Source organism: Panicum virgatum, chromosome 1K (assembly GCF_016808335.1).
Source record: "Panicum virgatum strain AP13 chromosome 1K, P.virgatum_v5, whole genome shotgun sequence".
Lineage (NCBI taxonomy): Eukaryota > Viridiplantae > Streptophyta > Magnoliopsida > Poales > Poaceae > Panicum > Panicum virgatum.
In genome coordinates this window covers 23995276-24067364 of record NC_053136.1, presented here as the reverse complement: position 1 = coordinate 24067364, position 72089 = coordinate 23995276, and the positions used below count along the sequence as shown (strand labels likewise).

The 72089-nt window shown below is 42.8% G+C and overlaps 1 protein-coding gene, 1 long non-coding RNA gene and 1 other non-coding gene across 4 annotated transcripts; 1 reads left to right on the top strand and 2 right to left on the bottom strand.

Moving 5' to 3' along the window:
• Positions 1-28310: 28310 nt before the first annotated feature.
• LOC120651824 lies at positions 28311-29426 on the bottom strand. Its single transcript, XR_005666334.1, has 3 exons — positions 29335-29426; positions 29089-29230; positions 28311-28332 (listed from the first exon to the last, which is right to left on the bottom strand). It is a non-coding gene; the product is annotated as an uncharacterized LOC120651824 (long non-coding RNA).
• A 10591-nt stretch (positions 29427-40017) lies between these two features.
• Positions 40018-47828, top strand: LOC120699972 (AUGMIN subunit 6-like). 2 transcript variants are annotated; one of them, XM_039984096.1, is made up of 13 exons: positions 40018-40408; positions 40504-40560; positions 40655-40749; positions 41591-41741; positions 42724-42849; positions 42942-43101; positions 43795-43855; positions 43945-44212; positions 45554-45679; positions 45847-45990; positions 46245-46488; positions 46617-47069; positions 47302-47828. In XM_039984096.1, the coding sequence occupies exons 1-13, from the start codon at positions 40196-40198 to the stop codon at positions 47340-47342; spliced, it is 2139 nt and encodes a 712-aa protein (XP_039840030.1). In that variant the 5' UTR covers positions 40018-40195; the 3' UTR covers positions 47343-47828. The 2 variants fall into 2 exon arrangements, with proteins under 2 accessions (XP_039840030.1, XP_039840037.1); XM_039984103.1 differs by having other exon boundaries at positions 40019-40408; positions 46248-46488.
• Positions 47829-55950: 8122 nt separating this feature from the next.
• On the bottom strand, positions 55951-56057 carry LOC120658514. The gene has a single exon (XR_005668720.1). It is a non-coding gene; the product is annotated as a small nucleolar RNA R71 (small nucleolar RNA).
• Positions 56058-72089: the final 16032 nt, after the last annotated feature.

The window sequence follows — 72089 nt, the reverse complement described above, 5'->3', positions numbered from 1 at the left end:
GAGGCCATTCTTGAGTATGACAACTGCACACATTGATGCGGGAGTTGGAGTAATCCAACTCAACATCAATGAGCAGAAGGAGAGATTCGGCTTTAGACCGAAAGATGAGCATTGCTCACAGATCAAATGTTTCAACTAGAACGAATCCGTGAAAGAGCTGGAGAAGCCATATACCCCATCCAACTCTACCCTCATCGAATTCGTGAAGAATCTTTGAACTCGGGAGGAGATCAAGGTGTATAACCAACGGAACGTGAAGCGGAACATCCAACGTAAGAAATTTCTGGAATTTGGGAAGAAAGAGATCGAAGTAACTCTGACTATGGCAGAAGAAAGCGTCGCCACCAAGATCTCCATCAGGTGACGACGACCGAACCCAAGGTATGGATAGTCTCGCTCAAGACGAAAAACTCGAGCCCTTCCCATGTGGTAAGTGGTAGTTATCCATTCCCACATTTGCATATAGGATAGTTTATCTTTTTGCAAAAGTTTTCCATTATACATCATGGCATGTTTAAATTTTTGCAAGTGCATTCTTTCAATTCTGCATTGCGTACAAAAAAAATCGGCCAAGATGGCACACCTACGTTGACGACCAAAATTGGCACTGGTCGAACAGACCGGTCTGACCGGTGCTTTTGAGCGGTCTGACCGGTTTGGACCATGTAGCCGGTCTGGCAACACCGACCGGTCTGACCGGTGGGTCTGACCAGTCAGACCGGTCTGCCTAGAATCCTAGTACAACTAGAACTCTTTGTAGATTTAGATCTGTAATAGGATTTCTTGCGGAATAAGTCCACCCCACCCTATAAATATAAAGGGTCACAGCCGATTAGGGCATCCAATCGATCAAATCAATACAACTTTTATCTTTTTACTTTTCTCCTGCCCTAGCTTTTCCAATCTACTTTTTGATGTTCCTCTGTCGTCTCTACATTGATTGAGGGCGTTCTAGGTGGCCTGCCGACCCTAGAACAACCGTATGTGCGCCTGCCCTGACGGGTCTTCCCGGGCTAACGTTCGTAGGCTTCGCCACCGATCTGTCGGCGGTGACCGGTCTGACCGCTCCATGGGACCGGTCTACGTAGGAGGCGCTGCAGCGAGCTGCCTCTTCGCACCGCACGTTCGAGTGCGTTCATGTGTAGATCCTGAAAGGCATCAACATACTTTTTGGCGACTCCGCTGGGGAAAAGAAAAAATAAATCGGTTGCCATGACCGGTATTCCTAAACCTGGTGAGGTTGATTCTGCCAATATCCGGAGGCCGAATGTTCAACAACTTCCGGCCGAGCATCAGAAGATTCTTGATGACATCCAGAAAAAGATCGGAGAAGAGAAGGAGAAGGAGATCTAGAAGCTGGAAGAAGAAGCCATGAACCAGTACATCTCGCACTTCTCCATCGATCGACAAGGGATGGTCACTACGGATGCCGCCTTCGATGCTTCACAATTTGAGGTAAATTTCGATGAGAACAAGCAGCCTGTCCTTAATTCTGAAATAGCTAATGCTATAGATGATGCTGTTTCTTCTCATGTGAATAATAAGTTGGAATTTATTGGTCAAAATATGCATGATATGTTTGATGATCGTTTTAGCCGAATTGAAATACATCTTGGTATAAAGTCTGTCGGTAATAATGCGTCTACATCTAATACCGATAAGACAATTCGTGGTTCGGCAATTCCAACTAATAATGCTATTGTGACTAATTCGGCTAATCAGCAAAGCCGAATTAATTATAATGCATCACCTCGTGCCAATGTGCCATATGGGGCAGCAAGTTCGTTGCGACATTCCACACCGCCGAACTTTGCTCAACCTAGTAGTACACCGATCACAAATTGGCTTAACGCCGATGATGTTGGATCAAGTAGTATCAAAGAGGAGGTGATTAAGACATTTCGGCAAACTTTTGGTATAGAGCCTAAAGCCAAATGCCAATCTTATCAAAGGCCATACCCTGAGAATTACGATTATGTTGCATATCCTCAAGGGTTTAAAATTCTTGAATTTGTTAAATTCACTGGTGATGATAGTAGAACTACATTAGAGCATATAGGTCAATTGATTATACAATGTGTTGAAGCTAGCACTAATGATATTTACAAATTGAGGTTATTTCCTTTATCTCTATCGGGTGCTGCATTTACATGGTTTATTTCATTGCCACCCAATTCAGTTTTCACTTTTGCTGATTTAGAGCAAAAATTTCATGATTATTTCTTTAGTGGTGAAACTGAATTGAAATTGTCACATCTCACATCGGTTAAGCAAAATATACATGAAGGTGTTTTTGAGTATATTAGAAGATTTAGAGATACTAGAAACCGATGTTATAGTTTGACAATTTCTGATAGAGATTTAGCTGATCTAGCTTTTGCTGGTTTACTTGATTTTCATAAAGCAAAGCTAGAGGGACAAGAATTTCTAGATGTTAGTCAAGTCTTACAAAAGGCTCTGGCTAATGAAAGCTGAGCTAAAGAAGCTAGAGATTCTCAAAAGTCCAATGAAAAACCTAATCGTCCTGTTTATGTGCTCGGGTGTGATTCCAATTGTTCGAACGATGAAGGTAAAGATGTTTATACCGCTGAATTTGTTTGGTCCTCTAATGATAAACCTTGCATTTGCGGTTCTCTTAAGCCGATTCATAAAGATCGGCAAGAAAGATTTACTTTTGATGTATCCAAATGTGAGAGGATATTTGATGAATTATATAAGAATGGATACATCAAGATGTCGCATGTCATACCGCCGCTTGAAGAATTAAAGCGGCGAGCTTATTGCAAATTTCATAATACTTCCTCTCATGCGACTAATGATTGCAATGTGCTTCGATGGCAAATTCAATCGGCTGTTAACGAAGGCCGAATAATTGTTCCACAAATGAAGGTGGATCAGAATCCTTTCCCTGCACATACACATGTGCTTGAATTGAGTAATCCTAAAGTGTTAATTAGGCAAAATCAAGCCGAATCAACAAAAGGAAAAAATATATTTATTGGTGAAGAAAGGTCTGAGCCTTCGAAATCTCATCAGGAAACTCCAGCAAAGAAGGTCTCTGAAGATTCATTGAAGAATTCAGCGCTCGGGGGGGGGGCAAGAACAGAAGAAGAACGCCAGATCTGCTCAGACCGGTCTGACCGGTCTGGAGATCGGTCCGACCGGTCCATCTGGGATTTCTAAAAAAAATTCCAGAAACAACAAAAAGGAGAGGCCGAGTTTCAAGCAACTCTTGGACAAGTATGAGGAGAAAGGAGCTACTCAGAAACAGAAGAAGCGACCAGATCAAGCTAAAGATACAAATCCATCATCGGAGCATCGTGAGCAATCGGCTTCTCATGTTCAACAAGGTAATAATGCTTTTGTGCCATATTCATTTGGTGGGCCGATTGCTCCATGGTTCTGGTTGTATCCTTACTATTACACACCTATGGATTATAGTAGAATGTATATGCATCCATATTTTATTCAATATTCTTCTATATATCCAAGTTATGGTGCCTCTCAAAGACCGATTGTTGCTAGCAATAATCTGGTCAAAAGCAAACCAGATTGCAGCAAGGAGGTTGAGAAAGACATAAAGCAAGACAACAAGTATTTACAATCGAGGTGTTGCCCTTCAGGCTTGTCTCACACCCAAAAGAGAAGGCTGCAGCGGATGCGCAAGACGGAGTCTATGGAACAGCAAGTGGAGGTTGTACCAGCAAGGTCGGCGACCATGAAGCAGGTATGGAGGCCTAAGCAAGTTGTTTCGTCATCAGCTTGAAAAAAAGCAAGATATGGCCGATAGAATTTATCGCCCTTAGAACAAAATATGGCCGATGCATATTTATCATCGTCCTTAGACAATTTTGGTCCAGAGGCTTGTTTTTTGGCATGCTAGCATCACCAAAAAACAGGGGGGCATATGTTGACGACCAAAATTGGCACTGGTCGAACAGACCGGTCTGACCGGTGCTTTTGAGCGGTCTGACCGGTCTGGACCATGTAGCCGGTCTGGCAACACCGACCGGTCTAACCGGTGGGTCTTACCGGTCAGACCGGTCTACCTGGAATCCGAGTACAACTAGAACTCTTTGTAGATTTAGATCTGTAATAGGATTTCTTGCGGGATAAGTCCACCCCACCCTATAAATATAAAGGGTCACAGCCGATTAGGGCATCCAATCGATCAAATCAATACAACTTTTATCTTTTTACTTTTCTCCTGCCCTAGTTTTTCCAATCTACTTTTTGCTGTTCCTCCATCATCTCTACGTCGATTGAGGGCGTTCTAGGTGGCCTGCCGACCCTAGAACAACCCTACGTGCGCCTGCCCCGACGGGTCTTCCCGGGCTAACGTTCGTAGGCTTCGTCACCGATCTGTCGGCGGCGACCGGTCTGACCGCTCCAAGGGACTGGTCTGACCGGTCTACGCAGGAGGCGCTGCAGCGAGCTGCCTCTTCGCGCCGCACGTTCGAGTGCGTTCGTGTGTTGATCCTGAAAGGCATCAACACCTACTAAGCTTCATTCAAGCTTGGGGGGGACGCCAATGTATCCAGGTAAGTCATCTAACCTATCCTTTCATCTTGTGTCCATCAAAAAAAATATATATTGAGTCTTTCAAAAATTAAAAAAAAGAGGAAAATAAAATAAAAACAAAAAAATAAAACACAATAAAAATGTTTCATGCTTTGAATAAAACTCCCAACACATATGTGTGGAAATCCGTGTAAGCTCTTATCATGGAGATGATGAATAGTTTCTCTGTCCATGCTTTGCAAGTACCTCATATACAACTTTTTACTCGCCTAGTACTTGAAATGTTGGCTCATAAAAATATCACTAAAATTCTGGTTTGAGTGGGAGCATGAGCTTGATTTCCAAGTCTAAGTTGTTGTGAGATTTGAGAGGGCCCGAATCAGAATAAAACTGCTTTCTCTAGTAGGGAACCTCTCAGAATTTCTTTAAAATAAAACATGATAAAGATTTCCCATTTGGTCTACATGTCCTACCCAAAGCCATAATGTTTTATCATATGAACCGATATAGGCTATCTTGAGTTATTTTGAGCTTTGTCGAATGGTGAGTCCGTTCGAGGAAGGTACTTGTCATCTACCGATCTTTCTCCTTTGCGTACCCATTGTTTGCTAGCCTCAAATTGTCTGGCATGTCAATTACTTACTCCGAGTATTGATATCCACCTTCGCCAGACAATTCCCCTCACAACAAAACCCAAAATCTCCACAGTGAGCCTATCCATCTCAAATGGTCTATTCAAGTTATGCTCCCTTCCAATAGCTCTATCATTATGGAGTATGGGTCATCTTCTTAAAAAAAACTTAAGCAAAAAAAAAGAGAGAGAAGACCCATACCTCCACTCAAGAGAGACGAAATAAGGAGCTCAAATAAAAAGGCCAGAGATGTTCTAAGCGTGAGTCCATTTCCTCCCTCTCCCCTGAACAATTTCACCTTCCATAAGATCGGGATTTGATCGAGTACCGACCTCTTGCGAACCACTTTTCGACTCGGCAACACAAGTAACCAAGGTATGCTACACTCTTCATACCCAAAACTCCACATATCAGCCATAGAGTAGGAAGAAGATGGTCAAAATTTCCGACCATGGTAAGGATCATACACCTTGAGCGATTTGAGAGAACCATTAGGGAATCTTAAACCACTTTTGAAAAAACTTGCAAAACTCCAAGATAGGAACCTGAACAGGAGCAGGAAATATTCCGGTAAAGGTTGTTCAGTCTCTCAACCGCCCAAGATGAGGGATGAAATGCCAATAAGCACCATCTACCAGAAACCAAGGTATGAGCCAACTTATTCAAAGTACATATGGGTGAGAGTAATATGTTGTGCACAAGGTATTTACAGGGTATGAGCATTAATGCAACTCCTGATCCACTGAGCCTCAGCTTTAGCTTTGCTCGAGGACGAGCAAAAGTTTAAGCTTGGGGGGGTGTTGACGGCCATTATTTCCCATATTGACCGTTAACTTCTCGGGAATAAATTGAGCCTTGCACCATGTTCCATACATGTTTTACCTAATCCTAACAAATTCCACAAGTTTTGGTGGCTCGAGATGTCTTGCAGGATTATGCTCAGAATATGCAATAAACAACACTAAATGGAGCATCTACAAGGATGGTGAAACATGGATATAAGATGGCACCATTATAAACATTGTCAAATGCCAAATTTGACATTGCCAAGTTGAAGAGCTCGTCGAGATGATCGAATTGGATACTTGGATCACCCAATTCGGAGTCCAGACGCAAAAGTTTTGCAAACTACAAGTTTTCGACTCTGGTTGTGCAGAGGCTGCAGGCCGGCCGGCCTGGCTTAGGCCGGCCGGCCCAGCACCTCTGCCAAACACATTTTACCTTGCCACAAGACCACTTGGGACCCTCCAATAGACCCCCTATGAACTGGATATACAAGCAAATACAAAAGTTATGACCGAAAGGCCTAGCACATGGATTAAAGGACCAATTTTCAGCACTTGCCGAGATCTTTTGGACCGGAACACCACCATGGACTTCATGCACACTTTGATCAAGATGTCGGTAAAACAGAGGGCCGAGAAGTGCCAACTCCAGGCCGGCAGGCCTGGGGGAGGCCGGCCGGCCTACAATTTTCAGCGTTGAAGCCAAGCAACCTACACCGACATCTAGAGAAGATCAGGAGCGTCCAGGAGAAGGTCGGCGCCGAACGGAGGAAATCACAGGTCGGCCGGCCTAAGGGAGGCTGGCCGGCCCCACTTTGCAGTGTCTCGAGCTCATCTTCGTGTGGAAGCTACGTCAACCGACCCTCTTGCGTACACCCGACGCCTCGGCCAAATACCGACCTCTAGCTAGTATAAATAGGCCTCCACCCCTCACTTGTGATACACACCAAGGAGTTCTCTCTTCTCTCTTTTACTTTCTAGAGTAGGTTAGGTAGTTGGAAGTTAGAGTCAAGTCAAGCTTGTCTCGGGATTTCGAAGTCGTCATCGGAAGTCGGGTATAAGCTCTTGTATCTTTTCCTTTGACATTTATCAATATAGTTATCTTCTTTATCTTTTTGAGTCAGCTTTACTTTCCGCATTATTTATCTTCTCAAGTTATCATACTTGTATGCGGAAGTAATTCCTTTAGCTTTGGCTTTGTATCTCTCTTGTTTATCAGGATCTTACCTTACGGGTTTTCTTACCCGGACTAGGGAACTCAAGTTAGGTCCCTAGGTTGAGGGGGATTTCTCTTGTTCGCGACAAGAGAAAATCTAACACCGAGTACGGACGTGGTGTCCGAGCTTAGTGTTAGCTAGAAAATGTGTTCCACCCCACGGTACCGTTGTGGTAGGCGGCAGGTGGTGACAGCCCAGTTGTTGGCGCTCCATAAGTACCCATTTTATCCCTTGTTTACCCTTAATAATGGCATGAATTTAATATCAAAATCACTAACCGTCCTAACCCCGGCCTAATTATTGGTCATTTTCACATTTGCACTTATATTTTGGAGGAACTTCGTTTTTGCAGGTTTTTGGCCTATTTTGGAGCATGAAATGACGAGGCCCGTGATTAAGCGCTAACACGGAGAAAGATGAAGGCCAAAGCCCAAAGGAAGGACCAAAGCCCATATTGATTCGAAGCCCATTCATGCACATCCATCCTCCAAGAGAGCCCAAAGGACCAAGCCCACGAAGATGAGATCAAGATACTTTGGGATTTAGCAAAGCAAATGAAGATTTAAGGAATGATTCCCTATCCTATCCTTTCCTCGAAGATATCTCCAAGATAACGACGTCCAAAGGGGTGCAATCGTGAACGACATAAACTCTAGAAGATGCGAGGAGTCTACACGCGAAAGATGAGACCGAGGTGGGCCCGAAAGAGGGTAGGCCGGCCGGCCTAGCCCGTTTCCGAGGCGGTTCGGCCTCCCCTTCGACCGGTGGCTTCCTAGGCTCATAAATAGCACACACCTTATTCAACTCGGGGCATCCATCCACCCAGAACTCGACGAAAACCTAGGTCCAAGACCAGAGGGAGACAATGGCCACTGCAAGTCTTCGAAGTTGCTTAGGCCGCCCCTAGCTGCCATGGCCTCCCTGCGTGGTTGTGTCATGGTGGAGTTCTTGAGCTAGTTGGAGTCGTTGATGGTATGTACTCGGTGGTGACGATCCAAACAAATCTATTATGTGAATAATGTCTTCATGTCATCCGATCTAGTTAGCGATCAAGTATCTCCTGGGTTGACGCTTGGGAGTACCTCTTTTGTTGATTTCGTTCTTTCTTTGGTGCACTTGTTCTTAGATCTATTCTTAAGATAGATCACTTAGGGTGTTCTTGTAGCCGTGGTGGCTAGGGGTTCATGCCGGACATACCAAAGGGGTTCGACACATCTTCGTGCTCTGAAACTACTCTACTGATAGGGAGCGCCGTGACAGGGCGTGGCCTGTGTAAGATTGGGGTTTCGAGGGTCAATTTAGAGGGCGCGATTTAAAGAGGCTTTGGATGAGATGCATGTTGTGCTTACTCGTTTAGCTAGAACTACAACCAGAATGCATGTGATAGGCTTAGTCATACCTTCGGTCATGCTTTATCCTTACCGATGTTCATGGATGAGATCAACCTTTGCACAACACTCATATCTATCAAAGGTTTACTCTATATGTGCAATTCATGCTTCATGTTAGGATAGATCCGTTAGATTAGATGGAAAACCTTAGGTAGTTCTTTGTTGATCCACGGATTGATAAACCTTGGGGGAGTAATGGAAAAGCTACCACGATCCGTGCGCTTGTGGTACATAAATTGGGGCACTAAGGAGCGTCAACAAGCTTTTCTGGCACCATTGTCGGGCATTGGCAACTCGAATCCTAGGGCGATCTATCTAGTTTTTTGGACTAACCCTAATTTTTATTATTGCATATACCCTTATTTTCTTGTTTGTGTCCTTGAAAGTATGTGGAAAACGTTAGACACCAAACTTGGACTTCGAGAAGTCCATAATCCACTTCAACAAATTTCAACAATCGGCAACAAGATGATCGAGGAGCCTCGACATGGAACATCGACAACGTCCACATCGACATGACGGCAACAACATCAAGATTCGCTCTTTAGTGGTAGGTGCTAACTTTTGTTAGTGGCCCAGCATCCGCTATCGAGTCCCCACTCCCCAAAGCAAAAGATGATAAATAAGGTATGCCACCGTATCAATTAATTTTGAAGACTAATGTTTCTTGGAGATTTGTTTGTTCAAGCAATAGATGTGAAGTGTGCCCAAAAAGAAAATCGTGCGATCGGATCATCATCATCTCCAAAGTCCTGCTGTTGTGATGAGATTTTCGTCCATGATCAGAGAAGTACCATGAGAGAAAATTGTATATTGTAAAGCTCCATCAAGTCTTCTTTCCAACGCATCAAGAATCGTGAATTTTGGAGATCGGTGTGAAGAGTTATGGTAAAATCTTTCAACGCTGCGCGTTCTGAAATGTCTCGGGACAGAGCGTAGTGCCGGAGTAAAACGACCATAACTTCTTCATCCGGTGTCCGTTTGGGATCAATGACCACTCGTTGAAAAGGTAATTTCATAAGGATTTCCATGGAGTAGAATTTTTGTACATGTTCTGTGCAGAATGATCAAGGAATTCAACGAAGAAGAGGCAGCAACAAACAATGGAGAAAGTGATGACGATGTCGCAAGATGTTTGGAGGACCTTGTGCACAAAAGATGATGATTTGAAGTTGACCAATGCTGGAGGCAATAAGATTAGAGGAACCATGATGCCATCCATCTTCTCCATGGGATGCTCAAGAAGCTTCTAGTCGAGTACAATCAAAGAAAGAGACCACTCTGATCATCGACACGAAGCACGGGAGCCTCCTTCGATCCCGACACCTTAGGCAAAGCAAGAACCATGGAGAAAGACCATTGGAGCCATGCTACTCGCTGGTGAATCAATGGTGATGACCTTGAAGCCAAGGATGCACAACAAGATGCTCCGAAGACCACAAGATCAAGATCATCGACATCTTCGGATCGATTCGTAAGAAGTCATTGTTATCATCAATATTATGCTCGACCTCAGAAGAAAATTGCAGTATATTTTTGGATATTCAAAAGCCCCATGAAGTTCCGGTTCCAACGAATCAAGAATGAAGTCAATCGAAGTTTCCTACAAGAAGTTATGGCCAAAACATCGAAGGTCGTGCACTCTGAAATTTTCTAGACAGCATGCAGCGCTAAAGTAAAACGGTCATAACTCTCTCATTTGGACTCCGTTTAAAGCGAATGACCACTTGTTGGAAAGTTAAGTTTATAAACTTTTCAATAGAGCTATATTTTGGTATATGTTCTTTTCTGTATACAGGGGAAAATTCAAGGCAGGAGCAACATAATGGTAGCAAGATAGAGGAGATAACGATGAAGACTACGAGGAGGAGCTTGGGCAATGCTTTCATCAAGCATACATGATCAAATTCGGAGGAGAAGAATAAAACAAAGACCCCAAGAACATCGACAAATAAAGACACAAGCGGTGTACCTTCGACAAATGAAGATGTTGCAAGCAAACCACGATGGATTACAAGAGGCGACATCAAGCTGCATGGAACACCTTCACCTCTTGCATGAAGGACCATGGCTTCGCATCAATTTGAAGGTAAGAAAGTCGAGCTCTATGACTTTAAATGAAGCACTTTGCGGGAGGTAACCCAATCTTTTATTTTATTAATATGACCGTCTACATTGCACTCTTTAATCGGAATATCAAGTAACATTGTACCATTGCTTTAACAAAAACCACAACTTCATGTTGTTCATTCTAAATGTTATTGAGGGAGCACTTTGTTATTTGATCTTCGGAAACTTGTAGACCTTTTTGTGTGCCTATTATTGTTTTGAGTCTTTTTATTTGTGTCTTTTTAGAGAGATTTATGAAGCTTCGCACCACCCTTTGATCCTAAACTTGTGGCTAGTTAACTTAGGCTAACTTTTTGTTTTGTTTTAGACCACCTCATCATGTCATATCATTTTGTTCACCCACCCTGTATTGCATTGCATACCATGTTGTTCGTCTCACCCTTGCATTGCATTGCATGTTGCATAAAAAAAACTTTTTCTAAAAACATTGACTAGCATCACTTTTGAGATCCTAAAACCCTTAGGAAAACCACTCATAGAGCAATCCTAAAACCATAGGTTATGTTTTTCATTAAAAAAAGTCTAACTTTTGTTTCTCTCTAGTTGTTTTTAAAACCACCTTAGATAGAATTTCTATACCCAACACTCTCTCTTCAAAATTTTTGTTTTAAGCCAAAAAATATAGGAAACCCATAAACCTACTTCTAAAACCTTGTTAGCTCGGTTGCTTGGTCCTTTTCGATAAATAACCTTTTCATTGACAAAAGCCTCACTTCTTATGAAGTGTCGCGGAGGCTTTTTGTCACTCTTAGCAATTGTTTTTGAATAAGCTAGTTGCGGAACAACATCGAAAAGTCCTTTCAACCCTGCTAACACTTGTTTTTGCTAACTTTGCATTTGAACTTTGCATCTATTCCATTGTTCATGCCCTCATTTTGCTAGCTTGGTCTCAATCTTATTGATGTATGCTTTCCTATCCATGTAATGCTTATCATGATAGCATTTACCTTTTGCAATCTTGTGTAAACGTGGTGTTTAAACTTGTTTGCGGACCTCCATCTTTAAGCTCTTTTGACCAAGATAGCAATCCATTTTGTTCTCATGTTGCTTTAGGTTGATTTATAAGCTTTGCAATGCGCTTTGCCTTTCTTGCGTTGTGAAGAATTTTTAACCTTGAAATGAACATGGTGTTTTGACCTCGGTTATATCTTTATGGCTATATAGAAAATTAAGCAACCTAGTTGTAAACATGGTGTTTAGAACTTGGTGCAAACATTGTCATTGTTTATATATCTTCCTTTCATCTGTATTTACACTTGCACACACGTACACTCATCAGATTTCACTAAGCTAGCTATCCCACAAGTTGAGATTCTAGGGATGGTTAGTTTGTTGGCATTTGTCTCTACTCCCGACCGTCACCCCGGGGGTAGTGTGTGCACTTGATTTTTTTGCAAGCATGACAAAGTGTTCCCATGAATTCGTGATCAAAGAAGAAATCAAATTCGTCAACATCTCCAAAGTTCGAGAGCAAGCCCCGCTATTTTCATCAAATTTTGCACATGGACAGAGACGTACAAGGAAGAAAAAGTTGATATTCCGAACCTCCATGAAATTTTCATTCCAACGCATCCAAGATCAATGAATTTGAAGACCCGTACAAGGAGATATGGCAAGAACATTGGACGTTGCGCGTTCTGAAATTCGTCGGGACAGATTGCAGCGCTGGGATGAAATGGATATAACTCTCTTGTTCGGAATCAATTTTGGGCGAATGAGGACTCGTTGGAAAGGAAAATTCGTGCACTTCGCAATGGAGCAGTGTTTCAGTACATGTTCCGTTCTGGAAATTGAAAGAAAAATTCGTGGAGATGAGGCAGCAATGGGACAACGAGGAATTGAAGGAGGCGACGATGATGTGAAGCAATGATTGGGACCATGACTTAGTACAAGAAGAAGTTGAAGGAAATTGAGGCAACAAAGGTGAAGACACATTGAAGATGATATTAATACACATGAGGGAAGGACTTCAAGAATTGTAAGATGGTCCATCTTCTCCTTCCACGCCTAGCATCATGCTAAGCATGGGGGAGAATTTCGTGGAAAAGGAAGAAAGATCTCATGGAGTAAGATAATCACGGTTGCCACAAGATGCTCATGATTCTTCTTCCATGCTTAGCACAATGCTTAAGTATGGGGGAGGCCGTGCTACACTTCATTACGAGCATCGAGAAGGACGGTAATTCTTCCTCAACTCTCTCTTTTTCTAAATGCTTGTACATATATGCCTTCAACCATAGATGCAACCTTTGTATATATATCTCTCAACCTATCACATGGCTTCTAGGAGGACAATCTAGTTTTGTTTTTGCTTTCAATAAGTGTAGGGTCACCATAATTTGTGCTCACCACATTGATACCTTTTGCTTCTGGAAAAATGATGAAAGTTACTGCTTTGTTTTACCTACACTATGTTGTATATGACTTGACCATTTGCTCTCAATTAAATGGAATTAAAATGATTAAATATCGACTCTTTTATTTGTGGAGGTTAAATGACTAAATTCTAGACCCACATATTCTATGTTGCTCTTTGATTTAAGTCTACCGATGGCCTTACACCTTGTGTTGTTTGAAAATTTAATTCCTATACTATCTACATTTGTGAATCTCTTACAAAGTTCTACCTACCAAAGCCTATACATACATATTCTTTCATGATGAAACCTTTAGATTGCAAACTTATATTTTGATGAGTTGGATTAAGAATGATTTCTTTAGTATGAGACTAAGAAGCTGGTCATTCCGTTTTTTTGTGTAACCTTCTTTTTGCTAGCCTATTTATCCATGCATTGTGAGTTTCTACTTCGGGAATTTTGCAAACCTCGCTGGATATCCACCCTAAACCAAAAATATCTTTTTGTGATTACCTCCTTGACCACAACCCAATTTGAGTGTGGATTATCATTTCGACGGAATCAAAAGAATCAAGGGCACCATATAAAGAAAAATTTTAGGAGACAAGGCTCCCCGGAGATTCAAGAGGTTCTACGAAGAAGGTGAATTTAAGATACTTACCCTAGCTAGTTGGTTCTCCCACTATTCATACTCGAGGACGAGCATTCGTTCAAGCATGGGGAGATGGCTGGGTAAGTATTCTATATTATCAAAAGTTCTAAGGAGCAAAAAGAAAGAAAAAAAGAAAGAAAGAGAAAAATAGAAAAATGAAAAAAAAGAGAAAAGAAAAGAAAATGAAAGAAAAAAAGAGAAGAATAAAACGCTCCTTAGCTCTTTTTGGCTTCATTAATTTTCCAAGTTATTTTGAAGAACTATTCCATACTCAAATCTTCCAACCATGTGCAATCCGATAATGACAACTTCATTTGTGTCTCGGAATCATCCATTTGCCACTTGCACATGTCCACCTATCTAAATGTGTGTGTTTCATCCTTCTCCCTCTCCAACATTATTTTCCAATGGCCTTTTTGACTAGTCTCGGTAATTCCATTAGATCTCTCTCTTAGTTTGATAATATTTCAAGTATAATGTTTTGCTAGGATTGTTTTTACCTACCAAGCTCCACATAAGCCTTCCACTTTTATATATGAGTAGAATAGGTTGAAGACAATCTAATGTAGGCTTGAGTGACTTGATGAGATGAGTGTTTCCATGATCTTTTGCATAAGTGAGGTTTAAGCATGGGGGAATGTTGGCGCTCCTTAAGTACCCATTTTATCCCTTGTTTACCCTTGATAATGGCATGAATTTAATATCAAAATCACTAACTGTCCTAACCCTAGCCTAATTATTGGTCATTTTCACATTTGCGCATATATTTTGGAGGAACTTTGTTTTTGCAGATTTTTGGCCTATTTTGGAGCATGAAATGACGAGGCCCGTGATCGAGCGCTAACACGGAGAAAGACGAAGGCCAAAATCCAAAGGAAGGACCAAAGCCCATGTTGATTCGAAGCCCATTCATGCACATCTGTCCTCCAAGAGAGCTCAAAGGACCAAGCCCACTAAGTTGAGATCAAGATACTTCAGGATTAAGCAAAGCAAATGAAGATTTAAGGCAGGATTCCCTATCCTATCCTTTCCTCGAAGATATCTCCAAGATAACGACGTCCAAAGGGGTTCAATCGTGAAGGACATAAACTCTAGAAGATGCGAGGAGTCTACACGCGAAAGATGAGACCGAGGCGGGCCCGAAAGAGGGTAGGTCGGCCGGCCTAGCCCATTTCCGAGGTGGTTCGGCCTCCCCTTCGACCGGTGGCTTCCTCGGCTCATAAATAGCTCGCACCTTATTAAACTCGGGGCATCCATCCACCCAGAACTCAACAAAAACCTAGGGCCAAGACCGGAGGGAGACGATGGCCACCGCAAGTCTTCGAAGTTGTCTAGGAGATGGCTTAGGCCGCCCCTAGCTGCCATGGCCTCCCTGCGTGGTTGTGTCATGGTGGAGTTCATGAGCTAGTTGGAGTCGTCGATGGTATGTACTCGGTGGTGACGATCCAAACGAATCTATTATGTGAATAATGTCTTCATGTCATCCGATCTATTTAGCAATCAAGTATCTCCTGGGTTGACGCTTGGGAGTACCTCTTTTGTTGATTTCGTTCTTTCTTTGGTACACTTGTTCTTAGATCTATTCTTAAGATAGGTCACTTAGGGTGTTCTTGTAGCCGTGGTGGCTAGGGGTTCATGCCGGACATACCAAAGGGGTTCGACACATCTTCGTGCTCTGAAACTACTCTACTGATAGGGAGCGTCGTGACAGGGCGTGGCCTGTGTAAGATTGGGGTTTCGAGGGTCAATTTAGAGGTCGCGATTTAAAGAGGCTTTGGATGAGATGCATGTTGTGCTTACTCGTTTAGCTAAAACTACAACTAGAATGCGTGTGATAGGCTTAGTCATACCTTCGGTCATGCTTTATCCTTACCGATGTTCATGGATGAGATCAACCTTTACACAACACTCATATCTATCAAAGGTTTACTCTATATGTGCAATTCATGCTTCATGTTAGGATAGATCCGTTAGATTAGATGGAAAACCCTAGGTAGTTCTTTGTCGATCCACGGATTGATAAACCTTGGGGGAGTACTCTAAGGGAAAAGCTACCACAATCCGTGCGCTTGCGGTACATAAATTGGGGCGCTAAGGAGCGTCAACAAGCTTTTCTGGCACCGTAGTGCACTCGAACTGGTGTAATTCAAACTGGTTCTGCCACAGCTGGTATCAGAGCAGGCAAGTATACTCCAGATGGTACAACAAACCTTAGAAAGGTTTTGAATAAAAGATGTGCTCAATAAAGTGTTTACAAAAATGCGTCGGACTCGCTAAGGATGGTGCTTAGACTGTAAAGCCCTAGGGTGACGATTTGTGGGGATTATCAGGTGGCTCTTAACTATATGTTTGTTGCAGGTACCCTGACCCCGATTCGATAGGCTAAGAACGGTCAGAATCATCGACTAGATTTCATAGAGAGAGACATATCTATGCCACCGAAATTAACCATGTAAGACCAAAGTTATTTGGTAGTTATTTTTGGTTGTGAGGACGATAAAACATGCATGCATAGTTAAAAAACTTAAATGTTTTACTTCTTGAGTATCTTTAAGGACTCTTAGAGTGCTTGTTTTGATAGAATGGTGAGTGCCATGTTCTAAAACCTAGTTAACCCTAGGAGAGGTAAATTCTTTGAGTTTAGAACGAGTTTGCCCTTGATCTATTGTTCAAGGAATTCTTAAGTGATCAACTAGCCTTGTTTATAGTTTGATCATTTGTGATTCTTTTGAAACTTTACGCTTCAATGAATCGTTTTCTATAGCTTTTGTGTCCCTTTTTGGCGATATCTCACCATTTGAATTTTTGTTTCAGATGGCTGATGTTCCGGGCACTACATTGGATGGTGCGGGTCATGCCCACACCAATGGACTCCACTAGGAGGGTTTTCCCCGTCTTCTGTGGGAATCTCTCCAGCTAGTTTGTTACACGGAGCCCCGCAGTACGACTGTTACACATATACGGCGAAAGGAGTTACTCGATGCACTGTAAAGATGACCATACCACAACATCCTTTCTGAGCTCAGTGGCAGCCTATAGAGATCGAGGCATTTGGGTACCACTTCACCGACACTATCGAAGCCGCCGCTCTAGAAGCTATCACTACCTTCTGTGAGCAGCATCCCAATGAAGTTGCAGAATACCCTATCGGCCTTTTCCTCGCTGCAGACTATCATGACCCTGAGTGAACATTTAGAGTGGAGCACTGCGCACATTTACTTGGAGATTCAGCAGGAGATACAGTGCACATGATGGTCAGATTCATGAATGCTCAACTTCGCCTTCAGGAGCTACAACGTCGAGGCATTATCCACTTGGCTAGTGAGGCACAAGTCACACATAGCAAGTTGGATAGGAACATTGCTCAAGTAGAGGAACTTCAGGCAGCAGTTACTGCCCGAGATGAGGTGATAGCCCAACACGAGGAGACAATCGGCCATCGGGAAGACCAAATTACCGAGAACGATGCTCTTCTTAGTCAGCGCAATATATTGATAGAGTATCTTCAGGAGCCGGTCCAAGACCTCACCTTGGAGCTTAATGATGCTAACGCTTACATTGAGTTTCTCCAAGTGCCGCCAGTACCACCTGAAATTCCGGAACCACCTGCGGAAAATGAAGAAGAGGATCCTGAGGAGATTGAAGGAGTATCTGAACTTGATTCTGAGCATGAAGGTTTAGAGCCCGAAGCTCAGAACAGTGACCCTTCTCTCGATAGCGAGTCTTCAGTCGGCAATCTTGACGATTTCTAGATCGTCAACAATTTTGGGCTTAACTCTCTTACGAGTAGAACCATGTACATAGAGAGTGATGTAAGATAGTCTGGAGGGAAACCAACTTCTTGTAACATATCCATCGCCATGACTGTAACATGAAGTTTGGAATAAATGGCTTTGTTCTTGTGAAAACTTCGCCGTTCTTGCTTTTTGAGCTAAACTAGTTGGATAGAATGTGAGATGTGCATGTGGTTACAATCAACATCATTCTATTTGCAACTATCCTTGTTTTCTTTTGATATATTACGTTTTGCATTGTGCCATTTAATGATGGAAACAAATGTAAATTGTAATCTAACGGATATCTTCCATGATTCTGATGGTGGGCTCTACACGTGGTACCCCGGAGGGATTTAGCCATGGCCAGGCTAGCACATCTCAGCAACCGCCACCACCACCTCCTAGCTTGGCGGAAGTCATGGCTTTGCAAACCGAGCTGATACGACAACTAGTACAAGGGGCAACAAAATCAGCTATGCTCTCAGCAGTGAGGCCGTGAAGATCATATTCCCCAAGCAGCTGGATACCAGGAATTCTTTGGTACTCAGCCCCCACTGTTCCATCAGACGGATGAACCTCTGGACGCAGATGCTTGGCTTCGGACCATTGAGTCGAAATTTTCTCTACTGCCAGTTCCATTCTCTGAAGCTAATAAGACCCTCTTCGCCGCCCAGCAGTTACGTGGCACCGCTCGTATCTGGTGGGACAATTATCGCGCCATGCTACCTGCTGACCATGTAGTCCTCTGGGACGAATTCAGGACCGCCTTCAGGGTGCATCATATTCTAGAAGGACTCATGGACCAGAACATGAATGAGTTCTTGGCACTGACACAAGGAAACCACATGGTGTTGCAATACGCACAGGTCTTCAATCACCTGTGCCAGTATGCTAGTTATCATGCCGATAGTGATGCCAAGAAACAGGATCGTTTTCGCCGCGGTCTCAATACCAAGCTCAGAGAGCGCCTCAATCTTGTCCGTCCCGACAGCTTCAATGAGCTAGTAAATCTAGCTATCACTCAGGACGACTGCATAGAAGCGCAACGTGCTGAGAAGAAGAGGAAGGCACCAACTGGACCCTCGGGTGCGCAGCCACCGAGGTATCGTCTGGTGTAGAACACAGTTCCCCGGGTCCCAAAGAGGAATTCGCCATCAGGCAGGTGGGTTTTCAGGCCACCCCAGTAGCAAGGAGCAGTCAGACTTCCTATGCCTCAACAACAACAATCTGGGCCACGGCCAAATAACCAACAGCAACAGTTCGGGCCAGGACCAAATAATCAACAATTCAATCGTGCGAATCGCAACAATCATTGCTTCACTTGTGAAAGTTTCGATCACTTTGCCAGGGCTTGTCCCCGAAATCAAAAGCCTGCCCCAAGGTCAAAATTCGAAGCTGAACAACCAGGGCAAGGGCAAGAAGAAGATCATGCAAGTGCGACAAGGAAAAATTAACTTTACTACTCTTGCAGAGCTTCCAGAGGGCGCACCAGTTTGACATGTACCTTTTCTATCAATCATAAGCCTATAGTTATACTATTTGATTCCGGTACAACCCATAGTTTTATTAGTGATAAGTGTGGGGCAAGAGTATGGTTGTAATTTAGTCATGCCAAGGCACCATACATGATTACCACACCTGGTGGTAAAATAGTTTCCAATCGGATTCTTAGATGCGTGCCAATTCAGTTGGGTAGCAAGCTGATTAAGACCGACCTGATTTCTCTAAATCTAGAAGGTATGGATGTTATCCTGGGAATGGATTGGATGACCCAACATAAGGTACTATCAGATATCTCTTCTCGAGTAGTTGAGATTGATTCCCCATATCAAGGAGCTACTACTCTTTACCTCCCACCACAAGAGTACACCACTCCTCATACCTTTGCCATGAAAGATATCAAACTTGAAGACATTTCGGTAGTATGCGAGTATGCGGATGTATTTCCGGATGACTTGTCCGGATTACCCCCAAATAGATATATTGAGTTTGTGATTGAGTTACAGCCAGGCACAGCTCCTATCTCTGAAAGGCCCTACCGGATGCCACCAAATGAGTTAGCAGAATCAAAGATCTAGCTTCAAGACCTTCTGGACAAAGGTTACATTCGACCAAGTGCTTCACCATGGGGTTTCCCAGCTCTATTCGTGAAGAAAAAGGATGATAGTTTGAGGCTATGTGTGGATTATAGACCTCTCAATGCGGTAACAATCAAAAAACAAGTATCCTCTTCCCCACATTGACATCCTATTTGATCAGTTAGCCGGAGCCAAAGTTTTCTCCAAGATTGATCTCCATTCCGGTTATCATCAAATCAAAATTCGGCCATGTGATATTCCGAAGACGGCCTTTTCTACCAGATATAGACTCTATGAGTATCTGGTGATGTCTTTTGGCCTTACTAATGCACCGGCATACTTTATGTACTTGATGAATTCAGTGTTCATGCCAGAACTAGACAGGTTTGTCGTTGTCTTTATTGATGACATTCTAGTCTATTCCAAGAATGAAGAGGATCATGCTAAGCATTTGCATGTGGTTCTTCAAAGGTTACGGGATCATCGTTTATATGCTAAATTCTCAAAGTGTGAATTCTAGTTGGATAGTGTGAAATTCTTGGGCCATACTATCTCCAGTGAAGGCATATCCATTGATCCAAGTAAAGTTCAGGAAGTAATGAATTCGAAGCCTCCTACTTCAGTTCATCAGATCAGAAGTTTCCTTGGTTTAGCCGGTTATTATCATCGTTTCATCCCGGACTTCTCCAGAATAGCCAAACCACTGACAAAATTATTGAAAAAAGGAGCTAAATTTGTTTGGGATGATAAGTATGAAGAAGCATTCCACACTCTTCGAGCGCAACTAACTACTGCCCCAGTGTTGGCTCAACCAGATAATACTAAGCCATTTGATGTGTATTGTGATGCTTCTGGCACCGGACTCGGATGCGTACTTATGCAAAACAATCGGGTGATTGCTTATTCATCACGAGCACTTCGGACTCATGAGAAGAACTACCCCACTCATGATCTGGAGTTAGCAGCAGTTGTACATGCTCTCAAGATATGGAGGCATCATCTTATGCGCACTCATTGTAACATTTATACGGACCATAAGAGTCTCAAGTATATCTTTACACAAGATGATCTAAATATGAGGCAAAGACGATGGCTAGAGCTTATCAAAGACTATGATATTGAAGTACATTATCATACTGGCAAAGCAAATGTGGTTGCAGATGCACTCAGCCGTAAGTCACATTGTCATTGCTTGGAAGCAGAATCATACAACGAGACTCTATGCAATGAAATGGGAAAACTAAATCTAGAGATGGTTCCATAAGGGAGCTTGAATCACATAGCTATCGAGCCTACGATTCAAGATAGTATTATCTTGGCACAACTTCGTGATAAAAGTGTCAAGATCATCAAACAAGAGTTAGCTCGAGGCAAAGAAAAGTACAAATGCTTTCACCTGGATCATAAGGGAGTTTTATGGTTCGACAATCGCATTGTTGTTCCTAAGGACCATCAACTCCGAAGGCAAATTCTTGATGAAGCACACCTCTCAAAGTTTTCTATCCATCCCGGAAGTACTAAGATGTATCAAGATCTCTGGCAGAATTATTGGTGGACTAGAATGAAAAGGGAGATAGCCAAGTATGTTTCTAAGTGTGATGTCTGCCAGAGAATTAAAGCCAGTCATCTCAAGGTTGCAGGTACACTTCAACCCTTGTCAATTCCATCCTGGAAATGGGAGGACATCAGTATGGACTACATTGTTGGCTTACCCAACACATCCTAGAAGCATGATTCAATATGGGTGATCGTTGATAGATTGACAAAGACTGCCCATTTTTTCTCCGTGCATACTACTTATTCTGCTAAAAGATATGCAGAAATCTACCTTGATCAAATAGTTCGTCTCCATGGCGTACCCAAGACAATCATATCGGATCGAGGAGCATAGTTTGTTGCACGATTCTGGGAACAGTTACAAGATTCTCTGGGAACTAAGTTGATTCGTAGCTCTGCATATCATCCTCAAACGGATGGACAAACCGAAAGAGTAAACCAAATCCTTGAGGATATGCTTAGAGTGTGTGTCATCCAATATGATAAATGTCTGGCTCTAGCAGAGTTTTCATATAACAATAGTTATCAGTCCAGTTTGAAGATGGCACCATTCGAAGCATTATATGGCCGAAGATGTCAGACTCCATTGAGTTGGTCACAAACCGGAGAACGCAAAATCTTTGGACCCGACTTAGTAACTGAGGTAGAGAACAAGGTGAAAACTATCCAAGCGAATCTCAAGGTTGCTCAATCTCGTCAGAAAAGCTATGCAGATAAGAGGAGAAAGCCATTGCAATTCGACGTTGGGGATCACGTATATTTGAGAGTATCTCCAACAAAAGGTGTTCAACAATTTGGCTTAAAGGGAAAGTTAGCACCTCGCTACATTGGACCCTTTGAGATCCTTGAAATTTGTGGACCAGTGGCTTACTGAATTCAACTTCCTTCTTGGTTAGCAGCTGTCCATGATGTTTTCCACATCTCTCAGCTCAAGAAATGTGTTAGAGTCCCTGAGGAGATTGTTGAACAACAAGACTTGGAAATAGAGTCAGACCTATCATATATGGAACATCCAATGAAAATCCTCGACACTAAGGAAAGAAGCACCAGAAGAGCAAAGGTTAAAATGCACAAGATCCAATGGAACAATCACACCGAGGAAGAAGCCACCTGGGAAATAGAACACTATCTTCAACAAAACTTTCCCGACTTCCTTAGAACGAATCCAGGTACCTAACATCCCAGTCCACTTTTACTCTGGAATCTCAGGACGAGATTCTTTTTAGGGGGGAAGGCTATGACACTTCAGGTGTCTAGCTATTAGAACCTAAGTTTTGTGTGCATTTTGTGTATTTACTCTTGTGTGATAGTCAAAAATTTTCAGTACAAACTAAGGGCATATTTGTAATTATACAAAATTACTAGCCCCTTTTTGCAAAAAACTTTAACTTAGGAAGTATTTTCAAATTTTTGAAGGGCTTTCTTGCAAATATGATAGCAATCATGATTTTGGCAGCTTTATTGCACTTTAGTCCAAAATTGTGATGAATTTTCTACCAAAAAGGTATTTTCCTTATTTAATTCAAACTCTTGCAAACTTTTAAAAATATTTCAAAATCCCTTGGTCTAGTGAAAATTTGCACAACATGAAATGTTGTAGCTCTTGAAAAACTGAACAACTTTCATTTTGGGCACTTTTTCATTTGAGCCCTAGAATAGTGGGAAATCTTTGTTTACAGTGAAGCCCCTGAGGTTTTCATAATTTCCACTTAAGTACCTGCCGAGACCTTCTCCTACCTCCAGCTCCACTGGAGCTCTGCTCCGCCGCCGTTTCCCCACCGTTGCTTCACCCGCCCACGGGCTGCCCTGCGCCGCCGTTTGGCATGTCGCCGAGCCTCCCTAGCACCTCCTGGGCCCACTCCTCCCCTCTGTTGGCCCCGCACGAACTCGCCACGCCGCACTGCCTAGCCCCGCCCCTGTTTTTCTTCTCCCACGAGCGCGCCGCCATTGATCTCGCCCCCGGACTCGCCGCGCCGCCTCGGGACTTCATCTACCGACTCCACGCGTTGCCCTGAAGACTCCTGCCGCCGCTAGCACCGCCTTTGCTGGCTCCCTGCATGCTCTCCACGCCACCACAGTTCGCCATCTCACCGGCCACCCACGGGATGTGCCGCCGTAGCCGATTCGCCCTTCTTCTCCTATCAAACTCGATTCCCAGGCTCTCCCCGTACTCATCCCACCCTCTTCTGGGCTATAAATAGCCTGGCCGGACTTCATCGCCGGTCAATTTCTCCGCCACCCACCTTCACCATTGCCGGCGAGCTCTGCTCACCACGAACCCACTGCTATAGCAATCCCCTAGCCACCATGACCCCCGTACAAGCTTAACCGTGATCCATTGAAGCTAATCCCCAACTTTCCACCGCCTGTCCCTCACCGGAGCACGCCGCCGACGAGTATCCTCGCCGCCGCACTCTGCGCCCATGCCAACGAGCTTCCTCCAGCCATCCCCCACCTCACCAAAGCACACGTAGTGGTTCGCCTCGTTCCCCTGGTCCTCCCTGACCACTTTCCCCTTGCCGCCGGCGAGCTATCTCACCGGAATCGGCGGTCAAAGCCCCTCCCTCCCCTCTGACCACGGCGAAGGATCTGATTGCAACACCTGCAATCTTTTCCAGGGTCCCTTTTACAAAAGTTTCTTTCCTTTTAATTCTTTTTTCCAGTGAACTTTGAAAATTCCTAGTAATTTGTAAAAAAATCAGAAAAATGTGAAACTAATTTTGTTATTTTCCTTGTAATTAGCTCTACAATTTTGATGTTGTGAAGTTTTGCTGAAACTCTGTTCATTTAATTCTAAAAATAGGATTATTTTATGGCCTTTTTAATTTGTATCTCGTGTTCTAGACCAATGCCAATGGTGAACTTTGAACCATGTGTTCTCTAAAGCCTGTCAAGCTTTCCAAAAATTTTCTAAACCCATGAGTGAACTATAGCATATACTTTCAAAATTTTCTTCCTATATTATAATTTGTGTCTATAAGAAATTATTTACATAATTTCTTGTGGATTATTTTCTTGAAATAAAAACTCCTTTTCCATGTTATTTTATAGAGTTTCACACTATTTACTCTATAGTGAAGGAAAGTTATACTCAAGCACCTCACTATATTTCCAACTTTTGCATTTCATATAGAAGTCACCCTGCTAGCAGACGGCACTTACGAGCTCACCCAGGAGCCAGACGGGGATTTTTCTTCTGAAGCTCAGGCCAACGTTGTCGAACTAACAGAAGCTCTGAACTTTGATTCGGAAGAGCCAGAATTTACTGACCCTACAGACACCTCTGCAGGCAAGCCCCGGTGCATAATCCTATTATTTTATGCAACTTAATACTATTTGTTGTGCATTTAAGTTATTGGAGTTGAATGCAAACCCTAGATGCATAATTCTTAGTTACCTAATGATTGAACACTATAACTGAGTCCGAAATAGATGCTATGCTAATAGGACCGGTAAAAGTCGAGTGATTGCCTGTCACATGCGAGCTTATAGGAGTTGATTGTTTACTCTCTGCAATCACTATAAGGATCATGGGAGGATTTGTTGAAGTCCGTCTGTGTTGATGAACTTGATAAGGTCGCAGTGTGTGGTAGCAGTGGTTAAGCGTTTGAATGTACTAGCCACATGCCGTAAATATGGTACGCGGCAAGCCTAGTAACTGATCGGCCCGTCAAGTGGACATACCTTCCACTCTCTCTTAGAGATAGGAAGTTAAATTACATTGAAAGTTTATTTTATGTTGCAAAACAAACCACGAGTATAGAGAAGAGCGGTTCTCTGTAGTCGGAGAGAGTGGCGCCGATCCACGACCCAGAATGAGAAGCAAACGGTTGCCTGAGAGTGACTCGACAGTGCTCCAAGCGTGTGTGTTAGGTTTATCATTGCAAGGTTGGAAATTCGATTCAGAATCGTCCGTTTCTCGCAGAAATTGAGACTGCTTGATCCCTTTGCCACATAGAGTAAGAAATGGAATATTTATGATTCATAATTTGATTGAATGAAAATATATCTTCTACCATGTTTGTATAGATAGGTGCTTACCTAGACTGGTTAATCCAACTAGAATCTAAAAGCTAAAACATGATCTTAAGGATCTACTCTTTGTTGCTTTTCAGCAAAAGAAATTCCAGAACCTTCATAAACCTTTCATGTCTAGTTAAAGGGCTATGCTATACCTTTAGACGGGCCAGTCTTGCTGAGTATTAGTATACTCAGACTTGCTTTTGATAATGTTTTCAGGAGTGCTTTCCAATGACCAAGACATTAGTTTCACTTGGCCTAGTGGTTTACCTGCTGGCTGGATGATGGAATGGGAACCATCCACTAGTCATGGTTCGGATGAATGATGTCATGTTCGGGCTTACCATGACATCACCCTTACGACATTTGTACATAGTCGTTTTTTACTTTCCGCTGCAGAACTCTTTTCTTATAGTTGGTTTCTGTGAAACCCTTTCCTTTGGAATAAAACTATAAAAGCTAAAGTTCTGTCTTGCTAGCTTCAAAACTTTGATGTAATTACACCTCTTATCAATGTGATGTAAAATATTGTGGAATTGTTGTATCTCTGACTCGCCTTCGTGCGGGATGTATACTTGTATTACGATCCGATATCGAGTGGCTATATCGGGATTCTACCCTAAGGACCTTTGGTTATACCGAATGAGGTGCGTAGTGCACTCGAACTGGTGTAATTCAAACTGGTTCTGCCACATTATCTATGAGACTTACCCCCACTAAGTTAGTCGGTTGATATCTCTAGTAAAGTTTGTCATTCGATTCTTTGATAATCTTTACCATAATGCTTCCCTGAGGAAAATTACGATACTCTGGAATACTCCAAGGTGAAGTGCTACAGTGGTGATTCTGTGCGCTTGCGGAATCCATATTCTAATGAGCATAAGAAACACCGACAATGTCTTATTGATAGAACTTGACAATCTGAGCATGGTTTGTTGTATAGAAAGAGAGTCATGATAGTCCAGATTCGGATCTAGCCTCCGTGGACCCAGATCTAGTGGGACGGGCACACAACCTAGCGAGTTGGGTGGTGCTGATGAGCCCAAGTCTCCATGGCTCCCGAAGGCGAATCTCGTCGGTGAGTTCCCTCGATCCTGATCCAGTTTGGTTATTCTTATCATTTCTTTGGCTTGCTTGGGCACAGTCTTGCTCGAGTGATGCCCTTCCTCCTCCTCCCTGGTCGATGACAGGATGCCGCAGGCAGCAGAGGGTGCTGCTATGTGGGCACCGAGCAAGCCATCTACGTGCAGACTAGAAAGAAGAGAGATTCGACTGCTTGAGTTGTTCTTCGATCCGGCAACTAGCTGATGATTCACACGATGTGTCCCCTTTCATTCAGCAACCTGCAACTTGCTGATTCTTTCTGATTTGTGCAGTTCATCTTGCTTTTGTGGCATCAATTTGACTGCTTTTGATCTCTCGTGTTACTGTGCCTTGGGTTTGGTTGAGCAGTGGGTTTGGTTGAGCAGTAATCTCAGTTCTCCATAGGTTACTGTGGGTCATTCTTTTTATCTCATCCACAGGTGCAGCAGTGACAGCAGTATATCAGCAGTTTTACTAAGTCATCACTTATCAGGTTTGCACTTCGTAATGCAACTCGATCCAGATTCAGAGTATCATCTCACCATGAATTTAATCATTGTGAAATGTCATTTTATGCTATACTGAAGTGACTGTTGCTCACATTATTTAATCACTCCTTGCTTGCTTTGGCTGGCCATTTGAATTGATTAGCTTTTGAACTAAACTAGTTGGGATGCACGTGCCCAGGCACGTGTTTAAAATTACTATCAATGATTAAAAGGATAGCATAAATAAATGTCATATATATCAATGTACATAGCCTCTATTGTAGTCCATGTTATAAGGATTTCACCGATCATCTCCATTGAAAGAGTAATAAGCAATATATATTCCATACTTGCTCAGAGCAATCAAGTCCAATCAGCAACCACAGGAAAGCAACATTGATTATATATCCTTATTATTTTGGGGCCTTGCTCTTTATAGTAAGGAAAAAAATATATTGGCATCTTTGATATTGAACCTTCCACCTTAAATTAGGAAAAACCAAACTTAATCTCGGAATATTACATTCCATTCTAGCTTTTGTTAAGACTTAAGTTGTTAGATTAACTCGATACCCTATGATTTTTCTATGTTCCTTTCCTTCCCTCTCCATCTATCCATCTCTATTTTATTCTACCAGCCAAGCAATGCATACGAATACAGCATAAATAATCTGCCTAACACATTATATTTTTCAACAATTCATCATCAATCTCAAAATTCTATAGTTCTATTTTGATAGTGCACCATGGACCATGGACCAAGGTGTTGTGGTCTATGAAATCTAGAATACCAACTAAATTAATAATCCTCCCTAAAAAAACTAAATTACTAATCACCAAGGAGAGTATTAAGAAACAGCTCTCATCCAACTCGTTGGTCAGGAATGCAATGGATGTTCAAATATTCTAGAATATATGCATACCTTAAGTATCAATTATCAATTATTCAACAAACAGTGATGAAGCACTACTGCATTTTTTCCAAAAGAAAAAGTAACCACAAGAAATTGATATTTCTTTTGTATTTCTCAAACCCCAAGACTACTATGTGATTAGATGCTTCTTTAGGCACTTCAATTCAATTCCTGGAATACAGTAATCTTCTTCTCATCACCATGGTGGTCAGCACCTCCCCTCTATAACCAGCATCCAATGCAAGTCAGCAACAACAAATTAGCACTTGCCAAACTCTAGAAGCTTTGGGAAGTATAATAAATGTTGAGTAAATAGGAGTAGAAATGTTGTGTATATAGTTCCTCCTCCCAATATAGTTGTTCGCTGCATCAAAGAAAGTAAATTTTTTGTCCATTTCACTTATTGAGGTAGAGATCAAGTAAAGCATTTGACGAAATATAATAAAATTACTACTATACTTTTATTGCCAAGAAATAGAAAACAATGAAGTAGTACACCACAATTGAAGCAGCCAATTTACGTATCTTACCTCTCTTCGATTTCCATATTATTTTATTTGTAAATTGTTATCTCATTCACTGATAAAGGATTTTATTTTTTTAACCAAATGAAATATGCATCTTATCTAAATGGCAAATAAACTATGATTACTACGTGTGATTCAGTTTCTAACCTCACTTTCCACTGCGCCCAGCATTGGAGAGTGGAAACCTCTTAGAGCGGCCATGAACTGCATAAAGCATGTCAAAAGATCAATGTCAAAATATATGCAAATCTCTATGCTGGTCAGTTTGTATGTATATGTTGTAGTCATCTCATCTCTCCAGCCTTCATCTCATCTGATGTCTATTCTCACACTATTTGATCAAGTGAAAGTGCTGCTCCATAAGAAACATTTTGACGCGACCATTTTATCAAAAATAAAACATCAAACCGAAATGTAGATGGCGTGATATACAAGGCTAAGATTAAATAAATAATTCAAACATAAGTAAACAAGCAAGGCACGTGCCGAGCATAACAAATAACACTTGTTCAAAGTAAAATTGAGCATTATATTTAAACTAATGGTCAAAGAAACTAATTGCTTCGTACTCACTTCTTTCGCAACGCAACCAAGTAAAATAACACTTGCTCAAAGAAATTCATGATCTGGTAGAACTTGAGTGAGGAGCGCTGCCACTATGCTCCTTCTGACACCCCCACCCATAACAACACATCGTGTTGCTAGAATCAGCGCTGCCAAAACAATTAAGAAACAACAATTAGCATCCTCAAGTGCAGATGGGCGTTTGATGGCCAAGTCCAGCTATGGTGAAATAAGGTCCACTTTGAATAAGCTTAGCTGACCAGCAGCATGATAACCAAATCGAACTACTATCCACCAAAACAAACTACATATTCATAAAATTCAAATAAACGTCCACCAAATCGAGCTACAGATGCATCAAAACATGTATTGAATCTCAAAAAATGGATACAATACCTAATTTAAATTAGTTTGCACAAATAAGAAGGATTCTTTCAATTATCATAGCAGCCCTTAAGCACCAAAACATGTACTGAATCTTTTTTAGATGTGTACACAGCTACATAGAAGTTCATCGGAGCCACAAAAGCACAACTTGCTGCACAATTAGGAATTACAAAAAATGAATTATTCAATTATAAAATAGGAAAAAAAACTATGAATATGATGGATGGTAGGGAAAAGGGATTCACTGCACTTCACTTGTAAGTCAGCCTGTGATGCGGATCGAAATCTATTCAAGTCTAGACTGGAAAGTACATAAATAAAACTAATTATTAGTATTTGGTCATCTAACATGATGAGCAGTATAATTGCATCTCTTCTGTAAAATAAATAAAGGAACTGTGGAGCCTTACCATGGAGGCTAGAGCAGCTGAGATTAAAATCTGGATGACCGAGCCTTTGACACAGGCATGGCTAATTAGAAGAAAGCTGGCCACCACATCTACCGTGCAGGATGCTGCAGAAGCACCGGGCAACTTGATTAGCAGCACAGCATGCCCTTCTGTTCATTGATTATCAGTCTGGTGCTGTAATTCCTGCAATTTTTTGAAATGCCATGTATGCAGTAGATTTAATTCAAAGGTTTATGGTGGAGCCATTAATTAGATGCACAGAGTCATGGTGGATGCTCCTTGCAACCAAAAAACTCAAACCCTCCGCTTCGTCCTGTCTTAGATGTGCCTGCAAAGTACATTTAGTTAGTCATGGGCTCAAGTGCAATTGGTTCTTTTTAATTGCGTGCAACCAGAGTAAAAAATTCCCAACTAATTTCTACAATATTCAAATGAACATGAAACAGAGATGTACATTACAATTTATTTCATACAAGCATCCATGGAAGCAGAGGTGACAAAGAATTAGTAGCTAGCAATCATTTGAACTCAAACTTGAATTAACTGCAAAAGCAATCGTTTCAACAATGATCTCCGTATCATAGGACAAGGCACCAAGACACATCAATGTTGCTGTTAGAAGAATCGCATACATGTCTAATCAGTAGACAAGTGATTATGTCCTAATTGTTACCCCAGATTTACCAATCTAGCAGCAAATAAAGGATTTCCATACGGGACCCAAGCGGGCTTGAGGGAATGAACGGGAGAGAGGGGGCCGAAGCAAGCAAGCATACCTTGCCAGTCATCTCAAAGGAGTCGCCGTGGTGCGGGTCTAGCTGTTGATGGCCTCACCGGCAACAGTGAAGAGATAGGTCGGCCAGCTGCCGGCGAGTTGCTCCCCGCACGCCCTATTCGTGAAGCCCCACCAAGCCCAGCTTCTTTGCAGGTGCTAAAGGCTGCCCCGGCCTTCTAGCAACGCAGAGTTCAGTTCAGGTGGTAGGCGTCATCGTCAGCTTGTAGGCTTCCAGCCCTTGATCCACATTTTTGTCGAACAGCTTGTAGGTGTTGTCATACTGATGAGGACATCACCAGCTTAGATATGACCATATTAATGGCTTGTAAAGAAAAGGTGAATCAATCCTATATCATGATTATTCTTGCTACATTTGATGAATTGATGCTGCGCCATGATGTGTGTTCATTGTCATTTTCAGAAATACATACATGGATAAAAAAAGAGTGCTAGACACACATGGAAGGCATGGAGGAACAAAGAAGTTGATTGGGGACCAAGTCCAAGTGTTCCTCACATCCTCCACCAGGCCACCACGTCACTTTGGGCCCAAAGATGGAAAGAGATCAACTCTAACACGTTTTGGAGGCTGGATTCGGACTGCAGAAAAGCATCGACTTGTGATGGACACCACGGTCGCATACGGACTCGGATTGGGCCGTTCAAGTACTTTGTGGAAAGCTTATCAAGTCTACTTTCCAACGGATCCAACCGCATGTCTATATCTGTTTGGAGTCGGCCACAATCATCTATTTTATACCGAGATGTTTTCTGTCCACGATGCTGCGTCATCTTATTTCGGCCCAAAGGGCCGTGTATCAAGTTGAGTCCATTATGGACGCGTCCTAGGGTTGGAGCACGACCCCAGCACCCCTTTTGTCGTCCTCCCAAGTTCTTATACCCTTTAGCCACCGCCAAGAACACTTGGGTTTTGTTTTCGTCGAGTTAGCCATTGCTATCGCCTTTCAGCGCGCGTGTTGGCCCAACCGCCCGTCTGATTGTTTACGGAACCCCACCATATTGTGATTCAGATTGAGTTCATCAATTCCCATCTAGTAAATTCAGTACTTGTTCCATACTTGTTCTTGCTAGTTCTTCGATTGCTTGCAGGACAGGTGCCCTAGTGGCTGGGTGACGTGCTCCCACAAGATCGCGGCATCCATAGGAGGTGGTGTATCGGTTGCTAAGGCGCAGCATCCATTGGAAGGCTGTAGTCGGGCCGTGAACGTCGTCTCCTCCAATCGAGTTATCCCCCACGCCTCTCATCGAAAGATCGGGCACAAACCCTAGCGGGTTCTCATTAGTTGGTAATCAGAGTGAGGTTTATCGGTGAGAGACTATCAATCCTTTGTTTTTTCCCTGTAGTCCATAAAAGCAAAAAAAAATATAGTAGATTAGTTTACCACCAATCCTATAAACATATTGAGCCTTTACTAGTACCGCTTAGTTAGGGCTTGTTGAGTTTTTGGTTGCATCGGTTGTGTCGAGTTGCTAGTCCTACTATCTAATCCTTTAGAGTTTTGAGTTCTATCACGTTTTGGTCTCCACGAGATCCATTATCATCATATTTATTGTTGTTGTGTTTTGGTCACCACGGATCCATCTTAAGTCCGATTCAAGCGTTTAAATACAATCTGGATAGCTTATCTTGTTACCTTTCCAACGGACCTAGCCTTGTTCCAAAATTCCTTTTGAGCGTTCTGTATTTGTCCCGGAGATTGGTGATCTGCAATCTGTGTAAACTCATCTTTTTGTGTTGATTTGTCTTGATATTCAGAAAAGGTGTAAAAAAAAGTGAAAGGAAGAAAGAAAAAAAAAGAAGAGGAAAAAAAAGAGAGGCAAAAAAACAGAGAGAGAAAAAAAGACAAGAAGTGAGAAAAAGGGGCTGAATTTGGTGTTTTCCTTTGTGCTATGCTAGCTGCTCTTTGTTGGTGACTACCTTTGTGCCTAGGCTCACGTCTCTAGCATGGTTTAGCTTAGGACTAGCACGGTACTACCGTTGAACAATTATTCAGCTTGCTTTTGTAACTAGTGTGGTTCTAGTACATTTCTTGTTTTAGCCCACCTATAGCTCCACATATCCGACTACAGCTTGACAAGTCTTGTTGTTGCGGCACCGATACACTATCTTTGAGGTTGCTGTCTTGTTGGTCGTCGTCACCTCCTATTTTGCTTGGTAAGAACTTGCAAGAGCTTGTTTTGAACAATTTTAGTTTGAGATAATTACAACCAACACATCTAGTAGTTGACAAGAGGGTACATCTTATTTTTGTGTTTCTTGTTGTCTACTAATCATGGCAGGTGATACAAAGAATTTTGAGCAGTTGAAACTAGACCCTCATGTTCAAGATGTCATTCAACTCTTGCCGTTATATGATGGTAAGTTTGATCCTGAAGCTTACATTGATTGGGAGCTAAAAGTTGATAATGAATTTGATGAGCATGACTTGTCCGAGAAAAGAAAAGAGTTATATTGCCTCTAATGTTTTGACTGAATATGCTTTGCTAGAATGGAAACATATCAGTAGGCACAACAAAGTTCTAGAATCTTGGGAAGATTTCAAATTTCTTTTTAAAGATGCATTCATTCCTTCATATTATGCTGATTATTTGCTTGCAAAATTAGACAAATTGAAGCAAGGTAGTAGGACTGTGAGGGAATATTTTCATGTCTTTAAGACTTGTATCATGTTTGGTGGATTAGATGAATCCGTGGAAGAGGTTATGAGTAGGTTCATGAGAGGGCTCAATTCTGAAATTCGAACCTTGTTAATTAGCAAGTCATATAGATGTATCGGTGAATTGTTTTGGCTTGCAGTTCATGCTGAAAAAGGAGACTCTATTATTTGTGAATAATTGCAAGAATAATGTAACCCATGATGTACAAAACTTGTCCACTCTACATGCTAACCAAGAGCAACAAATAGTGGAACCCGAAGATAATTCACCTTTGTCACAAGATGAATTACTTCCTGTTCCCTATGATAAGGAGGACTTGTGTGTTGATGATTCTTTTACTCATATGCCACAAGTAGTGAATAAGTGTGATTCTTTTGGTTTGGAACCATACAAATGTGCTGAAGAAAAGCTTTTCCATCCTATTACTTGTGCACAAGATGAACTAAAATTGATGTCTTCTTTAAATACTTTGGGTTATATTGAATTTGATATTCTTTGTGATCTAAACTATTTAGAGGAGAAATTTTTTGCATATTCTGAATTGACATGCTTGTCTGATTATACATATCACTTTATTGGCAAGTATAATTGCAAAAGAGAGTATTTGGTGCACAAAGTTTATATCTGCTCTAATCTGAAATATCCTTTTGGGCTACAATACAATGGTCAATAGGGGCAGCACTAACACTAATGATGTCTTGCCAAGTTTCTCTAGTTTTTCTCTTAAGCAACAGGGTCAGCCCAAAGAAGGGGAGCATTGCTGGTTGTGGCCATGCAACATAGCCGCCATTCCGTGTTCCAACATCGAAGCAAGCACCTTTGAATGCCATTGGGGCAATTCGAGGACGACTTGCAGCCAAGAAGGGGAGAATGATGAGGACATCACCAGCTTAGATATGACCATATTAATGGCTTGTAAAGAAAAGGTGAATCAATCTTATATCATGATTATTCTTGCTACATTCGATGAATTGATGCTGCGCCATGATGTGTGTTCATTGTCATTTTCAGAAATACATACATGGATAAAAAAGAGTGCTAGACACACATGGAAGGCATGGAGGAACAAAGAAGTTGATTGGGGACCAAGTCCAAGTGTTCCTCACATCCTCCACCAGGCCACCACGTCACTTTGGGCCCAAAGATGGAAAGAGATCAAGTCCAACACGTTTTGGAGGCTGTATTCGGACTGCAGAAAAGCATCAACTTGTGATGGATGTCACGGTCGCATACGAACTCGGATTGGGCCGTTCCAGTATTTCATGGAAAGCTTATCAAGTCTACTTTCCAACGGATCCAACCTCACATCCATATCTATTCGGAGTTGGCCACAATTGTCTATTTTATACCGACATGTTTTCTGCCCTAGTTTCCCTATTACCCGCTGGCAAAGACGCAACAAAAAAATGGGTCAAGTGGCCCAGTTGTAGTCGGGCGGCGACCGTGTGAGCCTCTGAATAATCCCACCTTGCTTAGCTTGGAAGGAGGAAGCCACCTTAAAAGAGAGAACCACCCTTCCCCTATCAGACTAGTCTTTTAGGGAGATTGGGCCTTTCCCCGAGTGCGTGCGCCAAAGTGTGGTGCTAAGATTGCCGAGGCATAACAAGAGGCCCTAGTGGCATTGTAGGCCTGATCGGTGCGTCATAATTTCTGATGCCGGTGCTAAGATTGCGGGATTCGGGGAATCCAGATCGGTGTGTCGGGCTTTTCATCCAACCCCACCTGGGCCGGACTCATCATTTGGTATCAGAGCTGGGCTCTTATTTAAGGGGGTGGGAATGATGAGGACATCCTCCACTATTACCCACTGGCAAAGATGCAACAAAAAAATGGGTCAAGTCGCCCAGTTGTAGTCGGTCGGCGACTGTGTGAGCCTCTGAATAATCCCACCTTGCTTAGCTTAGAAGGAGGAAGCCACCTTAAAAGAGAGAGCCACCCTTTCCCCTATCAGACTAGTCTTTTAGGAAGATTGGGCCTTTCCCCGAGTGGGTGCGCCAAAGTGCGGTGCTAAGATTGCCGAGGCACAACAAGAGGCCCTAGTGGCGTTGTAGGCCGGATCGGTGCATCGTAATTTCTGATGCCGGTGCTAACATTGCAGGATTCGGGGAATCCAGATCGGTGTGTCGGGGTTTTCATCCACCCCCACCTGGGCCGGACTCATCACATACGCTGAGCAGGACGTTGATGGCAGACACCGGCGGCGTGGCAGGGTGCCTCCTGAGCAGGTTGCGGCAGCGGCGGAGGCAGGCACCTACGTCGGGGGAGGCGGGGCGGGGGGCGTCAGGGGCGGCGGCGTTGGATGCGCGACGTCGGGGGCGCGGCGTCGTGGGCTGCGTGTCGGGGACGGTGCCTCCCCTCGCTAGGCATCGTCCCAGGGAGCGTCGTCACAGGGAGCGTGGCAGGGGAGGCGGCACTATAGGGGGCGGGGGAAGCGGCGTCGTTAACACGGGGAGGGGCGTCGCGAGGATGAGGCGGGTATGCATCGCCATAGTGTAAAAAATAGCTCTTTTTGGCAGAAACAATTTTCTTGATGTTGTTTTTGCCTTCCACCAAATCCTGTCAAACACATAGCCCTTCCATGTGGGCCTTCAAGTGGGAATTTGTGAGAGGGATGGCTGGGTTAATGTAGGTGAGAAAGCAACCCAATTTTTCATCCTTTATAGTATAGATTATAGTATAGATAGATAGATTATAGTATAGATGATCTTGAGCTCCTTTTGTATGGTTTGTGCATGTTACATGTATGGTTAAATTAATCAATTATTGCTCCCATGACATCGAGTTTATAACTGTGCTATTCCAGACTTACAAGTGTATGGCAACCTTTTCATTTGTGAATGTTTTAAGTAGTGCCCAGCTGCTAATTAATTTAGTATCTTTCATATCTGATCTGCATACTTGCCCTTGCTACTTCTTACGGTAATTAGCAGCTTTCAAATTAGTAATCTTTGCTCCATCTTTTTTGTTTATTAAATTAAATAATTACTGGTATTTGGTTCTGTCCATGCTCTTATTATTTTTCTTTCTTCTAGTGTCATCCTACTGAAGCATTACGGCTGAAGACTTGAAGCTGGATGATTGCATATAGACTATAGAACAATGTGAGATTGTAAAGTAAATTAGTCAAAATAATATAAAATTCATGTAATTGCATGGAAGATGGTAGGGATGTTGGAAATACTTAGGTCTTGTGGAATCTAATTGGCCCTTATGGAAAATTTCAGGTGTGAGGGTACTATACTGGATAGTTTTTTAAGTTCAAATTTGATTAGTGATTTTCAGTAAACATATCTATATCTTTTCTTAACTCATATTCAATCATGGATTGGGATCATGTGTTGTGGCCCTAACAAAACAATTAAACCTATATTTTATTTCCTTTTCCGATTCTAACGTACTCATGTGCTACAGCCTTCAGCATTTCTGTCATAGCTATAACGGCTCCTAAACAAGAAGTGTAACAAATGTAATTTGGTCTCGCCTTGAGAATTTTAAGGTATGCTTTGTTTTCAGATGTAGACATGATCTATGTGCAATATTGCCACAAAGCTATGACAGAAATGTTGCCACCTAGACACGATCTTATTCTATTCTTGATTACCATAAAGGAGTACTTAACGGCTATTTAATTTGCAAGGCCATATGAGCAAACTATTAGCCATTGCTGCATTTCTTTTTTTATCAGTGGCGTTAGTACAGGCTCACTTACTAGTGGTCCTAAAAGTACGAAATCCGAAGGAATATTGGCGGTAAAATTCATCGAAAACGACCGCCAACAACGTGGGAACTCACTGAGCGACCCTATGGTTGCAAACCTGCGGGTTGTAAATGGGCGTTCAAGAAGAAGCTTAGGCCTGGTGGTAGTATTGAGAAGTACAAGGCTCGACTTGTGGCCAATGGTTACATACAAAAAGAAGGCAAAGACTTCTTTGACACGTACTCACCGGTTGCTAGACTTGCTACTATTGGAGCACTTCTTTTCCTGGCTGCATCATATGGTCTTATCGTTCATTAGATGGACGTAAAGACAACTTTCTTGAATGGAGAGTTGGATGAGGAGATCTATATGGATCAGCCTAACGGGTTTGTAGTAAAGGGTCAAGAAAGTAAGGTGTGCAAATTATTGAAGTCTTTGTATGGCCTGATACAAGCGTCTAAGTAATGGCATGAGAAGTTTGACAGAACTTTAACTTCTACGGGCATTGTCATAAATGAGGCTGATAGATATGTATACTATTGCTATGGCGGGGGTGCAGGAGTCATATTGTGCTTGTATGTGGATGACATACTGATTTTTGTCACAAATATTGATGTGATCAATGAGGTGAAGTCTTTTCTATCAAAGAGTTTTGATATGAAAGATCTGGAAGAAGCTGATGTGATTCTGAACATCAAGCTGATTAAGGGTGAGAACGGATTACTCTTTCGCAGTCTCATTATGTGGAGATGATATTGAGTCGCTTTGACTATGTGGATAGCAAGCCTTCTCCAACTCCTTATGATCCCATTGTGATACTCCAAAAGAATAAGAAGATTGCGAAAGATCAGCTGAGATACTCTCAGATAATTGGTTCACTCATGTACTTAGCTAGCGCAACAAGACCTGACATATCCTTTGCTGTGAGCAAATTGAGCAAGTTCATGTCCAACCAGGGTATTGATCATTGGCATGTACTTGAAAGGGTTATGCGCTATCTAGTTGGCACTGTGAGTTATGGGATTCACTATTCTAGGCACCCTGCTATGCATATGCTTGAGGGATATAGTGATTCGAACTGGATTTCTGATGTTGATGAGCTTTACGCCATATGTGGGTATGTGTTTACCCTTGGAGGTGGTGCGATATCATGGAGATCTTGCAAACAGACCATCTTGACGAAGTCAACCATGGAAACTGAACTTATTGCTTTGGATACAGTCACTGTTGAGGCAGACTGGCTGCGTGAGCTCTTGGTGGACTTGCCTATGGTTGAGAATGGGCCAATGCCGACTGAAGTAAACAGTGCGAAGGATAATGCAAAGTCATCAAGACATATTAAAAGACGACTGAAGTATGTTAGGAAGATGAGAAACTCCTGAGTGATAAGTCTGACTTATATTCAAACAGACAAAAACCTGACAGATCCTTTTACAAAAGGACTATCACGGAATGTGATAGAAAGTGCATCGAGGGAGATGGATTTGAGACCCATACAGTTGCCATAGTAGTAACCCAACCTATGTGATCAGAGATCCCGTGAATTAGAACCTAGAAAGAACAAGCTATTGGTTAACTGAGGAGAGTAATTTCTTTATAAACCCACTCTAGGTCAAGATGCAATACTCGCAGATGTTGTATGGTAGGTTGCATATGTGCCTTATTGTGTTTCTGTTGGCTTGGTTAAGCAAAGATGCTGTTCTACAGAGCATTCTTGAAAGAAATACACCTATATGAGCTCGACTGTTGAACGTCGCAGTCTATGAGACTTGGGTAATCTTTAGCAAGCTCATGAAGAGACCAGGGAGTATAACGTATACGCTCCACCTGCGGAGTAGGCTACTGGCAGCCGTGTACTGGTTATGATTTTGAGTGAAACTTGTTCGCACCAAACTTGCAATTCAAGGCGTAGTCCATTGTTAAAGTCGTGGATAAGTGTAGCTTGAAGTTCTTGGTGAGAGTTCAACTTAACTATCCTCACCGTAACATCGGTATGTCAAACAGTAGTGAGAAACAGGCAAATCTCTAAATGGGCATCTGAGATCTGGTGGGGGATTGTTGGAATTTGTGCTTAGCCCATTAAGTATTTCAATTATTCCAAATAAATCTCAAAGGCCCATATGGTGCAAATCTTTAATCCCACATTACTAGTGGAAGTTGAGGAGACCATGTGGCTCATCTATATATCTAACCCATAGGTTGCACCAAAGGATAGATCAATTTGAGTTAGAGTTTTGCCTCCTCTCGCTGTTGTGCTGCCACCATAGTCTTCTCTATCCTAAGCGCCGGCGTGCACCGGCGAATGGGAAAGCAGGTCTCCGGAACCGTTCATCTTTGGGATCCTGCACCGGGAGAGGGCGAATAAGGTTTTTGGGAAGCGCAGGGCACGACTGCTCATCCTCCGTCCAAGTCTGGTGCTGCGGCGTATCGTGGTCTGCGATGTCATCTGTTGCACTCCGTTTGCAGGACATTCTTTGTCCCGTTAACGCTGTTCATTATCCCGAACTCAAAAGCTCAGTACGTACGCTGCTATTTAATCTAGTTTTTCATCATGTTTTCTGAGATCATGAACTGGTTGTGTCTAGTTGCTAGTATGATAAATTGTTCATGCTAGATCTTGTCATGCTCATGATTTATTTATTTTGGAATTTAGTCATACAATTGCTTAATTATTCAACACCATCAACAGTAATGTTGGCTTGCAATTTGAAAATGTTGTTGCTAAAAAAAAGAGGCGTGATGAGTTTCTCAACGTGACAAACTGAGAATAAAGTAGAAAAATACCGTAGGATTGCAGAACACATTATATCTAGAATTTTGGGAGGTCTTGAAGTTTGAAGTTGGTGCAGCGCTAAAACAAAATTAAGGCAACTATAAATATCAACTAGAAAAATAATATAATATGCATGCCAAAAAGCTTTAACGAACGAAAGCACGGGAAATATCTGGCGCAAACCCACCCCACGGCATGCTTTTAAAGGTTCAAATATCACACGTGTACATGAGCTGATGACACAAAAATGTAAAAATACTGAAACCAAATTTGAAGTCCATTTGCGAGATATAAAAGGATACATCACTTAAAAGACCATTCCCTCCAAAGAAAATTCAGACGTGACGTGCTTTTATTTTGGGTTTTCAAATTTTTTGATTGCAAGTTTGACGTTCCTAACTTCACTTCTGAATTTTTAAATACTTATTTATTTTATTGTTTTCTGGATAATATTTTGTTTTAAAAGTTCTTACAAAATTTGAATCGTGCCTGACCTCAGCAAAGCCGGCAAACAAATCCAAAATCCCAAGGAGAAGGAAAATAAAAAAAAAAACACCACCAAAGCCTCACCCACCTGCCCATTTCGACTCATCCGGCCCTTCGCCCCCTCGCCTGCTGCCCGCCTGCTTTTGTGTTTTGTCTCTCTCCCCTACCTCCGCGAGATCTCACGGCTCCGTCTCCAATGGCGCCCCCCTCCTCTGCCTGCTAAACCTAGCAGCCCCAGCCCTACCCGCCCGCGCCCCCAAACCCCCCTTTGGAGAGCAAGCGCGGCCTCGGCAGCCATGGCGACGGATCGGGAGAAGGAGCGCGAGGCGGAGCTAGAGAGCGCCATGTACACCAACTGCCTCCTCCTCGGCCTCGATCCCGCCGTCCTCGGCTCCCCCTCCTCCCCCGTCGCTCGCGTCGGCCTCTTCCGCCACTCGAACCCGCGCCTCGGCGAGCAGCTCCTCTACTTCCTCCTCTCCTCGCTCCGCGGCCCAGCGCAGTCCGCTAAGGCAATCCCCTCCCTTCTTCCATTTCTGGTTCCCTTGTGTTTGGGGAAATTTTAGGGCTTCCTGATCTTTGATTTGGTTTGATTCACCTTACGCAGGACTTCGACAAGGTCTGGCCAATCTTCGACTCTGCTCAGTCCAGGGAGTTCAGGAAGGTGAGACTTTCTGCAGGTTATTTCACTTTTACTGATTGATTGGCTGCGGTATTGTTGACATTGGTCGGGTTTCTTCTTTTGATTGGATGCTTAGATCGTGCAAGGGATAATTAGCGAGCTGGAGCAGCAGGGGGCGCTGCCGAGGAGCAATTCCAGGGTCTCGTCACTTGCTACTTGCTGCGGCCCCAGGTCAGTGGACTATACTGGGCTGCATTTGGTTTGGTCGGTTTGGGATATGCTCAAGTGTTGTGGTGCTTGCTGTAGTGGGCAATGTAACTTAATTGGATCCTTGGAAATGTATGCGCTGTTTTGAAATTTAGAGTTTGCTGAAACTAGTTGTGACATATATTGTTTCGATCCAAGTGCATGGTTTCGACCAAAATATGTAGGGCTGGTTTAAAGATAAATAGCGAATGCTAGTTCTCTAGTCCTCTAAAATAGGAGAAATAAAACCTAATAGAATGTATTTGTAAGGACTCTCTCAAGTATCATTAAGTTGCGTGTATGTTTGTTCACTTGGTATCAAGCAACTTGTCCTAAAAAGTTTGGACACAGGCGGGATGGACTAAGGCCCACCTGTCAATAACACAGGCGGACCAAACTAACGTACCAAACAAAAAATTTGGGTGGAAACCTTACTCGCTTTAGTAATAGGTCGGTATAGATAGGTTACGGTGCTCTAAAAATTTGTTTGGCTTGGCCTTTTTCTGGTGGGTAATGCTGCTTGGATTCCACAAATGAAATTTAACACTGCACATGTCTGATCAGTTAAGTCATGATTGGGAAACTGGATATGGTTTAAACAAACCTTTTCTCCAAATACTGCATCTACAGATTGCCAGTCAATCATCTACAATATGAAGAAAGTGACTGCAAGTCGTAAATACTGTAATTCTCAAACTTTTAGGGAAAAAATCAGTCCCATGGATACCTCTGCAAAATGCAAAGTATATTTAGTTCTTGGAGATCAAATTACTCTGCTTATTTTCAGATTGTAGTTGTAATATTTTGTACTCCTATACTGATGCAGATTTGTTGAGCTTTTGTGGCAACTCTCTGTACATGCCTTGAGAGAAGTTCACAGGAGAACTTTTGCAGCTGATGTTGCATCAAATCCACTTCCTGCAGCACTAACAGATGTTTCTTATCTTCATGCTGCTGCTTTACTCCCTGTGACCAAGGCAAGAATGACTAATTCCTAAATCATTTGAAATCTGTTGATTTTATTTTTATCATGTAGAGAACCTCATGTAGACGAAAAGCACCAGTCTCTAGTCTAAAAGGCTGTTATTTTATAATAAAGAACTTAATTTCTTAAAAGATTACTCCATTTCTTGTTTGTCCGGTTCACATACCTAGGTGACATAGTATTTGATGAATATTTAATGGAATCATATCAAAATTTTACTCATTAGATAGATCAATACCTAGCTTTTATGCCTCCTAGGTGTGTGGACCAGTTGTGAAATGGAGGTAGTATATATGAAACATTTTAGCTCTGTAAGAAAGGTATGTATACTTGTCATTTGAATACTTTGGGAGCACCTCTTATGAGGTTAAATTTTGAGGAGAAAGCGTGTGGGACCAATAACTGAGAGGAAACATAGGTGAAGCTACTATGGCTTTGTGTGGTAGTATAACTGAAATAATTTTCTTTCCATATGCTAAGTATGGCAACATAACAGGCACCATAGGTAGTTCAACCATTTGTTGGGGTTGATTATTTGGTTCTATCTGTAATGAAAGCTATGATTTGGAATTTTGATGCTTAGGAAACCTAGGAAGTTAAATAGAAATTTAATTAGCGAGAAGATGCATAGTTCATTTAGTGATTAAAATACTCTAAAACAGAAAGCCAATCTTGGATCCTGGACAAGATACAGACCCAATAAAATTGGATTTCAATTGGATTATACACTAGTTTTATTGTACCGATATAGCCAAATAGACCTGTCGTTTATTAGCTTAGTTGATCCAAGCCTGAGGAATGCCTCTCCTTTCAATGAGGCACAAAATGCCAACTCTGTAGTTTCTTCTTGAACTGCCTGTGGTCCAAGTTGCACTCCTCCTTGTGCTTTTGTATGCTAGGTCCATAATATCATTGTCCAATTAATGAACTCCTATGTTTGGTATTCTTGTGAATTGACCTGGTATTCCTAAAAGGCAAGGATAGCTCTGGAGAGGCGTAAATTTCTGAAAAATGCAAACATAGCTGTCCAGAGGCAAACAACATGGTCAAATTTGGCCCATGAAATGACCGCTGAGTTCCGAAGTCTATGTGCTGAAGAGGTACACAGTAACTTCTATAGAATCTATTTAGGTATGTGTTGCATCCTGTATCCAATTCTTCTTACTTTTATTATCTCCATCTGGATTTGTAGGCTTATTTGCAGCAAGAGTTAGAGAAACTACAAGATATGAGAAACAAAGCAAAACTTGAAGGTGACCTGTGGGATGAACGGATCTCAAGCTCATCTGGGCAGAATTCTCATTTGGTTTCTAAGGCAACTCGTCTTTGGGAATCGATATTGGCTCGCAAAGGTACACATGCTGAAGTATCAGTATCGATTATATACTGCTCAAATGTGACTAAATGAATGACATGCTTTTTAAAACGAGTTTGCGTTAATTGAGTAATTGACACAGTAGGCCTATAGTCATATACTGTGGCATGTGGCTACATGCTCTAAATATCAATGCTGTGCATGATCAGAAAATATAGGTCTATCTGTTGTACATTGGAATTATCTTATAAATTTACTTACTGGGTTTGTACCATATGTGCCTGGCTGACCAGTGACAAGTGACCTTAACAAGATAACATCTGGAAGCTGTTGTATTCTTGTCTTACCATTCAGATGTTAACATTATCTTGTACAAGCCACCAGGGTGAAACAAACAGGAACTAATATGGTGTGAGCCTGTGAGGTTTGGGTGAAACAATAGCATATGATATTTGCTGATGAGTCTGAGACTAGGGTAAACAGTGATGCTAAATGGCCGGAGATTCCATATGGAGCTTGTAACTTTTTCTGCTCTATGAAACTATTCAGGTGGTTTGATAAAAAAGCAAGTGATTCTCCTATTCTGGTGGTTTTGTTGCACTCCTTGTATATGCTGCTGTTACACAGTATTATACCATGCTTGAAAGAAAAAAGTAAAGATATTTCTTCGGATAGAGTGTAGTAACACTGCTAACTGTAATCCTGATTTTGATTTCTACCAATCTTGCAGGCCAACATGAGGTTTTAGCTTCTGGACCAATTGAAGATCTTATAGCACATAGGGAGCACAGGTGTGTTCTATTTTGTAACTCCTATTGATCTCTGCAGTTCAATAAGTGCTATCGTTATTACATTATTTCTAATAACACTATCCTATTAGATACCGGATATCTGGATCTCAGTTACTAGCAGCCATGGATATGAGTCCAAGTGTTCCGCATTCTGAGTTATTATCAGCTCGAGCTGGTGAAATTTCTCCTATTTTGGACAAGCAAGAACAGATTTCTCCGCTATTCCAAGGGAAGGAAGAAGCCCTTTCAAGGCCAGATGATAGGAACGGACGTGGTCAACAAACTGTTGATGTAGCTGAAATTCTCCGCCGTTGGACTCATGCTTTACAGCGTATTCATAAACAGTCTCTTCATTTGGTAAGATATCATTTTATTTGATTTTATTGTTTTTTGTTTGAACTGTCAATACATCAGAGTGACATTGATGGATTCCTTTTCATCGCATATCCTTATGATGCAATTTATGCATTGTAGATTAGGAGCAAAGTTAACCACTAGTTTTGCTAATGCTTGCATTCTAATACATTTTGCTTTGCCTTTTCATTATCCTAGCGAATTCCATTTACATGGCTCTTGTGGGAGCATTGCATGCGATGTCACAGACAGATCTTTGCATGCAAGTATAGCTCATGAGTCTGAAATATATGAGACAAGCATTTGGCCTGTAATACCACTTATGTCTGTTTTCACAAACCATTTCAACAAACGAATTAAGCTTAGCTGAGCATATGTTCTGGTGGAGAATGTTATTGCCATTGTAGAAGTGCTAGTTGTGCTGGTTGGGTAACAAGTATTGAACATCTTACAGGAGATGACCCAGCAAAAAGTGATTAGAGAAATAAGAAACTTTGATAACTTATGTTAACATCATCTGTAGTTTTGACAATACTTAATCCACTTTTGACTGCTTGAATGTTCTGTTTTTTTACATCCAATGGAATTAGATACAAACTGCTAGAGCATATTCAATCGACACAGATCTGTTACAAAATTGTCACATGATTATTACACAATACTAATCAGTTGTTTTAATGGAATTACAATATACACATGGCTTAGGACTTTAGGAGTACTTCATACATAATATCATATACTAACAAAGCCTTGCATCTTCGGAACCATAAAGGAAGTAAATGTTGCTACTTTAATTCTGTTTATCCTCTGGTTTACACATTAGCTATATTATACACATTGATTTTTTTTAAACACTTGATTTTCTGCTGTCTCACTTTTCCTTGCATGCTTGAACCTTTGATATCTCTAGTTGCCATCAGTTTTGGAGTTGCATGGTGAATTGTTGATATGACCTTTTCCTGGCGCATTAATACTTTGATGTAGCTACTTGGTTTCATACATCTTGCATAAGCACATAAAGATAATTCATAGTTGATATTGATTGCAGCTCAACAGATAGAATTAGTACAATGGCTAAATGCTTGGTAGACCATAAACCAACATAAATATATTAGAAAAATGTTCCATAAATTTTAGACTACATAAATAAATGGGGATACATAAGACTCGGGTTGAGCCAATTATCACCAATGTATTTCTGTATGTACTCCACTAATATACATTACGACATATAAGCACTGTATTCTATTTGGCATTCATCAGATACTAATATTGCGACTTCCTGGTACACTTATGCATTTTGATACACCATTGAGCTGATGTGGGCGTCTACTAATTTGATAGGCCAAAGCAAATGATGGAGAGGGGCCAGAATTACTGAGGAGTGCATCTGATGGAGAGACCAGTACTCATGCTGACTCGTTAACTGCAACGTTAGCTGAACATCGCCAGCATTTAGTCAGTATACAGGTAATAACATCCTCCATACAAGACTAAGCTGGTTTCTCTATTGATAAGCTGTAACCTAGGTATGAAACCCTGGCAGTCTACCAGTGGCGACCAGGTTTCTCTGCTGGTGAATTGGACAATGCTATTTGATGGGTTTTTAATATTTGGCTGTTTTTCCCTTTCTCTAGGGTCTAATTAATCAACTAAAGGAAGCTATTCCAGCAATGCAGCATTCAATAGAAGAACTCTCAGAAGAAGTGAACAGTATCAGTAACCCAATGGATCTTTTGAATTCCAGACTACCGCTTTCTGCCGGCCTTGGAAGATCAGAAGTAAGAATGAAAAGTTTTAACTAATTGCCTGTTTTGTTTTATGATGAATTACCCATATTTCCTGTCCAACCTGTTGAAATAGGGTATAGACATAACAACCATGGGCAAGTTTTTTTTTTCTGGCAGCTGCTCAATGCTTTTTTGTATGAAGCAGTATCAGTTTGCTATATTATGAAATCTCATCAAGCATAAAAGATTTTCTATATTGGTTATGCACATTCTGTTCTACAGCTTTCTGACTGCAGACATTCAAGCAGGAAAGCAGCAGTGAAGTTTCAGAGATGACCTCTAAGTTCTCTTCTACACACCTGGACAGGCCTGGGGGCAGTCCTGCTCTAAAGCTACCTCCATTATTTGGCCTAACTCCAAGTTCTGGAAAAGGAACACAGGCGCAAAAACAGAATGCTCTAATACGCCAACCAAGCCAGGAGGTCACATCGGAAGAGAAAGCACTTACCGTCCCCTCAAATAAAGATCAAGTGAATGGCTCAGAGCATGGTATTTCTTACACTTCAGCTTATCCATTTCATCTTTAGGCTCCATTTCTTCTTTTTTACTGATAAAAATTGAAGTGTTTTTTGATGAATAGAATTGTTAATTATTTTTGTTCAATATGGTCTTTGCAGAAAATGATGGCTATATTGCTCATTACATTAGACGGTCTGTTCGTGAAGCTGCTCTGTCAAAGCCATTGACGAATACAGAGAGGCCACAAGATAAAAATAGTGACAATGGTTCAGAGCACTTCTTCATTCCGCTGTCAGCAGGTGCTGCAAGGAAGGAGATGGATGCAGCAACAAATCGACGGAAACAAAGACCAGGTTTATCGTCACTTCAGATGAAGTTCCCAAAGAGCACTAGTGACCTTTACTACAATGCAGACAGCCCAACAAACACAAGTTCAGTTCTGTTAAGTGAAATGAATGGACATGATCCTATCAGCGCCATGAGCTTTCTTGACCCGGTCAGTGGTCTGGCACATCAGTCATTTATCACTGATGATGCTCTTGATCAAGTATTCTCCCCTCCTCTGTTGATGGAATCTACGTTGTTCCATGATGCAGATGAGGACCTGCTCGGTAAGTCTTCTAAAAATCAATCAATTTTGTTTTGAGTAGTTATGCATATGCACATACTACTTGCATGCCTGCACTTCTATAAGTTTTCATGTCAGGATTTTGTTAGTCATTAACCATGTCCTATATTTCATTTTCATGAGGCAATTAAGGATAATTTTTCTGGGAACTCATTTTGTCTATCCGCAAAACAAAATGTTTCGAACTGATCAATAATGTGTTACCTATTTTTCAGCACCACTGTCAGAGATGGATACAGCATTAATGGAACATTAGGCTTCACATGTACACTGTAATATTATGACCGTTGCCTGAAGCTTTCAGCGCCTGATCGCAACCCGGAGGTTCTTATGGCTTATGTATGTCTTATTGACAGCATGTTTGCGGTGAAAGTGTTGCTGATCGAGTTGCTTGCCAGTTGCAACCAAGCTTGAGATAGATGCTTGTGCATCAGAAATTTGGGTTGTTCTGTGCGGGGAGATGGTGGGTTCTTGATTTGGGGAGAAAAGAGGGGTGCTTAGAGATATAGATGTTGGTGTTGTACCAAGTGTAGTGTGCACAGTAGGAAAAGCCCAATCTTGTGTATTTAGTTAGTATACCTCATTTGTATCTGTGTTGTAATAATTTTATCCGCTCGCTCAAGTATCTCTTTTTTTTTGGTGTTGTGATGTCATGCTCTGTGCGAGTTGCTTCATAAGTTATTCTCAATTTCATTGTAAGAAATGGCAAATCATAAACTAATGTAGTGCAGCAGATGGAGTATCAACTTGTGTCTAACTGTCTCCCTCGCCCCTAGGCCCTTGTGTCGCTCCTGCTAGGCGAAGAGAGATTGAATCAGCTGTTGGGGAGCTTGCATGATGAGGTGGGATGGCGTGGGGAACCCATGGCTAGGTTGCACGCAGCGATAGCGTGGATTCGGCTTGGCTGTGGGTGGATTAGGCCTTCTGACCATCGGATCTGCAACAAGGGTGCCCTTCGCCCTTGGCTAGTTGCACTGGTGCCTTCGGGGCTGGATTTTCGGGGTGTCGAGATGGTGGTAGCGTTCTCGCGCGAGGTGGAAGCGTCCTCGCGCGAGGTGGAAGTTGGTGACACCTTGGCGACGCATTGACGACAGACTGTTGGGCCCTAGATCTTGCGTGATTGGGGCACCCAAAGATGTTAGAGGCCTTGCGATGGCTCGGCTTAGCTCGGGCTCTCATCTTTCGGTGGGCCATGGTGGTGGCGCCATGCTTGACCCCTATCTCGCCCCATGGCGGTGGCGGTGGCGGCAGCGGCTGGTAGGGCCACCCGTAGTCGATGCTATCTGCTTCATTGTGGTGGCAGATGCTAGAGGTGGGTGGTCGTCGGGTTGTGCAGGTTCTTGGATGAAAGTCTCGCTCGGTCATCGACCATTCCGGTAACGACGGTGCCATGGTGCATCGTTCTCCTTCTTGAGGGCGTTGCTGTGAGGACCTCAACCTTAAAGGATTGCTCCAGGTGAAAACCTTAATTGTTGGTTCAGATGACAGTGGCATCTTTGAAGTTGCTATCCAACTAGGGCGTCGCTATGGAGTCCTTGGGAGGGCCATCATGGTTAGTGTGGAGGGAAGAAGAGATTTGACAAGCAACAGATGATCCAGACATCAAGTTTCTAAGTAGATGAGAGATGTGATGGATTAGTGTATGTTTGAAGATGTTGCAAGGTTGGAGCGGGAATGAAGAAAAAGATTGAAACTTAGCCTTTCTAGCATTCTTGCTTTGATTTCTAGCTTTTTCTCTTGGTTTGTGAGATCTCTCACTAGAGGTTTTAGAGTCTAAAAACTTTTGTAACGTTTCGGCTGTAAGGTCTGGTTAATCGTTTATTAAAAAACTGCCAAGGTAGTATTGTATTAGCGCGTGGTGTGTATAGGAGTTTGCTTGGTTACTTTCCGTTGATATATCAAATGTTGTTAAACGATGTGGCAAACGACTGCCGATGTACTGCGTATGACGCTGTGCATAAGGTTAAAGAGAGACAACCGATATACAAGGTAAGTTTTAAGGTCCTAATAATCTCGAAAGGTCATGTTCTGCCTTGCCTGGTAAGATGAATGTTCTTGCCGTCTTGCGCAAGGCTAGAGCGATAATCGCTAATGTAGATGTGGTGTCTGGATTAAAGGTTTTGTTTGAATGCGGCTTTATCCCATGGTTTCTAGAGGTAGGGTGGTGACAGCCCTATTAGAGCCTTCGTAACCCTCCACGTTCAGCTAAGGCGATAGGAGGTCCATAAAGTGCCAGCGTGATTGACAGGTTGTCTATTGGTCATGAGCGGTCTCCCTTATGCCTTGGGGTTCTAGATTCATATCTATGCATGTGTGAATAATTTCAAGTCCAAGTCTTGCATGCTAGATAGTAAATATACCTAGATACCCTTGGATGATCTCCCATCTCTCTGTTATCCAAAGTAATCATATATGAGTTGATCTGTCTTGTGTCACACTACCTCCTTATCATATATTATTTATCCTTGCTTAGGCCATGACTACTAATTCATAATATTTTCCCTAACTTAATAAATTCTTTAAACTGCCACCTTCCTCGTGGAAATATAAATGACAACTCTAGTTTACTCTCGGGTAAAATACTACAGCGATATTCCATGCGCTTGCGAATTTATTTGTGACAAACGAAATATCTTACCTTGACATTTGCGGGCATTACTGTCTAAAAATACCTATCTAGCAGTGGCGCTCGTAGATGTTAACAACAGCTTTGTCGCGGTATTTCCAGATGGCCCAACACACTGCTGCGAACCCAAAATGATGGATATTTAGCTCCTGGCAACCACCTATTGATACAGAGCTTGTACTGCTCGCATTTTATTGGTGTGTTATCAGCCCCAATGCATTGGCAATCATAGCCCACACACATTTAGTTATTGTATATTGAAAGAAGAGATGGTCAATGGTTTCAGGTTGATCATAGAACATGCATGAGGGATTCACCAATTTTCTCCTAACCGTGTGTTATATATATATGCCGTGTGTTATATCTTTGCCATGTGTGCACCCAATAAAGAGGTTCTTTGCCGTGTGCCCGATAAATTGTACACGACAAACTCTGTGGCACAAACATGCCATTTCCAGTAGTGAGTGAGTGCTCATCTAGTATACTAAGCATTTAGCAAACTAAAATCATTTAGCAGAACCTGCCACCCAGGTTAGAGTCCTAGACTCTGCATGGATACTTGCATTTTTCTAAATTTATTCTAGGACTCAACGGACGCTATTATTTTAGCCTACTTAATGGTTGGCGACTTGTTCATCGATAGCGAGGTGTGTGTGGTCAATATGGGTAGAGTTGTGTGCATGTTTGTGAGCGTCATGTATAGTGATCCATTTATCATTGCACAACTCATAAAGAACAGGATGTTCCTTGCATATCGGCCTCTCCTTAAGCTAACTGTCATCCCAAAAAAGAGTTTTCTTACCATTTCTAGTTTGAGTTTCCCTCCCCTTGGATATACTTGTCTGATTTTCAGCAGGTTTGCCCAAGTAGGGGAGTCATCTAGCCTGTGTTTCACAGAACTAATTGTATCATTCTTTGGATATTTATTTTTGATTAAGGTTTGCCAAAGACCTTCCTCATATTCTACCTCCACCACCATTTGCACATTAAACTAACATTCATTTTGAAAATATGCAATGTTGATGCTCGATAAAGACCGTTCTCAAGCGTCAGTTTGATTAGAAAATTACGAGAGTTTGCATTTCTTACATACATCTATATCCAAAATAATGCCAAAACCCACTATGCCTCTAGAAAATATGCAATGTTGAAAATTGAGCTAAAATGCAAACTACAAGCACCTATTGATCCGAGGTAGAAAAGCATCGACCAATCAGAGCGCGGAATCCAAGCTCACACGGGGGGCCCACCTATAGCAGAAACTGAACTTAGGACAACATCCATTCATGTAGATTAGTCATGAGGCCCCACAAGACAGTCGCCAGGAGGAAGTTGGGGACGGTTGAAGCCGACATGGGCTCTGCCGACCAGCCCGGTCGGTCGACGACCCATGTGCCCCACTGCCTTACTCCTTCGACGTGGCTGTCCCTGATGGCTCACAATGGCGATTCTTAGAGGCTTAGCTGCTGAAGCTCACCGTGGACCACCATGGCTCCCTATTATAAATATGAGGGGGAGGGGGGGGGGTGAGATTAAGGACACCCACTGTCGGTGTTTTTTTATCACCAGCTAGTGATTCTCGTGGATTGCGCATTTAGGGATAGATGGTATGCAAGAAGACACAAAGATTATACTGGTTCAGGCTACTTAGAGGCATAATACCCTACATCTAGTTTGTAGCAGCTCGTGTTTCATGCATCAGTTTGCAGTAGGGGTGTCCAAACGGTCGAGAGAGGGATGGGTGTCCCAGGGCTCTAGAGAGAGAGTGAAGTGTGAGCTATTCTATCATCGATTGGGATGACCTTGGGTCTCTAGTCGGGTAGAGCTCCTATGGCGTCTCTATCAGAAGGGTAAATCGTCATGTGGAAAGAGTTCCTCCTCCGCTCGGGGCCCGTCTTCTCCCTTTTATATGACAAGGGAGGGCATGAAGTACAATGGAGAGAGAGAGAGAGAGAGAGAGAGAGAGAGAGATAGCCTCCTAGTGCTTCCATCGCTGTGGGCCCCTCCGGGCCTGTCATCGCCGCCCTCCTCCTCTACGGACGGGCCAGTCCTGTCGCGCGATCAGCTGAGCGGAGAACACGGAGCTGTCCTTGCTGTGGTGTGGCATGCCCCTATCCTATGATCTACGCTATCATAGGCCATGATGGGGTGCGCTCCACTATTTGCCATGTCAGTGCATGTTCTGTTGTCTGTCCGGCCATGCCGCTTGTCGGTCTCTGTGCAGCACGGGTCGTGGTGGGCTCGCCCTCTGATCGGGCGCTCTCTCCTCGCCCAGTCAATGGTCGGGCGAGGCAGAGTCTCCTCCATAGGTCGAGCGAGGCGAAGCCTCTCCCATCGGTCGAGCGAGGAGGAACCCTTCCGCAGGGGTTAGAACACTCAGCTAGGACAAATTGCCCTTCCTCTGATGGATTACTTATCCACTAACTCCCGGTCTTTGGGCATCCATAATATTGATACCCGACAGTAGCCCCCGAGCCCTTGCCGGGATCCTGATCGGATCCCGCAAGGGTCCATCCATTTTCTTGACCTCAGTTAGGCCACTGCATCTTGAGGCTGGGTGCACATGAGTGCACCTAGTGGGTGTAGCCCTCGAGCCTCTAGGTGAATTGAGGATTCACATAGAGGGTTATTTCATCCCGGGTCTACTATCTACCATTGGTCGGGTATGGTCGGAAAGAGGTCTTTATCCATTGATCGGACTCCTGTGTGTGCGCGTGAGCGTACCCACTAGGTGTAGCCACCGAGCTTCTGGGTGAGTCAGAGAATCACTGAGAGGGTTAAATTTCAGAGATGGAAGATGGTACAAAGCTCGATGCTTTGAATAATCTGGGCGTCCACCGTCCGGTCTTTTCGGCCGTTGTCCAAACACGCCAGCTCCATCATTATCATGCCTCTAAGCCGATCAGAGACGTGCTATGATGGTCCTGCGGACCCTCGGGGTTCACCACTGCATCCGACCCTACCCAGATGCTCTCCCTCATTAGGTCCCATCATGATTAGGTGCATTCGATTATGATTCCGCTGACACGGGCTGGCATAACTCGGATTCTCTGCCAGCAGATATCACGTCTGACTCGCTGTCGATGTGCCGTACACGGCATGGCTCTGGCCCATCTGATGCTTGCTCACTGCATAGCATCTCACACTGCACCACACCGCCCCACTAGGCAGACGTAGTGATGGGAGCAGGTGAGGGCATTGACGATGGAGAGCCAGCCCGAGCTAGCCCTAGCCACGTTACGTTCCCACACGGCTATACATAATGACGCCAGGCTTCCTGGTTTCGCATCAAGCCGCAGCTTTCCTAATGCCATCGATATATATGTATACGATAGTGATCATACTGTTGCCATCGATATATATGTATACGGGTTCGGCAGGATTGTCCTGCTACTTGAGGAATTCTTCAACATCCCTCTCAAGGAGAGATTCCGGTGAGTCAACAAGGAGAATTCCCTTAACCTTGTTGGCGATCGATTTTTATGATTTTTTACCGCCAACATTTCTCCAGAATTCATGATTTGAGGGCCAACACAAACTAAATCTGATTTATATTAATGATTTCCACAAGTTTTGTTGAATATTTGAATGCAGGAACTCAGTGTGCAAAAACTGGCAAAACTGGGAAAATCCCCAGGCCAGGCCGGCCTGCCTACCCGGTGCGGAGTCTCATGTTCATCTTCTGCCAGTGTGTCTCAAATCACAAATCCAAGCTAATTCAACTTGATTTCACTCAAGATTCACATCCTAAGACCAAAAGGCTTGAGTCAAGGATTTACGGACTCAGATGCAGAAAGAACCTGATCTTCTAGTGAAAACCGCCTTACAGAATAACATGCAGCCCTTGATGAACGAGTCGGTGCAATGGAGGGCCGTGAGGGGACAAGCCCAGACCGGTGTTGACGGCCATTATTTCACATTCTGGCCGTCAACTTCTCGGAAATAAATCGAGCTTTACACTATGTTGCATTCATATTTTATTTAATTCTAATAAGTTCCACAAGTTTTGGATGAGTTTTGATTTCAGGAGAACACATGCCAAAAGGGGACGAAATTGGGAAAAATCCCAGGCCGGCCGACCTCTCCTAGGCTGGCCGGCCTGGCACCTCTACAAACCCTGCCATGTCTTCGATCCAGGGACATTATCAAGTACTCAAGTATATCTGAGCCGAGGATTGGATGTCGGTTTGATCGAATGGACTGAAAGGCTTGCACAAGGATCAAAGGACCCACCATTCAGTGCAAAGACATGTCCATGTCATCGATCCACTTCCCTGGAAGATCACAAGCGTCCACTCTCAACGTCGGTGCAACGGAGGGCCGAGGAGAGCCAAAGGGAGGCCGGCCGGCCTCCCCTAGGCCGGCCGGCCTAGCACGTGCAAGCATTGAGGCTACGCAACTGTCAACGACTCCAGGAAGCAATCAGGGACATCCACGCAAAGGCGGTGGCCATATGGCCACACTCCTAGGCCGGTCGGCCTAGGAGAGGCCGGCCGGCCCCACCTTGCAGCCACTTGAGCCCCGGCTTCGCGTGGATGTTAAGCTCAACTGTCACAACCACCTCCAACCGACGCCACGTGTTTCACCTGCTCAGAACCGACCTTGGAAGGCTACAAATAGAACCCCCATCCATCACTTGTAACACACACCTTGGAGCTCATTTCTCTCTTCACTTTCTAGAGTAGGATTAGTAATTTGGGAGTTAGAGTCGAGTCGAGCTTGCTCGGGATTCCGGAGTCCTCAGAAGTCTGGTATAGCTCTTGTATCCTTCTTTCGAATTTATCAATATAAGTTATCTTCTCTACTTTTCTGAGTCAGCTTTACTTTCTGCTTTCTTTTATCCTCTTGAGTCTGAGTGTTCAGCTCGAGCGCCGAAGTTTTATCCTTTAGTTTAGACTAAGTTATCTCTCTGATAGTCGGGAACATGTCTTACGGGTTTTTCTCGCCCGAACTAGAGTATCTCAAGTTAGTGCTCTAGGTTGAGGGGGATCTCTCTCGAAGGCCTCGAGAGAAATCCTAACACCAAGTGGAGACGTGGTGTTTGAGCTTAGTGTTAGCTAGAAAGTGTGTTCCACCCCACGGTACCGTTGTGGTAGGCGGCAGGTGGTGACAGCCCTGTCTGTCCCTCGTAGTCCACTATGTTCGGGTGCTTTCATTGCAGTAGTGCCGACTGCCGTTGGACTCCCTTCTCATCTCATTCTGAGTCCTTCCCTGAGGCCGCCGAAGTAAGCTCTACCTTCCCGAATATTAGTTAGACAGTTAGTCTGATCTAGAGAGGCTAGCTTGATAGTTCAGAAGTGTATTAGGTGTCTTATCTCGCTCGTTGTCCTCCCAGCTGCTACCTCTCTAAGGAGTTGAGCCTCAGTGTGTCACTCGGTCATAGACTGGCCACTAATTTTATCTCTGTATCTGGCTTACCCCCATCTAGTTAGTCGGTTGATTAAGCTAGTACGGTTATCATTCGATTTACGATACTCTTTACCATAGTGCTTCCCTGAGGAAAAATACGATACCCTGGAATACTCCATGGTGAAGTGCTACAACAGTGATTCTGTGTGCTTGCAAAATTAATATTCTTTTGGGGCATAAGAAACACCAACAAGCATTTCTGGCGCCGTTGCCAGGGAAGCAATTGGCTAAAGATACCGTAAATTGTCTGATAGACTTTACTAGTTTGTCACCGCTAATCTTAGCGGGCTTACCATTGCTCTCTCTATCTTTTTGATTGTTGCATGACCGGTTTCGACCTACCAATTAACTTCAATCCGAATCCAGAAAGAATTGGGAGAATTGTGAGACGCCGCGTCGTCCCACCTCAGAAAGACTCACTTTGCCCATCAGTTTGCCTGCCACTTCAGCCGCATCACCCATGGCTCAGAAGTCTCTTTGTCAGTTCTCAGCCCCGTCCAGCAGCCAAATGTCTACTGGATTGAACCAAGAACAAGCCATCAATGATGGCTTTGAGCTGAAAACTGGACTGGTGAACATGGTTCAAGCAAGTCCGTTCTGTGGAAAGGCATCCGAGGATGCCAATGCCCATCTCCAAAAATTTCTGGAGGTGAGTAACACCATCAACCCCAAGGGTACTATGATGGATGCCGTCCGCCTTCAGCTATTCCCGTTCTCACTGCTCGGGAAGGCCAAGACGTGATTTTACTCCAACAAAGAGGCTTTCAACACATGGAAAGCTTGTTCAAATGCATTTCTGTCCAAGTACTTCCCGGTGGGCAAGACCAATGCTCTCCGGAGCAAAATCTCCGGTATCCAACAACTACCGGATGAGACCATCCCAGAAGCTTGGGAGCGTCTGCAGGAATACATTCAAGCATGCCCCCACCACGGCATGGAGGAATGGCTGGTCATCCAGAACTTCTTCCATGGCATGAATCAGCAAGCCAAGGACCACATAGATGCAACAGCAGGTGGTTCCTTCCTCTCTCTCGATGTTGCAGGAGTGAAGACACTGATTGACAAGATAGCCTCCAATCAGAGTTGGAGAGGTGACAAGCAGCCAGCCTGTCCAAGGGGCGTGCATCAGATCGACAGCATCGATATGCTGGCTGCCAAGATGGATCTTCTCATGATGAAACTGGAATCTCCGCACAAGGAGGTGAACCAGGTTTCGGAGTCTCTAATGACATGTGAAACATGTGTCAAGACTGGGCACTCGGGCACGTCGTGCCCCTTAACTCAAGAGGACGCGAACTTCGTTGGCACCAACAACAACAATCCCAACTCGAGATTCCGTCCTCAGCAAGGTTGGAACTCAAAGCTCAATCTCCCCTTCGGAAATCAGCAAAGTATGAACTTTAATAACTTTTAGCCTTCATTAAAAGACCTAGTTTATGGCCAAAAGCAAATAAATGACAACATTAGCAAGAAATTCTTGCTAATGACAAGGTTTTGGAATCCTTGGCCTCACAACTAGAGGGCTTTGGCTCTATTATTAAAAACTAGTTGAGCTTTAACAAGATGATAGAAACTCAGGTAGCTCAGCTAGCCTCATCCTATCCTAACGCTAACATGGGGAAACTGTCCGGGCAACCGGAAGTTCCCTCCAAAGAAAATGTTAATGCGGTGACTACGCATGGTGGTAAGTCCACACGGGAGCCACCTTTCCCACAGGATGCAGGAACCCGGTGGTAAGCCATATCCACCAGCCTTGCCGATGCTGAGGAAGAAGAAGAGCAGGAGGAGGCTGTCGACTCCAACACCATTGCAGCCCATGAAGACCCCGTGGAACCCCCTAGAACTTCATGGGATTACCACGATACAACTACCTTACTGTTTCCAGAACGGATAAAGAAGCCGGTGGCCGACGAACAGTTCGGCAAGTTCGTCGAGGTAATAAAGAAGCTATATGTCAACATACCGCTTCTTGATGCTATGCAGGTGCCTACGTATGCCAAGTATATCAAAGATATTCTTGGAAACAAAAGAGCACTGCCCACCACCAAGGTCATGTAGTTAACAGAGGAGTGTAGCGCCTCTATACTCAACCCTCTCCTAGTGAAGAAGAAGGACCCAGGCTACCCAACCATCACATGTTCAATCGGGACCCAACATTTCTCAAACGCTCTATGCGACTTGGGGGCAAGTGTCAGCGTCATGCCCAAGGTAGTCTATGACCGCCTTAATCATCATGCACTTGCCCCTACTACCATGTGTTTGCAGCTAGCTGACCAATCGGTTCGCTACCTCGCGGGAATAGCGGAGAACATTCTGGTGAAAATCCGGAATTTCCTTATTCCCGTAGACTTCGTCGTCCTCGACATGGAAGTTGACACCAAGACACCTCTCATTCTTGGGAGGCCGTTCTTGAGTACCGCAAATGCAAGCATTGATGTGGGAGCTGGAGAAATTCAGCTCAACATCAATGGTCAGAAGGAGACGTTCGCCTTCAAACAATGTTCTCAAGTCAAGGCAATCAACCAGAAAAAGAAATCCGAGAAAGAGCCAGAGAAGACGTCCATCCCACCTATCGAAGCCGTCATTGAGTACATAGAAAGTCTACGCATTCAAGAGGAGGCGAAGCAAATTAAGCTTCACAACTACAGAAATGCGAGATGAAGGATCCAACGTAAGAAATTTCTGGAGTCGGAAAAGAAAGAGGTCGAATCAAAACCCACACCCAAGAAGGTGTGGTGGAAGAAAGGGTCGTCGTCAGGAACTCCACCCAGCGACGACAAACGAACCAAAGAGAAGGAGAGTCCAGCTCCAGACTCAAAACCCGAGCCCGCGCCATGAGGTTCATGGTACGTATCCATCATTGCATTGCATATTGGATAGTTTAATTTTTTTCTTGCATACACTTTACTCTATCTCTGCATAAGCATATTTGATTTTGAACCAAAGCATGTTTGATTTTCGAAAATCCGCATTCAAAAGAACTTCACAAAAAATTTTGAAAAATTTCGGCCACATGCTAGGCTGGCCGGCCCCACTTTGTCTCGTGTCGGCCAGGAGCAGCAGGGAATGGGAAGAACTGCTTGCACATGGAGCAAGGGACAAAGTGCGGGCACTGAACATGCAGGTGTAGGCCGGCCGGCCCCATTCAGGCCACCCGGCTCTCCTCCCCCATTCATGTCCTGTCATCACCGAAAGGGAGCACCAGTACCTGCAGAGCTACGCCGTGGCACATTCGCCACCGTGGGAGTCCGGCCGACCTCACCTAGGCCGGCCGGCCTAGCCTCTGCACGCCGCTAAAAAACCCGGCGATGGCGACGTTCATTGACGCACCCCATGCACAGGTTTGCATGCTCCAGCCTAATCATGAGCTTCTCCTCTCCTTTCTTGAGTTCCTTTGCTTAATCAAGCTCTTTTGAGCTAATCAAGTGAAGAACTCAAGTGCTAGCTCAACCAAAAACAAATAAAATTTCAGTAGTGTTTAGTGATGTTCATAAACCAGAAAATACCAAATTTTTTTCCCTATGAATAAAATCATGGAACGCTGAACGACGAATATTGTGGTGGTTTAACGCCCCGCAAGAATGACTAACCTTCCTCTTAATTGTCATATCCTTTGTGTATTGCGTTCTAACATTTTGCAGGAACCATGTTCGAGAAGGCCAAGGAAAAGATCAAGAGGACTTTTTCGAAGAGCTCGAGGAGTTCACGGAGTTCATCTTCCTCACGGGATAATATGTTGGTCGACTCCGGTCGCCATACAAATGTCCCGGGAGGAAGAAGAACCTCCAGTAGTCCTGAAGACCCGTCTCCGCATCAGGGTCCTGACGATGCTCGAGCAGATCGCCGTCAAGAACGACTACGAACGGGAGGCCCTGGAGCTGCTGAAGAAGCAGAATTTCAGCCATGCCAAGAGGTTCGAATCTCGCTTCCTCATGAAGATGGGACTCAAGCAGGACATGAACAATGCCCTCACCGCCGTCGGATAGGAGAACTTCGCCGACATTGTTGAGCCAGGTTCACAACTCTTAACCATGGAGTTTCTGATTTCTCTTGCCGTTGAAGAAACCGGTGCTGAAACTAAGGTTTATTTCCGTCTCTTCAATGAACAATTTGAAATAAAACTAAAAGACTTTAGTATCGCGTTGGGCTTTCATAAAAGATGCATCCTTGACTCCAATGAGCTTGCTAAGAAACATCGTTATGACCAAAACTCATGGTGAAGTGCAATATCAAATGAACCTGTGAGTAGCAAAAACAACATAGTCTCCATCCATAATCCTACCCTGAGGTTCCTAACCAAGTGGCTCGCCATGGTTGTGCACACTCGTGCAGACCTTCGCCTCTACAGCTTGCCCGAGTTGCAGTACCTATATGCCATGGCAAAGCAAATCCGCTGCTCTCCAGTCAGAACCATGCTCACTCACTGGCAGAAGATGATCTTCGGCAAAAGTCCCATCGATATGACCTCCCTGGTCACTCGCATTGCGAGGTACATCGGTATGATGAACAATGCCGAGGTCACTTTCATGCCAGAGACCGAGGCATTCAGGTACGAGGTTGGCCTTGAGCACTTCGTGCAGGGACACATGATGCGTGAAGGGCCCGAAATCTCTATCTTTATGTGTTACCCTGGGTACGATAGAGAGATCGAGCTTCCATGCCCGAGACTCTCTCGCTACGCGGTGAAAAGCCTAACCAAAAGGTGAAAAGAAATCTAGATATGTTGCGGACTGGGGCTGGTGGTCATTGCGTCCGCCTCGCTGCTACTGCCCTTGGGCAATTTGCCGAAGTAACTCGGTCTGTGCAGCAAGGACCTCTGCGAAGCCGGGTGGTGGAGGCGGCGGTGGCAGTTCACCACTACCACTTGCCTCAAAACCACCCAGGGTGTTCCGTGTTGGTCCCACCATCTGAAATATAGGAGTTCAAGCATCAGCGATTTGATTCATATAACTTCCCAAAATGCATTGTTCAATAGGCGTAATGAAATCAAACTCGACAAAGTTTGGGTGAACAGTTTGTGTAGCATCAGCTGTTATGGAAAACTTCGTAACTTTTGTTCTGCTTATCGAAATTCTTTGAACTTTTGATAGAAGCTAGATAATTTGACGTGCCACAATTTTGGAATTCAAGTCAAGTGCTGATTCAGAGGTTAAGATGGTCGAACAATTTCATTTCAGCCTCTCTGGAATTTCGGTTTCGCACAAAACAGAGCCGTAGTTATTTGACTATAACTCTGGCTACACATGTCTGAAAATCCTGAAATTTTACGAGCTGGTAGACCATAAAATTTGGAACAACTTTGGTGTTCACTTCAGAGGCTGATTTGATGGTTAAGATGGTCGAAGGATTCCATTTCTGAGTCACGGTTTCGGCGAACAGACAGATTGGGTAGTTTAAGAACTCGTGCATAACCGATGAAGCCCAGGTCCTAAAATCCTCAAAATTTTCCAGGATGTTACTAAGATAATTGTGCACAACTTTCCTAGTCAAGACGAGGTCTAATTCAGAGACTAAGATGATCATAACCTTAAGTTATTGACTGTCTGTCAACCCAGAAAACAGACTTCCAGAGAGCTAGTGTTTTGTGCACCAGATCCGAACCACTTGTCTAAAAATTCTCAAACTTTTACAGTAGTTACTTGGTTCAGTTATCTACAACTTTCATGCTGAACTTTTTCTGAGTAAATGCAACTAAGATTGTCTAAAAATTCCATTACCCAAACTGCTACAACTAGACAGAAAAACAGGTAATCTAAACTCATCTGATTCTCTAAGGTACATAACTCTAAAAGCTTCCAAATTTTTACAGCATATATGAAACTTATTTGGCTACAAATATTCTCACAGGCTCAACTTCATATGGGTTTGTTTTCCAGGTCTAAAAAATTGAGTTCTTCAGTTTTCAACAGAATTAATCTTTTTCATCTAGAAAGTCCTTATGGAATTTTCTTTCCAGTTAAAGCAATTTGGTTTCCTTTATGATTTTGATTTTGAATTTGGGATGAATGCAGGTCCTATTCGTCCTCACAACTTGAAAGAATTGTCAAATACTTTTGGTCTTACGCTTTTTACTCAGTGTCATACTTATTACGACTCTTACTATTTAACTAGCCGATTAACTAGTCGTCCTAAGTTCATCGGTTCGTGGTTAGCGTACCTGCAGAAAAACCGACATAGTATATATCGATGAACCTTTCGTGCCAGCACTCACGCTAGCGTTCCCATTCATTACCGATCACTATATAATTGGCATCCATACAATTCCCGCCGTATGGACAACGTTAAGCATACGCTATGAAAACAGCGTATTGACTGATTACCGTCGTAGACGGGGAATTTCATTCCAATTTGGAGCCATTTACTCCCAATATAATCAACCGAGGGTTGGTATATTGGCAGCAGCTCAAGTAGGCTCGTATCACCGACAGGAAGGTCAGATTCACTCAGCTGACTGAGGATCCTTACCATTGTTACCTTCGCGTAGGTGCGTCATTACAGAAATTAAGTACTGAAAGTAATATGCTGGAAGTCAGTCATATCTATTAAGCCACCTTAATCATACCCTTAAATCTCTAGGGCTTTACGTTCTAGATTCTTCCTTAAGAATCCAACGCATATTTGCAAACTTAACATTTTGAAGTCAAATTTTAAGGATTTCTTGTTAGAAAACCTTGTTGTAGTCTCTGGTAAGCTGCTTATTTAGCTCTGATACCAACTGTGGCGGAACCACCCCAAATAACTTTGAATTGTGCGCTAACCACCATTTCAAATGCAACTCTGATCCAACTCGCACGTACCTCGGCAGTTCCTCGAGTAAACTCTCGATTAAAACCACGAAAAACTGGGATCAAATAAGCAAACCTTACATGAAGGTGAGTCCAGAGAGTACAACAACACGCATTTCATACATCACAAAATTTTGCAGTAGAATTTAAAATTATTACAAACTAGTTCTGAAAGTATAGTAGGACTACATAAGTTCAACTACTACAGTTTATCAGAGTTCAATTATTCTGCAAAAAAAACACGATAACTAACGACAACTTGATATCTCGATAAAGCCCATACGATACATCACTCGGGAGAAGAAGTGTCAGCACCAGCTGAGGATCCATCCAACACCACAGACCAACCCGGAGGTAAAGCATTTAAATCAGCAAACATATCTTCAAAAGTAAAACCTGAAAACAAAGTCACAAGCAAGGCTGAGTATACTAATACTCAGCAAGGCTTACCCGTCAACAGATATAACTTAGCCCACTTAACTAGACATGCAAGACTTTTGGCTGGAGGGGTTTGTTTTGCCAAAAAGCAACTAGGAGTAAGTCCTTATTTTCAGGTTTTAGCCATTCAAGTTCTAGTTCAATTAGCCATTCTAAATGAGCATCTATCTCTAATCAATCATGTTGGAAACAATTAATCAACCATCCATCTTATCATCATCATCATATTCCACTTGTTACTCTATGTGGCAAAAGTGTTAAGCAGTCTTATGTTCTGTGAGCGGTAGAACGATTCGAATCGAGTTTATTAACCTTGCAAGGCAAACCTAACACACACGCATGGGAAGCAAAGTCACCCACACAACATTTTCCCTTTCTTCTCATGTTGCGGGACAGGCCAACCGCCCTCGACTATAGAGTATGCAGACTCTGTACCCGCGCATTAGCTAGATGGAATTGAAGTAAAGACGATGGCGAGGTATGTCTCACGCCACGGTCCAATCGGGTAATTTGCTTACCGATTACCATATTTCTTGGCATGTGGTTAGTATGTTCAAACACTTAACAAAGCTACCACACACTACCTTTTTACTAAACCGACGGGTCCCATGATCCCACCGCAAGCCTTATGATTGCAGTATGTGATAAAACAGTTAGAATCTATTATCTCGCGAGTAGCAGGAACTACTCGACTTTTACCGGTCCTAGTTAGCGGAGTATCTAGTCGAGCTTAACTGAAGGTAAACATTCCATATGAACCTAGGATCATGCATCTAAGGTTACAAACAACGCCTGAAAACTTAAATGCACAAAGAAATAATATTACAACATAGATTGCATAGATTGAAAATAATACGAATTTAAATACACCGGGGCTTGCCTTCTTGGGAAAAGTTAGCCTTGAGCTCTTCCGAACAATGGTCCAAGCTTTGATTCACTTCAATTAGATTCACTTGGGCAACGACGGGCTTGTTCATGTGCTTTGGCACCAACTCATACACGTCAGCAAGATTGGCAGTTTCAACATGATACAAGTCACATTCCTCTCCTTCACTATAGCGTTGTAATCCAACATTTTTGTTTTTTAGGGATGAACTTCTTTATTTCAGATTATAGGGCAATCGCTTATAGAGTATTCTTAACTTTACTTCATAAAATGAATTGGGTTGCGGTTTTTATTTAAGTTAATATACATGAAGTTATTTGACTATATAACTTCATAATCTAGGAACAGTTTCTGCAGCTACAAATGTAACACAAGGTAGTACATCTAATCAGCAACTCACAGTAAACATTTCAGGCAAAAACAGTAAAGCATCTAGGCCTGAAAAGTTACACAAACTGAGCATGCAAAAATGAAGATGGAATTATCTAGACTAAACTACACCAGTTCTGGAGCTCAAATTTCTATAGAGGGATCTAGACCTGATTGTTAAACTACTTTAAATTTATCATAATTTTTCCAGACACAAAACAGGAGTACTAAAATTGACAAACTTAACTCCTATTTAACATGACTAAAATGTACAGAGAGTTGTAGATTGATTCTCTGTCTCCAATTTTTACCAAAGCCTAACGTAAGCCTGAGTTTGCTACTGTAAAAATTTCATCATTTATCTCTAGCTAAACTCTAGTAGGTTATTTAATCATTTAAACACATGCATAAATATTCCAGCTAGAAACGGTTAAGAACACATGCTCAAACTTTTTGTGTAGCAACCTTACACCTCTAATGTGACTGTGGTTACGTTTCAGAAGCAGAAACTAAATATAGCTACCAGAAGAAAATACACAAACATATCAAGGTGCTAGCAAGAGTAATTAATATCTCATGTTATACTCAAGATCTGGTTCCCAAACTTTGCAGGCATGGTTATATACTCAATACCAAGTACTGGTGTAAGTTTTATATTTTTCTAGCCAATACAACGATTTATCACAATATAGTGCTATTATTCAAGACTAAAATTAAAGATATAGCTACACTGTTCTAAAAATGGCCAAACTTTGGCAGTTGTGTTACTATAGTACCTAAACTCGCAAAAAAAGTTTCATACACAGAACTTAACCTAACATCCAGAAATAAAAAACAAATTATTTTTCTAGATCTAGCCAAGGCTAGGGTTTTATCTAGCTACAAGTTATATCTGGTGCTCAAAAATTCACACTAAGCTAGACATGACATGAAGTAGCTACTTACCAAAACTCACCTAAAGTTACTGAGTAGAACTCCTAGATCAAACATAGCCCATTTAATCTAATCTTTTTCCTAGATTAAAATGTAGATAGATTCTGAAGATGTGCATCTAATAAAACTTGTAGATCTTGTTGAAAGGATTCCAAAACATTTATATTTTCATTTTTATGATTTTCTATGAATTTCTAGGCATTTTCAAAGTTCACTGATTCAAGTTCTTGAGTTCATGTTCATTTTACAATCTAGCCCCTAGTTTCTTTTGTTTTATTTATGCATAGGTCCCTGGCCGGTTGGCGATAGAACAGAGTAGGGCGGCGGCGCTATTTTCTGTGCCGGTGATCGCTGGCAGTGAGGTCTAGGGGGCAGAGGAGCAAGAGGGGTTCATGTGCTACCTGTTGGTGGCTGGAATCGAGCTGGGGTGGTCGGAGATGATGGGGCCACGGCGAGCGGCGGCCGGCGGTGGCTCTGCTCGCCGGCGGCGACGCTCCGGTAGGGTTTGGGAGGGGCGTCCGGGATCTAGAGATTCAGTGGAGCAAGGAGAATCTCTTGGCAGTGGCGGATTGGGCAATGCAGGGCTCAACCGGCGGAACCATGGCGAGCTTCAGCTCGCCGGCTCTAATGGCGGTGGCGGAAAGAGAAATGGAGGGGGAGCGCATGTGGCTCGGCCTGGGCTACCTTTTACAGTGTAGATAGCTTAGGGGGCGAAGGTAGTGTGCTACTTGGGAGGTCGATTTGGCCTGGGCGAGTTGGAATCGCAGCGACGGCGAGGTGGTGGCCCTACAGTGCTCTCCTGTGCACGGCGGGCGGCATGTCGCCCGTCCAGGTGGCCTGGGGTGCGTGGCACTCGCTCGAGCAGCTAGGGAGGAGCGGTTTGAGGTGAAACCGCGGGTGACCAGGCCCACAAGGTCGCTGGATTCCGCCGGCGGCGTACGGCGCCATGAGAGAGAGCGAGTGGAATGAGAGAGATAGAGATAGGGGCATAACTGTAATTAGAGGAAAGTTTCAGGGTTTGATCTGTAAACTCAGTTTGTTTCCCTCTTCTTGGACCCAAATGAAAAAATTGTGAATACCATTTTTGTTCAGTTTTTTGAGATCTACAACTTTTGTTTCAGGCACTTTTCCATTTGAGCTGTGGTTTATGAGTTATTTTAAAAGGTTCAATTTCTCCATAAAAGGCTTCAATTTAATTTGTCTATTTGGGATGAATTTGGGCCCACTTCCAATTAGGCACATGTCACTAATTATACCAGATTTTTATCCTCAATATTTTGGTGAGATGATTAGTATACGAAATGTAGTTAGACTTACTTTATTTTCCCTCACAAATTGAAACCAATATTTGCAATTGAATTTAAATTGCCTTTTGTTGTTTTTAATAATTGTTTGCTCTCACATTAATTATCCCCTTTGTCCTAATTTGTTTATTAATGACTTTCATGAGACAGAACCGCCTAGATTAATCCGGTTCAAATGCGCTAACCATCACTATTACTACTAAAATGGTTAACATGCACTCCAAACGGAGAGATTTGACAGTTTGTAGGGTAAAATCCCGATAACACCATTGTATTTCGGATCGAAACAACATATCTCACTCGAAGGTAAGCCCAGAGATTACAATAACTATAAATTGTACAATACCAACTTTAATAATAAAAGTTACTATAAACTGAGTTGGAGAATTCAAATCGGGTACCTCAGAAATTTGAAAGTAGATAAGTTCTTAAGAGTTTATAAACAGCGGAAAAGAAAACGATAACTAGTGACAATGTATGACATCATGATGAAGCTCGTACATGACGTCAATCTCACCAAGCATTCCAAAGATTATCTGAAAATAAAGTTAAAAGCAAGACTGAGTATACTAATACACAGCAAGGCTGACACGAATAAGGGTATATAATAGCCCTTTAACTAGACATGCAAGGCTTGTGAAGGCTCTGGGTTTTCTTTTGCTGAAAAGCAACAAAGAGTATGTCCTTAATTTCAAATTTTAGCTTTCAGATTTTAGTTTTATTAACTAATCTAGGTATGCACCTATCTATACAAACATGATAGAGGAATTAATTGCATCCAACAAGATTGGGGATCATTTTGGTTTCAGTTCTTACTCTATGTGGCAAAGAGATTAAGCAGTCTCAATATCCGTGATAGGCGGAACAATTCAAACCGAATTTCAATCCTTGCAAGGTAAAACCTAACACACACACTTGGAGCACTGACGAGTCACTCCCAAGCAACCGTTTGCTTCTCATTCCGGTTCATGGATCATGGCCACTATCCTCAACTACAGAGAACCGCTCTTCTCTGCACCCGTAGTTTGTTGTGCAACATAAAATAAATTTTCAATGTAATTTAACTTCGTATCTCTAAGAGAGAGTGGGGGGGTACGTCCATTTGCCGGCCCGAGGAGTTACTAGGCTTGCCGTTTATCCATAATTCACGGCATGTGGCTAATACTTTCAAACGCTTAACCAACACTACAACACACTACAGCCTTAATAATTTATCAACATAGATGGATTTCAATATGAAGCTTGTAACTAAATCCGTCCATGGTCCTTATAGTGATTGCAAGAAAGTAAACAATCAACTCCTATAAGCTCGCGAGTAACAGGCAATCACCCGACTTTTACCGGTCCTATTAGCATAGCAGCTATTTCGGAATCTATTCTAGTGTTCAATCAATAGGTACATAGAATTAAGCATCTAAGGTTTTCATTCAACTCCAATAACTTAAATGCACAAATAAATAATTACAATAAGTTGCATAATTGAAGATAATGCGATTATGCACCGGGACTTGCCTTTAGTGATGTCTATAGAGTCAGTAAGCTTTAGTTCTTCCGAATCTGGTTTCGGGACTTCAGTTAGTTCTGCGATGTTGGTTGGACTTCATGCAGTTCACTCTCGGACTCCAAGTTCACGTTCAGGTCTCCGTTATCTTCCGTCAAGCTCCTGGATGAGTTTGTAGTTCCGTCGACTAGCGATATTATTTCTATATGCAATGCAGTAGTCGAAATTAGTGAAGTGCTTAAGTATAGCTTTGCTTCACTAAAGAGTTGTTATCTAATAAAGTAAACATTTAAGACTAATCTTAAAGGTGTTACTTTACTGGGCAATCATTTATAGAGTAAAAGCAAACACAAAGCATTACATAAAATAACAAGACTAGCTACACTAAGTAGCATGGTTTGAAATCAAAAGAAAGGAAGGATGATTCTATTCAGGAACATGGGGTGGGTTGAATTCAAATTTAGAATTTGAATTCAAAAGAATTTCAACAATTTAGGCTCTAAATCAAACATAAATTCAAAGTTAAAAAGGAAAGAACATGTATATGAATCAAGCTCAAACATGGGGTTTATTCTAACAAAAACAGTACTAGCACAACAAGATCTATTGATATGTCAAGCTCCAGGCATAACTAGAGACTGAAACTTCATGGACATAACATACTACTCAGCAGTATCTCTCAAGAATATTTTCATAATTTTGCAAGGATAGGAATTAGCCTGTATGAAATAACCCTAGAACTCAAGAATAAATCAAAAACTCAAGCTAGACAGTGCAAAAATTGTCCTAAAAATTACCATAAGATACTTGTGAGCAGTAGAGCTCATGGTAAAAAGATGACACTGAGAAATTAATAAAAACATGCTTTAATAAAATAAATAAGAACATAAGCTAGAAATAAACAAAGCACATGAAATAATAAGCAAAAGTCAAGCATTTGGACCACAATTTTCACACAAGACTATACATGGCAAAAGGATGCTAGGTTCCAAAATCAAGTATAACAAAGCTATGGTCAAAAACATATAAATAAATTACTCATTTGCTAACAATTAAACTAGAGCACACAATATAAGTTTTCAAACAAACTTTAGTAGCCAAAGTTATAGATCTAGTTAAGAGGAACACAATAAAATTAATTTGGCATTTTTCTGATTTTTCTACATTTTTCTAGGATTTTTCAAAGTTCAGCACATAAAATGAAAAAGACTCTGGTTATTTTGCAGAAAGACCCTTAGAAAGAAAACAATCAATGCAATCAAGTCCTCAAGGCCATGGCCGTCGTGGGGAGCTCTGCTCCGGCCGGATTCTGGCGAGACAGCTCACCGATGGCGAGGGCTGAGGGGCCAGGTGGTACGAGTGGGCTAGGGCGCACCTATTGGTGGCTTTGGGAGGGGTTGAGACGGCCAGGAGGTGGGTTGTCGGCGAGGAGGTGCGGGTGGCGGCGGGTAAGCTCGTCGAGGGCCGTGCTCCGGCGAGGGTTCGGCGATGGGAGGGGGCTAGCGAGCTTCACTGGGCTAGGGCGTAGCGGACTAGTGGGTCTAGGGAGGCAGGAGAGTGCTAGTGGCGGCGGTCCTCAATGAGCAGGGCTCGCGGGAGAAGAAGGAAGGGGAGGTGGCGCGGTTTGCCGGAATTGGAGGTCCGGCCAGGGCTATTTATAGCCAATGGGGAGGGATAAGCAAGATGAGAGCTCAGGAGATGTGCTTGACAAGTCTGTGGGCAGGGTCCGGCGGTGGGGAAGGAGATCCGCGGCGGGCCGACGGCGTGGCATGAAGCAGGGAGCTTGGGCGGCGTGGCGCGCGTGCAAGAAGCCAGCAGGGGACGACCAAGGGCTTCACGACAATGCGTGGAGAGGTTGAGGCGGTGGCCCGAGGCGGCGCGGTTGGCGGCGGGGCAGAGAACAGCGGTGGATAGGCAAAACAACGGCGAGGGGGGCGCCTCTATTTCGGGCCGAGAGAGGAAGAAGAAGGTGAAACATGGATGGTTTTGCAATTTCCAAAAAGTGTAGGGGGCTAACTGTAAAGTACAATTTTCTATTGATCTAGGGCTCAGATGAAAAAGTGTTCAACATGAAAGTTGTATAGTTTTTCAAGATCTATAACTTTCCTGTTGGGCAAAAATGTGGCAGAACCAGTTAAAATTTATACCAGTTGAGTGCAATAAACACCTAAACACACCTCAACCGATATAATCACTGGTCCTTCAGGTAACATCCCGATATAGCCACTGAATATCGGATCGTAACACAAGTATACATCCCACACGAAGGCGAGTCAGAGATACAACAATTCCATAATATTTTATATCACATAGATAAGGGTGTACTTTACATCAAAGTTGGAGCTAGAAAGTTGAAGAACTTTAAAGAGATTTTACAGAAACTAAGTGTAAAAGAGAAGTTCTGCAGCAGAAAAGTAAACATGATATATAAATGTCGTAGGGGTGATGTCATGATAAGCCCGAACATGACATCATTCATTCGAACCATAGCTGGTAGATGGTTCCCATTCCATCGTCCAGCCAGCAGGTAAAGCACTAGGCCAAGTCATACTATTGTTGTGATCATCAGAAGGTATTTCTGAAAACAATATCAAAAGCAAGTCTGAGTATACTAATACTCAGCAAGACTGACCCGTCTAAGGGTATAACATAGCCCTTTAACTAGACATGCAAAGCTTGTGAAGGTTCTGGGGTTTCTTTTGCTGAAAAGCAACAAAGAGTATGTCCTTAATTTCAAGTTTTAGCTTTCAGGTTCTAGTTGGATTAATTATTCTAGGTTTGCACCTATCTATACAAGCATGGTAGAGAAAATATTTGCATCCAATAAGATTGAGTATCATCTTTGTTTCCCTTCTTACTCTATGTGGCAAAGAGATTAAGCAGTCTCAATATCCGTGAGAGGCGGAACAGTTCGAACCGAATTTCAATCCTTGCAAGGTAAACCTAACACACACACTTGGAGCACTGTTGAGTCACTCCCAAGCAACCTTTGGCCTTTCATTCCGATTCGTGGATCAGGGCCACTCTCCCCGACTATAGGGCACCACACCTCATCCCTCATAGTCGTAGTTGTAGCGCTACTTAACATAATTTCCATCTCATTCATTTTATCCATCCTATCCCTAAGAGAGAGTGGGGTAAAGTCCACTTGCCGGGCCGATTGGTTACTAGGCTTGCCGTGTACCATATTTACGCCATGTGGCTAGTACTTTCAAACACTTAATCAACACTACCACACACTGCGACCTTAACAAGTTTATCAACACAGACGGATTTCAATATGAAGCTTGTAACCAAATCTGTCCATGATCCTTATGGTGATTGCAGTAAGTAAACAATCAACTCCTATAAAGCTCGCGAGTGACAGGCAATCACCCGACTTTTACCGGTCCTATTAGCAAAGCATCTAATTGGATTCAAATTCTAGTGTTCAATCAATAGGTGCCTAGAATTATGCATCTAAGGTTTTCAATAAACTCTAATAACTTAAATGCACAAGTAAAAATAACAATAAGTTGCATAATTTCAAATAATAGGATTATGCACCGGGGCTTGCCTTTAGTGGTGTCTATAAAGTCAGTGGACTTTAGTTCTTCCGAATCAGAGTTCGGAGCTTCAGTTAACTCAACAATGTTGGCCTGAGCTTCAAAGAAATCCCCTTCTAGTTCCTGGATGAGCTTGTATGTCCTGTCGGCTAACGAAGTTGTTTCTATATGCAATGCAATATTTGAAATTTAGTGAAGTGCTTGAGTATAACTTTATTTCACTAAAGAATTGAAAACCAATAAAGTAAACATTTAAGATTAAACTTAAAAGTTTTACTTTACTGGGCAATTATTTTTAGAGTAAAAGGAAACATAAAGAATTTCATAAAATAACATGGAAAAGAGGTTTTTTATTTCAACAAAATAAACCACATAAAGGTTTTTAAATAAATCTTTTAAAATATAAGCAAAACATACAGAAGAAAACTTTAAAAGCAAGAGTTAAAGTTCACTAATGGTTTTTTTTAAAAAATTTGTAAAACTTGAGATGTTGCAAGGAATATATGGTTCAAAGTTCATTTGAAACATGGCTCTAGAATAAAAGTTATAAATAAAAAGAGCCATATTCTAATTCTATTTTTAGAATTAAATACATAAAGATTCAGCAAAACTTCATTACATCAAACTTGTAGAGCTAATTACAAGGAAAACAACAAAATTGGTTTGGCATTTTTCTAATTTTTCTACATTTTTCTAGGAATTTTTGAAGTTCACTGCAAAAAGAAATAGAAAAGGATATGAACTTTTGCAGAAAGGACCCTGGAATGTTTTGAAAGAATGCAATCGGGTCCTTGGCCGGATTTGGGGAGGGGGACAGAGGAGGGCGGCCGGATTTCGGCGAGGCTGGTCGCCGGCGGCGAGAGCTGAAGGACCATGGAGTGAGAGGGAGTTGAGGCGAACCTTTGGGTAGGTTTGGATGGGGCGGGGATGGTTGGGAAGGTGCTCGTCGGTGATGGACAGGGAGCGGCGGCGGGGAAGCTCATCGACGGCGGTGCTCCGGTGGTGGAATGGCAGGGAGGAGTGGTGGATGAGCTGTGCTGGAGCAAGGCGAAGCTGTTGGGATGGTCGGGAGGGGCGGAGCAACACTGGAACGATGGGTCCACAGCGGAGCAGATCTCGCCGAAGAAGAAAGTGGGGTGGCGATGGTGTATGCCGGCGAAGAAGCTCGGCCAGTCTATTTATAGGCCAAAGATGTAGAGGATAAGCA

What these genes read in the sequence shown, in the direction of transcription:
- LOC120699972 (XM_039984096.1), top strand. Translation starts at nt 40,196, where the DNA reads ATGGCGACGGATCGGGAGAAGGAGCGCGAGGCGGAGCTAGAGAGCGCC. An exon ending in GAAGTCTATGTGCTGAAGAG is followed by an intron (nt 42,850 to 42,941) that starts GTACACAGTAAC and finishes CTGGATTTGTAG; the next exon opens with GCTTATTTGCAGCAAGAGTT. An exon ending in CCGGCCTTGGAAGATCAGAA is followed by an intron (nt 45,991 to 46,244) that starts GTAAGAATGAAA and finishes CAGACATTCAAG; the next exon opens with CAGGAAAGCAGCAGTGAAGT.